General features: G+C 43.7%; 1 protein-coding gene and 1 long non-coding RNA gene across 4 annotated transcripts; both read right to left on the bottom strand.

Moving 5' to 3' along the window:
- Positions 1-709: 709 nt before the first annotated feature.
- On the bottom strand, positions 710-20,808 carry LOC141576439 (uncharacterized). The gene is made up of 3 exons (XR_012504852.1): positions 20,561-20,808; positions 2,969-3,083; positions 710-1,970 (listed from the first exon to the last, which is right to left on the bottom strand). It is a non-coding gene; the product is annotated as an uncharacterized LOC141576439 (long non-coding RNA).
- Positions 20,809-26,700: 5,892 nt separating this feature from the next.
- Positions 26,701-55,003, bottom strand: GCNT4 (glucosaminyl (N-acetyl) transferase 4). Of its 3 annotated transcripts, none has more exons than XM_074359856.1 (2): positions 54,733-55,003; positions 26,701-32,679 (listed from the first exon to the last, which is right to left on the bottom strand). In XM_074359856.1, the coding sequence occupies exon 2, from the start codon at positions 32,676-32,678 to the stop codon at positions 31,314-31,316; it is 1,365 nt and encodes a 454-aa protein (XP_074215957.1). In that variant the 5' UTR covers position 32,679; positions 54,733-55,003; the 3' UTR covers positions 26,701-31,313. The 3 variants fall into 3 exon arrangements, with proteins under 3 accessions (XP_074215957.1, XP_074215947.1, XP_074215968.1); XM_074359846.1 differs by lacking the exon at positions 54,733-55,003 and adding an exon at positions 54,259-54,667; XM_074359867.1 differs by lacking the exon at positions 54,733-55,003 and adding an exon at positions 51,205-54,243.
- Positions 55,004-55,225: the final 222 nt, after the last annotated feature.

The raw sequence follows: 55,225 nt of genomic DNA on the forward strand, positions 1-55,225 counted from the left end.
ACATGACCCTGACACTAAAACCAGATAAAGACATTAAAAGAAAAAACTATAGTCTAATATCTCCCATGAATATAGATGCAAAAATTCTAAACAGATAGTAGAAATGCAAGATTGGTTTAACATCTGAAAAATCTCTCAATGTAATTCACCATATAAACAAACTAAAAACCAAACAACTTTTTATGATCATCTCAATAAATGCAGCAGAAAACATTTAACAAAGTTCAGCATCCATTTCTGGCATAAGCTCTTAGCAAACAGGGAATAGAAGTTTTCCTTAACCTGCTAAAAGACATTTAAAAAAATGTACAGCTAACACCATATTTCCTCCTAAGATCAGGAACAGGATAAAGATGACCACTCTCAACACTTCTATTCAACATTGCCCTTGAGGGCAGTGCAATCAGGCAAAAATAAATAAATGAATAAAAAAGAAAAGAAAAAGCATCCAGATTGGAAAGAAAGAAAGAAAACTATTTATATACAACATAATCTGTAGAAAACTCAGTATAATATACAAAAACCTGCTAAAATAAATTAGTGAGTTTGGCAAGGGTGCAAGATACATGCACAACCTATAAAAATCAATTGTATTTCTATATACTAGCAATAGAAAATCAAACATTGAAAATTTTAAAAACATTACCAATTACAATAGCATAAAATATATGAAATACTTAAGCATAAATCTAACAAAAATGTTCAACATCTGTATACTACAAACATTAATGAAAGAAAATTTAAAAGATACAAATAAATGGATAGATAAACTCTGTTCATGGGTCTAAAGACTCAGTTATGCCATTCCTCCCCAATATATAGATTAGATGAATCTCAACCAAAATCCCAGGAAGCTTTTTTTGTAGAAATTGACAAATTAATTCTAAAATTCATATTGTGCTGCAAAGGACCAAAAATAGCCAACCATCTTTGAAAAAAAAAATTGTAGGACTTAAATTACCAAATTTCAAGACATTATAAAGCTATAGTAATCAAGACGGTGATTTTGACACAGCTAGACAAAGAGATCAATGAAATTGAATGGAGAGACCAGAAATAAGCTCACATATATACTGGACAACAAAGAAGGATCATCTTTTCAACAAATGATGCTGCAACAATTGAATATCCATACACAAAAAGAAAAACGTCAAATCTGAGCCATACCTCACACTATATACAAAATTAACTCAAAATGGATTTTAGACTTAAATGTAAAATGTGAAACTACATTAAAAACAAAATTTCTAGAAGAAAATGAAGGAAATCTTTGTGACTGGGTTACACAAAGATTTCTTTTCCATGCAGTCTTTTTTGTTTTTTGGTGTTTTTTTTTTTTTTTTTTTTTTGCAGAGGGGAGGTAATTAGTTTTATTTATTTAGTTTTTCAGTGGAGGTACTGGGGATTGAACCCAGAACCTCATGCATGCTAAGCATGTGCTCTACCACTCGAGCTATACCCTCCCCTACACAAAAATTTCTAACCCAAAACTAAAAGCATCATTCATAAAATAAGTAATTTATAAATTGAATCTCCTCAAAATAAAAAATTTCCACTTTTTGAAAGACACAGGCAAGCGAATGAATAGAAAAGTCACATACTGGGAGACGATATTTGCAAATCACATAGCTGATAAAAGACTTGTTTCCTGCGTACAGAAAGGACTTTCAAAATTTGATAATAAGAAAACAAAAATCCAATTTAAAAAATGGGCAATGTTTTGGACAGAAACTTCACCAAGAAAATATATGTAAATAAGCACATAAAGAGAACACTGTTCGGGAAATGCAAATCAAAACCACAATGTGATACCACCATATGTGTAGTAGGATGGCTAAAGTTAAAAAAAAACAAAAAAACAAAAAACAGTCATACCAAGTGTTGGATGAAGGATGAAGAATTGGAACTCTCATACTCTGCTGGTGGAATGTAAAATGGTGGAACCATGCTGGAAATAGTTTGGCAGCTTCCTTCAAAAAAAAAAATCAAACATTTAATCTCCATATGATCTAGCAGATCTATTTCCAGGTATTTACCCAAGAGAAAAAGAAATAAATGTCCATACAGAGATTTTTACACAGAGTCACAGCAACTTTATTTGTAATAGTCAAAAACTGGAAACAAACCAAATGCCCTTCAATAAGTAAGTGGATAAACAATCTGTGAGATAGCCATACAATGGAATGTTGCTCAGAAACAAAAGAAATGGACTATAGATATGATGCTACAACATGGATGAATCTCAAAAATACTGAGTGAGAGAAGTCAGATTAGAAGAGTACACACTGTTGATTCTATTTACATAAAATTCTAGAAAATACAAGCTATAGTGACAGAAAGCAGATTAAAGGCTGTTTGAGGAGTGTCGGGAGAGACAGCAAGCAACGGAGTAGGGGATGAAGAAACTTTTGAGGGTGATGGACATGTTCGCTCTTATGAATGTCCTGATGGTTTCATGGATATATACAAATGTAAAAATTCATCAAATTGTACATTTCATAGCGGGGAGGGTAGAGCTCAGTGGCAGAGTGCATGCCTAGCATGCACAAGGTCCTGTGTTCAATCCCTAGTACCTTCATCAAAATAAATAAATAAATAAATAAATAAACCTAATTACCTCCCCCCAAAATTAAAAAAAAAATTGCACATTTCATAATTATGTGGTTTATTCTATGTCAATTATACCTCGAGAAAGCTGAAAAAAAGATGCTGTCTCTGATGTTGGTAAGCCATTTAACCAGTGGACTAGCTGTTCATCTCCAAATCTTTGGCTTTGAAAAAAAATCCAAATAATTAAGCCATAGTAAGAAATTTTTCACACATTTGCATTTAAAGCTTGAAGGAGCCTTGTGGAATAGCCATTGAAGTCTTCCCTCCAACCCTTCCCCCTACCTTTTTTTTTTTTCCGTCCTTTTTTTTTTTTTAACAGATGAGGGAAACAGATACCCAGACAAGTGGAGGGACTCACCCAGATCTGTTAGGAGTTTCAGGACAAGAACCACAGTATCCTGACTCCTAGCGTGGGGCTCTTTCCAGGTTGTTATGCTACAGTCTGCCACTTTTTTAATTTCTAAATTTTATTTCTGTAAAACAACAAAGAGAAAAAAATGCAGAGTGAAATTTAACGCTTACAAGTGGAATTACCTAAAGGAACGATCGTATGTTTTATAAATGAGGCAGCAGAGCCTCGTGGTACAGGAGAGAAAGGTAATACCTTCTCCTAGAGTCACAGAGCAAACATTAAACATTGGTCTCTTGAGGCAAGTAAAGGAAAATGACACCACTTGCCCGAAACAGCAAGTCTCCAGTGTAGGCTTACATCCAGGAGTCAGCGTCTGCCTCTGTTAACTGCCCTTCTGAGTGTGCGTGACTGGAACAGCACTAGACACTTCAGTCCTGATATTTCCAAGGGTATTCACGTGTCAAAAGTGGAGTGTAAAACTCCAGTCATTTTATGTTAGCTGACATTTTAAAAATGGCATGTCTTTTTTTTTTCGTAACTTAAAAAACTAAATTTGTCTTAGATTAGGCTTATTCATGAAGAGCTGAATGTTTTCTTTCTTAAATGTTCCCATCTTTGAGCAAAAGCCAAAACAATGAAAATTGTAACTGAGGTAGAGTTAAGAGAATGAATATTTCACCAAATCATGGGTGACTGAGAACCTTCCTGGCTTCATATGTTATCAATAGCCTATTTGTCAAACGAAAGTTAGGAACTTAGCTTTCATCCGTGCAGTTCACTTTATTTTCCTTGAGCACAGCACCAATGCACCTAACCTGACAGAACTTCCCAGCTGAGGGAGGCTGCTTTCCGCTTACTATTCTTCCTTTATGAGATGAACGCCTTCAAATCTGGGCTCACAGGGGATGTTGGAAAGTCAAAGTGACTTGGGAAAAGGTATTAAAATGATTAATTTTTGAGAAATATGAATGAACTATGAGGAATTGAAATCAACCAGCCTCAATGACAAGTTAAGAGGATATGGAATAATCTCTACTCAGTATTATTTCCCAGGCTTCCTTTCCAAATTCTGCTGGAATTGCTCATGACATTAATTACACCCTATGGTGGACACTGATATTTGCCAACTTGATATCCATTTCAGTTTCTTCCTCTTAAATTGAATCACAATTTTGTGTCGGTGTGGCAATGCACCCAGCAAAATTAGTCTTCCACATTCCCTTGCAGCAAAGGGTAGCCACGTGACCCTCATCTGACCAATGAGACACGAGCTAAGAGTTCCTGGGAAGGCTTTTCCCCCACCCTCTTGCACTCCCTCCGCCACACCTTCTTTTCTGACCCAGGGACAGGAAGCCTGGAGGTCAGCAAGGAGGAGATAGAAGTAACAAGCAGAAAGAAGACATACCAGGGAGCCGACTGACCTCCTAAAATTCTGCTAAGCTGTTTCTCTGGCATCTCAGTCTCAACATGCCCAAAAGGGAACTCATGATCTTTCATTTCGACCTTTAGGATTTCCCGTTTTGGTAAGCAGTGTCACCATCCCTGCTATTATGGTTGTCAAAAACTTGGACATTATCCTTGACCCACTCCTCTCACGCCCAAGTTCCCTCAGTTCTACCAATCACATATTTCCTAATGGAGGTCTTTGCTGTCCATTGTTTTTCTCCTTGTGGCAAAATACATGTAGCATAAAATTTATCACTTTAAAGTGTAAATTTGGTGGCATTAATTTTAGAGCAGGCAGATAGCTAGATACGAGCAGAGAAAGGGGGACACAGGCCAAATGGCAAGAATTGGACAAAAAGAAGGGACACGGGCCAAATGCAGGAAACCATACATCAGGTAAGCACCAGGGGTCCCTGGGCAGAGAAAGAAAAGCAGGAACCTCTGGGCTGGGCTGATAGGTGACCATTTAGCCCAGAGGTTCCTGGGGTGATGAGCAGCCTGGAGGCCGACAAAGAAAGGTGGGAAAAGGCAGGAATCTCCAGTGTCTGAATGTAACCTTTTGCTCAGTATGCCTTCATTTCAATAAAATTAGTGGTGCAGATTAGAAGTACTCATCATGCACCGACACCATGACACTTCCAATCCAGAATAAATGACAAAAATCTCTCCTCTTTTAGGAAAGATGGAGTTGGGATGAAAATCTGGGAATATGACCCCAGACCCTTCACTCTCTAATGAATATTCTGTCCATTCATTTTTACACTCTATGTAACCAATTTGCCAAAGAAACTTAGGGCAGCCTCTCACCTGAGCCTTCATGCTCTCCCCTTGAGAATGTATTATCCATCCCTTAATAAATCCTCACTTTACTTAACCTCTGTGTCTTGTCTCTGAATTCTTTCTGGGACGGGTCAAGAACCTGGAAACCAGTTACATCTACTGGAAACATCAATACATTCACAATGTTGTGCAAACATCACCGTTATTTAATTCTAGAATGTTTTCATCACCCTCCCCGCCCCCCAAAAAACCCTGAACTCATTAAGCAATAATTCTTATTCTCCCCTACACCTGGCTCCTGGCAACCACTAATCCACTTTGTCCCTATGAATTTGTCTGTTCTGCATATTTCACATAAATGAAATCACATAGTATGTGGCTTTTTGCATCTGGCTTCTTTCACTCAGCATCACGTTCTCAAGGTCCATCGATCTTGTAGCAGGTATCAGTCCTTTATTCCCTTTCATGGCCAAATAAATTGGAGTGTGTGCACAGATCACATTGTGTTTATCCATTCACTGGCTGTGGGACATTTGGGTTGTTTCTACCTTGTGGCTATTGTGAAGAAAGCTGCTATAAACATTTGTGAACCAGTTTTTAACACCTGCTTTCAATTTGGGGGGGGGCACAGCTTCCTAAGTGTGGAATTGCCAGGTCATATGGTAATCTATGTTTTAGCCTACTGAGAAACTGCCAAAATTTTTCAGTAGGGGCTGTACAATTTTACATTCCCACCAGAAACTGCAGGGTTCGTTTCTCCACATCCTCATCACACAAGTTATTTTCTGTTGTGTTCTATTTTAATTATAGCCATCCTAACGATCGTGAAAACTTTAGTTTTGATTTTTATATTTGTTTTATATATATATACTTTTTCCCCCCCTCTAGTGACTGATTACACAGCATCTTTTCAAAGGCTTCCTGCCCATTTGTATACCTTCTCTGGGGAAATGTCTATTCAGGCCATTTGCCCATTTTTCCATTGGCTTTCAGATTTCTTGTTGTTGAGCTGTAAGAGTCCTTTGTGTATTCTGGATATTAGGCTTTATGAGACGTATGATTCCTAATATACGATTTTCTCCATCCTGCAGGTTGTCTTTTCACTCTCCTGGCCGCATCCTTTGATGTATCGTAGTTGTTCATTTTGATGAAGATCAATTTATCTGTTTTTCTTTGGTTGCTTGTGCTTTTCATGTCTTTCATCCACTTTTGAGTTCTCTAACCCAAGCACAGAGAAGACTAATGTCTTAACTGCTTAAATCTGATTGCCACTCCCTGCTTGACACCTTCAACAATTTCCCATTGCACTTAGGATAAAGTCCAACATCCTCTCCATGGACTACAAGACTCTGCCTAATTGGGTCCCTGTCTTTCTTTTTAATCTCATTTTTCCACATTTTCCCTCACTTTCTTCGCCTTCTGTTTCTCAGGTATGCCAGACTCTCTCTAATGCCAGGACTTTCTTCCATGCCAATGCTCCTGCCTGGAGCACCTGTCTTCAGCTCCTCCGTACAGCTAACTTCGCTAATTCCAATTCATCCTTCAGGTTAAGTGTCACCTCCTTAGGAAAGCCTTCCTTAACCTCTGGCCCCAAACTTGTTCTAGCTTGTGAGAGAGGAAGTTATGCAAGCTGGGTGTAAAACAGCCATGATTAGAAACTGAATTAAATAAACACAATTAAATAATTTATATTAAAAACAAATATAATCACTTGGAACTCATACATCCTAATCTTTTTTTTATTACATTTACTATTACATAGGCATGGAAATAGAATGTAATAGTCTGCTGCTGTGCATCCTGTCCCAACTCTGCCTGTGGTGGCAAGGATTGCTTGAAATTCATCACAGTAGGAGTACTTGAGTAAAGGTTACGAATCAGTTTTTTTGTTTGTTTGGAAAGCAGGTGTTAACACTTACTAGCACACCTCACCAGGCAGATCTCCCATGACATGCTCACATGGCTCCCTGAACTTTTCTGTTGTGGTCCTTTCCATGCTAGCAATCTTTTACTTTGTTTGAAATGAATAGTGTGTTTAATGCCTGTGTTTCTCAGAAGAGTGTGAACTCTTATGATGGAAGAACTGGGGTCCAGAAGTTCCCTACTCATCTCTGTGCCTCCAGCACCTAGGCAGTTCTCAGCACACATCAGATAACTGATAATTTCGTTGACAGATTATCAACGAGACCCAAGAGACAAACTTTAACATTTTAAATACAGATGGGTTGATAGCAGGGATTCCTCTAGAAGATTATGAACTTTTCCATTTCACTCACTGGGTTATCTTGAGCATTTAAATTATTGATGCTCATTCAATTACATTCAAACAGGCTAAAGCATTTTTTTTTTTTTTTGATGTTGTTTTCATTAGAAGAGAGCCAGTAATGGCCAAGGGCGATTTTACCTCCGCCGCCTCTCCTTACAGGCAGACTCTGTGTGTCGGTTTCCTTATGTAGTTTGGAGCTGCATAACTCCACTCTCTGCCTCCATCTTTGCACAGTGTTCTCCCCTCATATTTTCTCACTGTCTTCTAATAAGGACATCCATCATATTGCATTCAGGGCCCACCCTATTCCAGTATGACCTCATCTTAACTAATTGCATCTGCAAAGACCCTATTTCCACATAAGGTCATCTTCAGAGGAACTGGGACTTAGGGCCTAAACATATTTTTTGGAGACACAATTCAAATACTTGCAAGTGGCCCATTTCATACAGGGCTTGCCCAGTATGTCACAAGCAACTGGACCCAGCAGACCGCAGACTATGCAGCTTCCCGTGATCAGCCTACGGGGCTCTTTACTTCCTCCAGCTCCAGAATTTGCCTTCACTATCAGAGGAGGGAGTACCCGGAACTCAAAATCACCCCAAGTTCAAATACAGTCATCATGCTTTGTTTGGTTTGGTTTGAGGATCTAAATAAAACCACCCACAGGCCATAAATGCCAGGGACTGGAAGCTGGCATCAGGGCACAAAGTCCCACTTTCCCGCCCTTGGCTGGGATACCTGAGAAGAGGGAGCCAATGTTTGTACCAACCCTGCAGGCATTTCATTGCTTCTGAAAGTGATCACAGCCCTCAGGAAGCCAGTGAGAGCAGCAGCTGGGACGGGGTCAGGCCCAGACTTCCACAGTCACTTCCCCATAGAAGCAGATTATATTTCTACGTCCCTCTGGGGATATTTCCCTTCAGTGGCCTTGGTATAGATTTAGTAACTGTAGAGCTAGAAAGCTATCTGCTCCACGCCTCTATTTTACAAAACCCAGAAGCCCAGGGAGGCAGAGAGGTAGGTCAGGGTCATCAGGTTAGAGAGTGGCAGAGAGCAGGCTGGAACCCACGCGGTGTCCGTCCTGCTTGGGTACTCAGCCCACTGCTCTGCTGGCAGACTTGCAGCATGAGGCGTGGCTGCAGTGACCAGAATCCTCTTCTCTCGTCTGATCTTAAGACTAAAAACTAAAGGACAGTAGAGGGGTACAGACATGCTCTCTGATAGTCTCTGATGCTTATTATGACTTCCCAATGAGAAGAGAATAACTTCAATATTCTATTTTTATTCTGGTCAATACAGCCTATTTGAATAGTTCCGTCAGGGGCTTTATGGGAGAACAGAATACACCAGAGTACGAATGAGGAAGATTTAACTGTTACCAGCAAAATATGATCATTTTTGCAATCTGTTCTAACGTACTGGATTTTGAGTTCCACAATCCAATTTCATGTGATACAGAGACTTAAGAGGAATTATACATTGTGAAAGACGAGCAGGAAGACCATTATCATACACTGCACCGGTACCCTTAAAGCCCACATTCTACATTCCTGCCAAGATCACTGAATTGAAAGTGATTACCATAATTATGGCCTGCTTTTTAAAAAAGACTCTGGAAAATTTCTGGTTAAACTTAGCAGATTAAAGACTGGCTTTTATCTCCACTGTCTTCTGAAATCCCACTAAAATGATAGTAGAGGAGGAAAAACTAAAACCATAAATTACAAGTTCCAAGAGAATAAAAGTACAGATAACTAAGACAAGATAAATCAGAAGAAAAAAGTTTGGGGGAGCTGGAAAGAAAAGAATGTATGTTAACTGACTTACCAGACCCAAGAAAACCGAAACCAAAGCCTGCAGTGGGGGAAACCAGCAAGAAAGAAGTTCATTTGCTCAGAACCCTGAGAAGCCTTAGGAATCTGAAAGCAGGGGTGCAGAATAAGGCTGAGAACTGGAAGATTGGTTGAATATAATATATGAGACCAATGAGGCTCCTAGACTCCCTCCATCATAGACAGATGACTGCCTCTCCTCAACCTGGAAGGAAACTAGAGACTGACTGTGTGGAGAAACCAAATCAGAGAGGACCTGGCTTAAGTAACCCAATTAGGGCTGAGACACCATATTGAAAATGGGTGAAAGTCTGCAGACAAAATGGGGAGAGCGCAGCCTCCTTCCCCTGCTTCACTCTTAGAACACCAGCAGCCAGATACATAAAATGCATGCAGAGATTAGAGGCTTCTGCTCCAGAGACTCTAACCAGCCCAAGATGGATATGGACAAGTGTGTGTGGGGTGGGGCCTGCCTGATCTCTCAACAGTGGCTCTCAAACTTGGCTGCACAGTGGAATCACCCAGGAAGCTCTAAGATCTACCGGAGCCTAGGTTCCACCTCCAGAGAGCTAGCGGAATTGGTCAGAAGTGCTGCCCAGCATCAGGGCTTTTTTAAGTTCCCCGGGTAATTTTAATGCACAGTCAAGACTAAAGAATGCCAGTGAAACCCACCTGTCAACAGCCTCTTCTACGTGCCTCATTCCTGGTCTTTTCAAAGAACTTTTAATTTTATTGATTTTCTCTATTCTTTGCCCATTTCCTATTTATTTCATTGATTTCCCACCTTATGTTCTTTCTTCTTATTATTTTGGGTTTAATTTGCCCATCTTAGTTCCTGGTTCCTTAATGTAGAAATTGTAGAGCACAGCTTTTAGACCCTTGTTTTTTCCTCAGAGGAGCACTTAATGCTATCAATGTCCCTTACAGCACTGCTCTCGCTGTGTCCCACAAATGTTGGTATGTGGGGTTTTCATTTTCATTCTGTTCAAAATATTTCCTAATTTCTCTTGTGATTTCTTCTTTGACTGACTTCTTATTTACAAGTATGTTGTTTAGTATTTCAAGTATTTGGCTTTTTCCCCCAGATATCATTCTGTTATTGATTATACGTTTAATTCTATTGCACAGAGAATATGCTTTGTGAAATTTTGATCCTTTTAAATTCACTGAGACTTGTTTGTTTTATGGCCCAGAATATGTTCTACTTTGATGAATGTTCTATGTTCATTTGGAAAGAATGTGCATTCTGTTGTTAGGTGGAATGTTCCATCAGTGGCAATTAGGTCAAATCACTTGAGAGTGTTATAAACTTGTCCATAGGCTGACTCATTTTTGGTCTACTTCACCTATTCATTATTGGGAAAGAAATATTAAAATCCTCAACAATAATTTTAGCTCTATCTACTTCTTTCTCCTTGAAGTTCCAAAACTTTTTGTTTCATGTATTTGAAGCCACGTTATTGTGCGTCTACACACTTGGGATTGTTACGCCTTCTTGATGAATTGTTCCCTTTATCATTACAAAATATCTCTTGTTATTCCTGGCAATATTCTTCATTCAAAATATATTACTTTATCTGAATACAATCTAATATAGCCACCCCAGCTTTCTTTTGATTAGTCATTGCACAGCATTATCTTTTTCCATTATTTTACTTGTAACCTATTTGTTCTTATATTTTAAGTAGGTATCCTCTAAGCAGCATATAGATGGATTGTTTTATAAGGTTTAAAGATTCTTTTGATGGCAAGACACAACACAACAACACTCAGAGAGCTGAGAGGCATAACTCTGCTAATTACAGCTCCAAAGGAGAGCAGGCTGCCAGGCAGGGCCACACTGGGGTCGGCACCTGGGGAAAGAACAGACCGGAGCTGTAGAAGGCAGTTTATGTGTGGTAAGTGGGGTGGTGTCAGCCAGGTTTATCAGGTTCCCAGTGGATTGGCTTCTTGAAGTACTTTGTTGAGTTATAGTCAGTTTACAATGTTGTGTCAAATTCCAGTGTAGAGCACGATTTTCCAGTTATACATGAACATACATATATTCACTGTCACTTTTTTTTTTTTTTGCTGTGAGTTCTTGAAATACTTTGAAAGGCTCTGGGCGTAGGGGCTGTCCCAAGTTGTCTGGTACCCGGCTGCTGGTCAGTTATGGCTGGTGCCTGGAAGCTAGGAGTGTGAAAGCCCTGAAAAGGGAAGTGATTGGGGTATGGATTTAATCAGCTGCTCAAGTAGGGGAACTGACTGGCCTCTAGCCAGGGCCTCAAGATTGGGTCAAGACAGTGTTAAAAAAAAAAAAAAAAAAGCTATGTAACATGGGTTTTTCTTTTTTGTTCCCCAATCAAGTGTGATAATTAATAATCAAATGTCTACATTTAATTGAAGTGTTTAGCTAATTTCCATGTAATTGGTTTATTATTATGGTTAGGTTTAAATCTATTATCTTGTCATTTGTTTTCTACATTGTTATTTGATCCCTTTTCCCTATTTCCTTACCTCCTTTCAAATTAAGTTAGTATGTTCTATGATTCATTTAATCTCCACTATTGGTTTATTAGTTATACCTCTTTGCTGTTTTTAATTTTTAAATATTTGCCCTAGGGTTAGCAGTATCCCTTTAACCTTTAACAGTCTTCACTCAAATAAAAGTATATTTTAAGAAATTTACACTAGAATAGTTCCATTCTCCAGAAAACCACCCATTTTTCATTTTATTGTTGTCACAAATTCTATTCAAGGATGTTTTAAACTTCACATTTCAATTTTTTAAAATTTAAATAATTATAAAGAAAATTTTAAAATAAGGAAAAAAGTCTTCTATGATTATCTACATATTTACAGTTTCCAGCAGTCTTCATTCTTTCATGTAACTCTAAATTTTCATTTGGTATCAATTTACTTCTGCTTGAAGATCTTCCTTTAACATTCTTTTATACTGCAGGTCTGGTAGCAATGAATTCTCTCAGCTTTTTGGTTGTTTGAAAACCCTTTATTTTAAAAAGATATTTCTGATAGATGTAAGATTCTAGGTTGATCATTTTTTTCTTTCAGGGCTTTGAAGATGTCACTTCAGTGTCTTGTGGTTTGTGCAATTTCTAATGATGAGTCTCCATTAATTGTGATCTTTGTTCTGTTTGTGCAGTTTGTTTTTTCCTCCTGGCTGCTTTGAAGATTATCCCTTACTGATTTTTGGCAATTTGATTGTGACCTTCTTTGTTTCTTCTACTTAGATTTCATTGGGATTCTTGGATTAGTGTGTTTATAGTTTTACCCAGATTTGAAGCTTTTTTAGAAATTCTTTCCTCAGATATTTGTCTTGTAACCCCTTCCCCCATTGCAAGTATGTTAGACCACTTGATTTTGTCCTGCAGCTCACTGAGGCTCTGTTCAATATTTTCTTTTTGTCTCTCTGTGTTTCAGTGTGAGTAGTTTCTATTGCTACATCCTCAAGTTCACTGATCTTTTCTTCTGCAGTATCTAATCAGTTAATCTCGGCCAGTACATTTTTCATTTCAGGTATTTTTCATTTCTAAAAACCTCCATTTGATCTTTTTCTACCTCTCATTTCTCTTCTCATCATGTCTGGATTTTCTATTACATCCTTGAGCTAATGGAACATATTTATAACAGCTGTTTTAGTGTCCTTGCTGCAATTTCCATCACCTCTATCATTTGTTAGTCTATTTTTAATGACTGATTTTTCTCTTAGTTATGGGCCCCACTTTCATGCTTTTTCATGCAGCTAGTGATTTTTGACAGGATGCCAAACATTTTGAATTTTATGGCACCAAGTGCTGGATTTTATTTTCCTTTAAAGTGTGTTGAACTTTTTCTGGCAGGCAGTTTAAGTTACTTGTAGATTAGTTTGATAATTTAAAGCTTGTTTTTTAGCTCTTTTAAGGCAGTTTTAGGGTATCCATTACACTAAAGCCAATTTCACCCCACTTTTAAATCATGGTCCTTCTGTGGTCTCTAGTGAATGCCTCAGGTAGGTATTCAATGAGATCTCTCCACTCTGGTGGGAACTTAAAAGGATTTCAGCCCTGTGAGATCTGAGATTTATCTCATGGCTCCATTTCAATTATTCTTTCCCCAGCTGTTGCTGTCCAGTGGAATTTCACCATATGCATAAGCAGACTGGTGTTCAGCCTAACTATCAAGAGAGACCCTATGCAGATTTTTGTAGGTCTTTGTGGTTCCTGCCTTTTAAGTACTCTGCCCTGAAAATGTTAGCCACCCTAACCTCTCTAAACTCTGACCTCTGTTTAGGTTTCTCCTTCTTGTGCAATTGTCCGGGCCTTGCTTCCAGGTAAAAAGCCGAGGAGTGGTAAGACTCGCCCCGCTGGTTCCCCTTTCCACTGGGATCACAGTTCTGTGCTGCCTGTTGTCCAATGTCTAGAAGCAGTTTTCTCCTACTTTTTTTGCCCAGTTTTCCAGTTGTTTATGGTGGGAAGGTACTTCTGGATCACCTTACTTTATTATCAAAAGATAAGAACAATTAGTTACCTCACTCTTAAAGTTTGAGTTTCCAGCAATGGGTTACCAGACTGAGGGAGCCTCCAGTATAAAGCAGAGACTAAAACAAAGGGGCAATGAAAACTTTAGCTTCTATTCATTCTTTTTCATGAAGCAACAGAAGAGTGTGCTCCATCAACTCAGAGTGAAAAGATACAGGGCCTAGAAAATGAGGAATCCCAAACAGGAGAAAGTCGGAAGCCCCAAAACGATGCTGAAGGGAGGCTCCCAGGTTACAGCTGGGCAGCAGCCCGGAGAACAGTCACTGCAAGTCATGGAGTAGGACAGCTCCAAAGGACTGTGCAAAAGGAAAAAAAAAAAAAGAGGGTGGAGGGATCTCATTATTTATTTCACATGACTGTACTGCAAAGAGCATGATTTAGCAAGCTATTTCAATTTATGAAGGCGAATGTGAAAAAATGTAACAAGGAGACCTGAAAAACTGCTTGTGAGTAGTAGGAACTGGAGAGCACAAGGACTTTGGGGAAGTGACTGTTACTTTTATTTTAACTCTGTATTTCTATTTGATTTTTAAAACTTTACTTCAATAAAGAAAAATAACAATAGTTAAAGGGAAAGAGACCTGGAAATCAAAGTTCACAAATACCAAGCCCATTCCTGGCACAAATTCTTCCCTGATCCCCCAAGGGATGTGAGTGGACTGCCGTGTGCGGCCAGAACTTGGGGCTCGGACTCCAAGGGGTCAGCTCAGGTCCAGAGCACGGTCCTCCCACCCTGCAGGTCTGGACCTAATATAAAGGGATGTTAGAGCCCCTGAAAACTGGCGTACCATGTGAATTTATAAGAGACTGTACAGGAGGCCACTTTAGTTATTTACGGTAAGAAATACAACTGTCCAGGATGCACAGAAATTTGTGTAGCAAGTCTGAACATTCTCTTTCTTTAGTAGAAAAACATACTTCAGGAATCTAATTACATTCAGAAGGTTTCTTGATAAAGAGAGAAAGTGAAGGGCATTATACAGTCCTCAGAAACACTGTAGGCAAACCACAATAGGCTGGTGAGTCACCCTGCTTCTTTAATAGCTAACAAAGATCAGCGAAGTTTTCCCGTCAAGCGCCAGATAGTCAGTGTTTTCAGCTTTGCAGGCCATCTCTGCTGCAACCAGTCAACGCAGCGGTTCCAGAGCCACCCAGATGGGATGTAAACACACGGTGTGGCTGTGTTCCAGCAGAACTTTACCTGGATCTACACAGACCAGGGCTTGGTTAGCCCTGCCTACCCGAGCTCTGTCCCTGACAGGGTAAGAGACAGAAAAATTCTTGTTCTCAGGTTCTCCTTTCTCTAACTTTCCTCATTTCAATAATCTTTTATAATGTCTTTTAAATCTGAGACTGGAGAAAATTGATCTAAGTTTAGTTCTACATGATAGCATCTGGGTTAGGTGAAGGGAAACACTTAAGGTCAACAGTGTGTCAGCCTCCAAATCAGCCTGCATGAAAGTTACTTGGGCGATTTTTTTACAGAGGCAATAGGGCAGACCAATGAGGGAGGGCACGTCTCATGTCTTTGAGAGAGAGCAATACCTCCTTCTTTCCCTCCTTCCTTCCTTTCTCCCTCCCTTCGTTCGTCCCCTCCCCTCCCTTTTTTAAGCCTCTGTAGTTTTGGCCATCATTGCTAGACTTTCTTTGTCTTTAACTACATGGGATACAGATCTTTTTGAGATGCATCATTGTAAGCACCTTGTGATACACAGCCTTCCACTGGAATGTGTTTGCACGTTTGTGCTCCTTGGTGGAAAAGGCTGCCAGTATCAAGTGTGCACTGGTGTGGAGCTGGATGTGTAACCGGCGAACTGTTTTCGCAGAGATAAGTGAGTTAAGCTTTGTCTGTAGGGAAGCACCCGGCACACGACGCAGGGTGTCTAGGCCAACCCTTGCTAAAATGCTTCCTAGACCCTGCTTCAAGCTCAAGAGAGGGCACGATGCTGTTCCTATATGAGAAAGGAAAATATTTTTCTGATCCCCTCAGAGTCACAGAGCACAAAACCCGAAGCCAGGCAAGTTTTCCAAGAAATGGCAGAGGACCAGATAATCCCAGAATGGTAATTGCTCACTTGTCCTACCCTCAGTGTTGATTCCACAAACCTGCTTGCCTAGGATTTTACCCTGGGATTATCCAGGGTATGTTTCTGAACCACTTAACTCCCTTTTAGAAATTCATGTCTTATTGATCCAGAGGACTGGCTTCTCACGGATCTCTGGGCTCAAGGAGAGTTATAAATTTGAAGGAGATTTTGACCATTTGTGTACTCATTAACAGGCCAGGTGCTCTGGAAAAATAAAACTGAATCATTTAAGAAATATTTGACACCCACTGTGTGCCAGGCATTGTGCTAAGTGCTGGGAACTTCGCTGTTAACAAAACAAAAATCTGTGCCTTGCTCCAGTGGAACCTGAGTTACATGCAGCGTTGAGTAAGAGAATACACAAAAGAAACAAATATCTAATGAGTCAGGTGGTGGTGAGAGCTATTAAGAAAAATAAAGCAGGATAAAGCGATGAAGACTTCCAGAGTTGGGAGGGGTAAGTATGTGAGTTAGATGAGGTGCTCAGGGAAGCCTGCCTGGATGTGGTGATGTTTGACCAGAGATTTTAACGGAGAGAGGAGCCACGTAGAAACAGGGGGAAGAGTGCTGCTAGTAGAGGGAACAGTGACTGCAAAGTCCCCAGGGCCGATCAGAGTTGTACCCACAGGATTTTAACTTACGAAGGGGACTGAGTGATGATGTGGAAATGCCAACGTGGTGAGAGAAGAATTTATTGCTTACAGTTCCTGGGAGGATAGTGCGTGTCTGGCCACACAAGGCCACAGGGGAAGAACCAGGTTTGGTCACGCAGCAGAAGTGGGGTGAGGGGAAAGTCAAGGTCAGAGCTTCGATCGGAGCTTCCCCAGGAAAGGCGAGGCAGGGCAGAAGAAACAGTGGGGGTGTGGCTACTTGGAATATGTCACTGGGCTTTGGCTCTAGAGGTGGTCCCTAGCTGTTTGGTTACTGGCCTGGGGTGATTTAGGGCAGGGGAAGCACTGGCTTGGTGTGTGACAGCTGGACAAGGGGGTGGTTCAGAGTGTGGGCTCCAGATCACAGCACAGTGGAAACAACTCTGGGCATTAGTTTGGCACTGTGAGAGCTGGATGCCAGACAGACGAAGAGTGTGAGAAAACATAGTTGGAACCTGCCCACGTAGGGTCTTGCAGATCATGTTAAAATTCCTACAGTGGGAAAGCTGGATGCATCCGGGAGCATCAGGAGTCCTTCCACTGACCACAGAGATGAGCGTGACAGCAAGGATGGTGAGTGCCAAGCGCTCGTACTCAGCTTTTAAGGTTCCTAGGCCTCCTGATTTCTTTCACTTTCTATCCCCATGCTCATTTGTGCAGCTGGTTTGCAGGTCCGATCTGACAATGCCTGGTATTATTTAGCATGTTTTGATTTTCCTTCCAGTCCTATTTTTGTTTCTGTTCCAAGAAAAATATCCTCAGAATTTGCACCCAGGGACTTTCTAGAACAAGACGGATGATGTCAAAGATGTCAGGGAGAGCCTGTTCGTTTTGATTTGTCATTAAGCTTTCATTTCATGGAAGAGTTTTGTGAGATTCACACTCACATACCAGGACAACTTAAGGTTCATTCTGTGAACTTACAGATGTTTTTTAAAAAATTAAGCAGGTCTCTCTCAGTCTGGCTGTCTGACCAGCTCTGTCTTGTGTTCACTTTCTTCATTTGTTTTCACCGCAACTAAAAACCACAGCAATTATTCAAGTGCAAAGAACTAAAACGGCACGAACTCCTGTTTGAATCCTGGAAAATGAACATTTTGCTTCCCACTTGCTGCGTTCTAGCTTATTTAATCTGCTGAGAGCACGAAGGCAAAATGAACAATGCCTTCCTTCCTAGAGCTGCATCAGTTCAGTTGACAGAGAAACAAAACGCTCAGAATCTCATTCACTTGGCAAGTATTTACTGGGTGTTCACTGTGTGGCTGGTACACACAGAGGACATAGCGCTGAATGGTTCCTGCCCTCACGGAACTTAAGTCTAGTGATGCAGACAGACATTTAAACAAGAAAATCACCTAACTACATATACAATTATAAATTGTGGTATATGCCAGAAAGGAAAAGGGAAGAGATGGGAATGTAATTTAGACATGGAGGAAGTATCGAAGTGGAGAAGCTGAAGAAATGCTGTTATTTAATCTGGGACTGAAAAGATCGATAGGAACTTCCAGGCATCTATCACTGCATGATAAACCTCAGTGGCACAGAGTAGCATCTTATCATGCTCAACGTTCTGTAGGTCAGGATTTCAGACAAGGCACGGTGATCATGGCTTATTTCTGCTCCACAGTGTTTAGGGTCTGAGCCAGGAAAACATGAGTGTCTGGGAGTAACTGAAACAGCTGGGGGCTGGAATCACCTCTGGGCCTCTGCACGCCCGTGGCTGGGGCTGTACTGGGCTGAACAGCGGCTCCAAAGAGATACGTCAAGTCTTAAACTCCAGGACTTGTGAACATGACCTTATTTGGAATAAAGGATTTTTGCAGATGTGATCATAGTCAGCGATCTTAAAATGAGATCATCCTGGATTTAGGGTGGGCCCGAAAGCAAATAACTGGTGTCCTTATAAAAGAAAGGAGAGGGAGAGTCGAGAGGAGGAGAAACGTGGGGGAAAGTGATGTGAAGATGGAGGCAGAGACTGGGGTGATGTGTCTACCAGCCAGGGAATGTCGGGGATTGCCCCTACCATCAGACACTAGAGGGAGGAATGGCAGAGAGACCCGGACGGAGCCAACACCTGCTGACACTGTGATTTCAGACTTCTGGCACATTTCAGAACTGCAAGGGAATGAATTTCTGTTGTTTTAAGCCACCAAGTCAGTGGTAATTCATCACGGCAGCCACATGAAACTACCACCGTGCCTAGGCTGGGATGACACAAAGGATGAGGCAGCTGCACATGGCTGCTTTACGTGGCCTCGGCTTCTCACAGCGTGGGGCCAGGTTCTGCGATGGGGCTTCTGGGTGGCAAGTGTCCCAGGAGCATGGCCTTTGAGAGGCCAGGGCAGAAGCCGCAAGGCTTCTTCCATAGCCTCAAAAGTCACATTAAAATCACTTCCATCATACAGGTACAAGGCCGACCCGATTCAAGAAGAGGGGATGTACACCCCATCTCTCAGTCAGAGGTGTGCCAAAGAACCCGTGACCCTGTCCTTAAACCACCCCAAGGAATTAGCCATGTGTGCCAGGGAGCAGTGTGGCCAAGCTTTGTCCATCCATCCTGACAGCAGTGGCTAGTCACATGTAGCTATTTAAATGTAAACTGATTTCAAATCAAGTGAAATTAATAATTCAGTTTCTCAGACATACTGGCCACATTTCAAGCACTCAATAGCGACATGCGGCTAGTGGCTACCATACTGGGCAGCAAAGACACAGGACATTTCTATCCCTGCAGGAAGCTCTGTTGGACAACCCCGCCCCAGACTGAGGGAACAGCAGGGGCCCCTGTAAGGGTGGGTTCTGCCCCTGCTCCTTGCTCCTGTGTGCCCAGTGCCTACTCAGGTCCTCACAAGGTATCTGTGGAATGAAAAAAAACGCAGGCATAAGGCTGCAGCACACCCACGACACGCGGGAGAAGAGGGCTGAGGTGAGACTGGACAAGTGAGACAGGGGTCAGATCACGCAGGGCCTTCCTGACTGTTTAAAGGAGTTTATATGTTATTCCAAGTGAAATAAACTTACCTAATACATTGTTTTGGATTTTGAATATTTATGAGAGGCCGAAAAAGAAACAGATTTATCGTGGTTAATTGGTACACATGTTAGTAAAAGGTTCTTATAAGAGACAGAAATCCAAAAATCACGAAGTCTTAACCAAATTAGAAATCTATTTCTCTCTCAGTTTACATAAATGTCAGCTGCTAGGGTGACTCTGCAGTCATCAGAAACCCAGGTCCTCGGTCGAGGCTTCCTTCTTAGGTTTAAGATGTCTACTTTGGTCCCACTATTACACCTGCTTTCCAGCCAGTAGAAAAGAGAAAAGGGGAAATGGAGAGCTGCTGCCCCTCATTTCCAGGGTGATCTCACCACCAGATTCATAACTTAATTACCTCTGCAAAAGCCCTTTCTCCAAATGAGGTCATATTCATAGTTGCGGTGGTGAGGGCTTGGATGTCTGCTCAGTGTCAGGACACCACATCCCACTGGCCAGTACTTGGTCATATGACTACACCTGCCTTGCCAGGGAGGCTGGGAAATGTAATCTTTATTCTGGGGAGCATGTGCTCAGCTAAAAAGGAGAGTTCGATTACTATGGAAGAAGCGGAGATAAAATGTGATGGGCAGTAACTCTCAGTCTCAGGTAAGCACTGTTGTATGTACAGATGCATTTCCTACTAGACCATGAGCTCCTGGAAACGAGAGAGCCAGTCTTATTCATCCTCAGTCCCCAGCACCGAGCATTGTATGCTATTGCCGTTTGCTTGCTTTTCAGGTTATTTTCTAATTCCAGCAGCTTTTTCAGAAAGATTTATTTCCTAGAAGCCACATCTTTTCCCCTCTCCTTTCTGGAAGTGTGAAGGGACATTTCCTCAGTCTGCACCCTGAGAATCTGATGGGGCTTCAGGAAATAAACAGAGCAGAGGTTCCCTAGAAACACCTCCACCCCCACCCCCACCCTTGGAATTTTAATTCTCAAGCTTGTCCTCCCTGAACCTCCAGCAATTCGTCACTTACGGCTGAAGTCATCCCACTGGCTCCAATGGTGGACGCGTGCCCCTTGGTAAGCTCTCGTTCTCTGTATCTTCTCTCTAGTTTTCAGGGTGATGGTAGCCTTGTCTCCTCAGTTCTCGGAGTGATCTAAGAAGAGCTGTTGATTTTCTGTTTGTTCAGCTTTTTTCTCATTGAGATGAGGATTTAGGAAGTGGACGGACTGGTAGGGAGGAAATAAAAGAGAGAGAAAAGGTAAGGGACAGTGAGGAGAGGCAGGAAGCACAAGGAATGAAGACGCTTACAAGCCAGGAGCCCCTCCTTCCTGCGCCCACCCCTACTTCTTCCACTTGGCCAGTGATTCATTCAACTGGCCACCCAACTCCTGCTCCTGCTTCAGCCTCCAAAGTGGGGGTTTTCAACTCTGATTGTTCATTAGAATCTGCTGGGGAGCTTTTTATAACTCCCTGCACCTAGGTCTCCCTTAATGAGAAGCATCTTAGAAGGTTCTAAAGTGCAACAGCTGTTGAGAATCAGTGCTCTAGATTCTTGCTGCTCAAAGGGTGGCCCACGGACCAGCAGCACTGGCACCACCTGTTAGCTTGTTAGAAAGGCAGCATCTTGGCCCCACCCTAGACCATAAGATTTTGCATTTTAACAAGATCCACATGTGATTCGTATGCTTATTAAAGTCGGAGAAGCACCGGTGGGACGTTCCCCCCAATACCCCCCTTCTGGTGTCCTTGTGAGGCAGACAGCTCCCTGGGAAGTGCTATGTGAGCCGGGCATCCTGTTGACCACATCATGGCAGCGGAGCAGTCCAAAGTGGCCAGCATAGAGGGTGTGCCTTGTGCCCAACGGTAATGCACTGGGAACGGAGAGACTTAGATCGCCCAGCAGGGGGAGGAGCTTGGGTCCTTTAATCTGAAACACCCATACTGGATTCGTTAGCTTCAGGGTCCACCATTAGTCAAATCACTATAATTGAATATGTTATAATTGAAGATTTGGGGTTAGCTTGGAGGCGGGGGTTGGAAGCAGGCAAAAGAGACTTGAGCAGAAAAGCAGATAAAACACGAGACCAAAAGGAATAACTCCTGGGGGTAAGGAAGTGAGGGCAAGAAGACTGGAGGTCATCAGTTCGGGGTGGGGGGGGCACGAAAATGAAGCTGGTGGGCTCCAACAGGAATGCCTGGGCGAGGACGATTAGGGAGAGGGGAGATGCAATGGATGGTCCCAGATCCCCGACCCCCCCGAGTCACATGGATGCGGTCCTTCAACCCTGGCTTACTGTTTACCTCCACAAGCTCTGGGTCCCTTCTTCCCTACAAGATCTCAGTATTTTGTGGAATAAAATAACAGCAGCCATGCGTCTAGCACTTGACTGGTCACCAGGGCTGGAGCATAAAGCACAGGGCGGGTGCGGCAGCTGAGAGCTTGGACTTCGGAGCCACACACCTGAATTCCAACCACAGCTCTGCCACTTATTAGCTGGTGATGGGGGCAAGTCAGCCGACCTCCATGGAGTCCCTCCTCACCTACAAAACAAGAATGATACTGGCAACCACTTCATGAGGATAAAAGCAGAAAGGATGTGAAGCAGAGAGCACCATGCCTGGCACAGTGAGATATGTACACATATGCATGTGCACGTGTATATATGGTACATTATTTAATAGGTGTGTATACTAATAACAGACACAAGGAGCTGGGACCTGATTCTTCGGACTTTTTCTGTTTGAGGATTGCTCACCATTCCATGGCACCTCTCTAGGCTCCTACAAGAGTGCCAACTGACAGTGAGAACACTTCAAAAACTTATTTTAACCAAATCAATGTGCAGACCTTGTTTGGATCCTGCTTGAAACAAATGGCGGATACAAAAACATATTTGATACAATTGGGAAAATGTGAAAATTAACTCAGTGTTAGGTATGAAGGAATTAATTGTTAATTGTGCTGAGTGTGATAATGGCTGATGGTTTTATCAAAAAAAAAAAAAAGAATCCTTAGCTATTAGAGTAGATTCATATTGAAGCATTAGCCATCTAATATTGCCAATATTTGGCCACTTTTGACCTATAAAAACAGCATTCCATTTGGCTTAAATATGAACAAAACAATCTTTTATCTGGCACCTGACTTCTCACCAGGACCAGCACATAAAGCACAGGTAGGGTGCAGGGGCTAAGTAAAATAATATAAAGTCTGGGATTTTCTTTGAAAATATTTCTAAGGAAAAAAAGGGTGGAGGGATAAACAGATGAAACAAAACTGTCAAAATGTTAATAGTTGTGAGTCTGGGCGATGGAAGGTGGGAATTCATGATGCCATTCCCTCTACTTTTGTGTTTGAAACTTTCCATAATAAAATTTTTTTAAAGTTTTGTTTGGTGGTTTTCAACTGTATATTAGTATTTATGACTACTGTGGATTCAATCTTGGAGGGCTTTAACTGGACTGTGTAACTGGTGAGAGGGCAGGGCTGGTCTCAGCAAAGATTGGATTCACTGCCTTGAATACCTTGAGGACCCTCTTTGTCCTTCCCGACTTCTTCTCTGTTCCTTTTGGCACATTCACTTCATTGGCTGGTACAAACCTGTCCAGGTGCAGGGCAACTGGGACCATATCCTTGGGTTTTGTGATCAGAGAGGAACAAGAGGTTGTTGTGCCCGGGCAGGAATCTGGAAAGTTCCAGGAACCCTGACTGGCCTATCTTAGGTCATGTGCCCCCTGCTTAGGCCAATCACTGTGGCTGTGAGGGCCCATAATGACCACCTCTGTTACCAGGAGGGCTGCTTTCTGAAGACTCGGTGGGGAGCGGGGGTAGGGCTGGGCAGACAGAAACAATAGCTACCCTTATAAGGTTTCTGGTTATTTGCACACACTGTTAGATTGCAATCACTCTTTGACCACAGATGGTGTCTTCTTCCTTCCCAGTGTCTCCCCACCACCACCCACTTCTCCCGTTTTTATTTAAAGTTTATGGAGCTGCAAGGGTTGCTGAAAACAAACAGCAGTTTCCATCTCCTCCCCCATTTCCTTTGCTCAGAAGAAACTGGTTTCAACCCTCTGAACCGGTCCTTTTGGCTTCACTGGCCCGTGTTTGAATGACGGCCTTACGCTGCTATGCCTGCTGTTTCAGTTCTAGGCATCGTCTGTGGAGTCCCATCACGGAAGGGGACTGTGATGCTGTCACACACACCCACCCTCCCCACCCTTTCTGTCTCCCCAAGTTCCCAGTAAGTTTTATCAGCACCCTGCTGATTAGGTCAACAGTTAACATTTACCTGGTTAAATATAACATGGTTAACATTATGGTTATGACTATGTAAACAGCATCTCCAGCTGAGCCACAGCTGTACAACTCTTTGTTCTCCTTTGAGTTCACAGTTTTTTTCCCATAGACATCCATTCAGTCCCTAATTCTCCAATGGTCTAATTTGCCTCTAAATCATGCATTCAGATTTATGAGGTATTCCACACACTGATCATCTTAAAAAAATATCTAAAGCTCTCTGGCCTGCCTGACCGACTCCAGTCTGAGCCGGCCATGGCCCTGTTGGCACCCAGCTGGCATCCTGGGATGGCCCTTCACCAGCACCCTGGGGATCCCTTTCACTCTTTCCATGTTGGATTCCCTTTTCCTGTACAAGTGGTCTTCTCACCAACAGTTCACGAAACTACCTGTAAAACTGGATTAATAATGACCCTGATAATCAGTGACCATTAGGACTACATTAAATAATGGGTGAAAAAACTACGAAGAAACTTCCCTGTTCCATGTTGCTATTTAAAACAAAATAATTAAAAGTACTCTAAAAAATGGAAACACATTTCCCTTAGGCAGATACATTTTGCTGAGTTTCCAAATTTTTTTGAGTATCCACCCATGGTTGAAGTAAAAACCTGAAAGCATTTATGAGATGACACATAACTCTGTATCTATTTCATACTGACATTCCTGTAATGGCTCGGGAAAGTAGAGAGGTAGAATGGCAAGGCTCTCTGTTTCGATCTGTTTGTCGTATTAAAATGTTCATGCCAAATTCCATCTGGGTAGAGTCCGCCTCCTCAGCATGTATCTTTAACAGGATTAACACATAGGTCTGAACTTGAGACTTTACCACTTCAGGTTAAATTCATCTGTTTTTATACGTTTTATAAAATAGCCCCAAATAAGGCAGCAGTATGGTTGAAAATAACTTTAGGAGGACCTATAGTTAGGGAAAGGCATCAACTTCAGTCATTATTCAGAAAATACAGGTAACTAGCTCTTCAAAAATGCAAAGAAATCATGTAAGGCGAAGCACATACAACATTTCTGGACTTCTGAGCCCAGTGTTTTAGGATCTGAAGGTATGTATGTTTATTGCAATGTTTGGCCTAATGTTTACAACGTGGAAGAAATAATTTTCAGGAAATATACCCTAACAGTGGTTTCTCAAAGTGTGCCCAGAACAGCATCAGCCTCATCTGGGAATTTGTTCAAGCGGCAAATTCTCCTCTCCCTCACCCCCTACCCCACCCAACCCCACCTAAAAAGAGGGGGAGGGGGAAGAAGAGCAATCTGTGTTTTAACAAGCCCTCTAGAGCAAAGTTTGAAAAATGCCGTTCTAGAAAAGTTGTGTAAGTTAGGGTTCATGTTCAGCGGTTAGTAACAGAGAACTGAGATAATAGTAGCTTAAAGCACATGTTAGTTTTTTTTCCTCCCATAAAAGAAAACTGGAGGTAGGCAGTTTGGGATGGTTCAAGTGTCATATTTTTGGTCTATGCTTGCCTTATAACTTGCATCCTCATGGTTTTAAAATGGCCGCTGAAATTCCAGCTGTTACAAACACAGTCCAGGCAATGAGAAAATGTAAGGGAGGCAGGGGAAGCTAAGATGGGTAAGCCACATTTTATGTGCATTCTCAGATGCCCCATGCAATAACTTCTGCTTTTTCTCATTTGCCACCTCTAGTTGAAAGTGATGACATTTTAAAGATCAAAACAGAGTAACTATGGTTCAGGCATCCACAGTGGAGCTGGTGGCCACCATGGATGTTGTCTGAGACAATCTCCTACATCACTGAGAACTTGAATTTTCTCTGAACTGCATCAAACTCAAGGACACCACCTGCCATTTTAAAAGCATTATCTGCTAGGAGCTCCTAGCTGCAACCTTGTCATTTCAAAGTCCTTTACAATTATGTAATCATGTCAGACCCCAACAAACCCTTGCTTAACAAGCATTCTTCCTTCTTGCCAGCTCCAATCCTAATTCATGAAAGCAATTTATGTAAACTTGTGGTTTTCTTGCCCTGATAAGCCTCCCTCATTTTGTAGTCTGGCGGAACATAAGTCAAGTGCTTCTTGAATCTGTGTCTCCCCGACTACAGTCCTAATGAGTCTTCAGTAAATGCCTCCTTATTTCACTCAGGTATCCATTTCTGAAATTTTGGTTAACAAAAGGAAGGCTAGGAATTAACAGCTGGTCCTACTGTCGCTCAGAATAAAACCACAGAAACCAGGGAGAATGGATATTGGAAGGAACCAGCAGCTTTTAGATCCTTCCTGGAATGGAATCGGTCATCAAAATTTAACCTTTGAGAACACTTTTCTCAAAGAGCTCACCACTCACCATACGTTAAACACCTCTGATCTGTTAGAGGAACGGCTACATCCTTGCTTTAGGCAAAGGTCTTTGCTTACCTTTGAGAATCAAAATGGCCATTTATCAGAATAAATAAATACAACTTATTTCACATTGGTTGAGGCTGCGGTTGATATACACAACCCAGGGTCCTATACAACTCCTTGAGAGGGTGATTCACAGCATATATGACAAGCAGTAAGTTAAAAAAAAAATCCATCCTCTTCAGGATTGTCATTCCTTAGAAATACATCAGAAGGAAGTGACTGAAGGAAAAGAGAAGCTTTTCTGTATAAAGCACCTTTATGACAGAAAGAAGTAGTTTACAATCCAAATGTCCTACAATAAAGGAAGGGCTGAGTGAATGATGGTGTGGCCATTTGATACCATAAAGATCATGTAGCAACATGGGAGAGTGACTGGAAATACACTGGCAGTGGGAAGAGACAAAAAAAGGTATATGGATAAGATTAAAAGAGCATTCAGAGAACTATATGGCTTGGTCAGGATGTTAGAAATATAAATCCAAATGGTTTCTGTTTAAATTTCCTTTATTGTTCTACAAGAAACAGGAGCAAAACCAAAAAGGTATAATAAATGTACCCAGGTCACTGAGCATGATTTTTTCTCAGATTCTTAGCTGGCGATTTGTCCTCTGTGACTCAGTCCAAGATGCTCCTAGGAAGGATGGTGCGACTCTGTGAAGGCCATTCCTGAGCTCAGGTCAATCGTCTTCCTGTGGTTTTCATGCACCCTCGTGGGCTGACACACTCATCTGTCTCTGAAGCAAAGCTCAAACGGTTTGTTATGCTGCATCATAGGAATTTTTTTCCAGCAGTAGGAATAAAATTTGCAATCATCTATTCTCTCTTGCCAGGGTTTCCTCATAATCAGTTTCATGAAACTAGAAGCCAGTTGTCCTAGTTTAGAGGCAGACTTGTTAACACCAAAGGGAATTTTAAACATATGGAATTACTTATCTGGGAATCGAGCCTGTAAGTCTTCAATATGACACTGCACACCTACCCACCCCATCACCATCACCACCAAAGTCAGCCAAAATTCTTTCATGAGATGACTGTGGATTTGCATGGTTGTCCAGCTTGGTTAAGACCTAGAATTAACCTTAGGTTAAAGTAGATGTTAATTTTTTTATGTTCAAGTTTTCCAAAATGGCTTTACTCCTTGAGATGGATTGTGACTTATGAGTGTGACATGCATACTCTTTGCCAGCCAGGAAGGCTGGTGACTGTTATGGATGACAAGAAAAGGGTGACAGAAGAAAACTGACTGTCAGAGCAGGGGTGGGGGCATGGGGATCAGTGATGCCAGATACACCTCGGTTTAGGAGAGCTGGATTAGATGGTGTGACCCCAGCAGAGGGAAGCTCACCCAGAATCACTCAGCAGCGGAGCCTGAGATACCAGTGGACCCAGGGTCCTCGTGTCCTCGGGGCTCACAACCAAGGCAGGCGTCCTGGTGCAGAAAGAGTCTGGATTTTCCAGGAGTTGAGGGATGTGAGATAAAGAGCTCAACATATGCTATTGAGAAAAAACTTCCTAGAAGTAATCAAGTAAACAAGAAGATTTATCTAGATAATTAATAGTCAAGGAGAAACCAATCTGGAGGAGAATGAAGACAGAGAAATCCTGGAAGATTCTTTGAGACCTTGCCAAATGAATTCAAGTTTGTGTGCCTATATTCTGTGTAGAGTACACACACTGAATTTTTTGTTTGTTTTTAATTCTGAAGTGAAATTAACTGTGCTCTTCAAATACTGGGCAAGTGTTGTCAAATGAAAAAGTCTTTGTGGGGAACCAGTACAACCAGTAAAAGGAAACATCATAAATGCCAGGGGATGGGTTTTTGCAGCCCATTTTATTTTATAGTATTGGAGAATTAGCATCTAATGGCAGCATAATCCAAAAATGCAACACCATTCTACTTAAAACTCATTTAATGGGAAATACGTCTTTCGAAAATGATAAAAACAAACAAGACTAGTAGGAGATTTAGAGACCAGTTGACAAAATCAAAATTCATTCCATCATCACCACCAACAAAAACAGTTATAACATACTTGGGTACATTCACTTTTCTGTCTCAAAGATTGTCATTTCTGTTTTCTATGCAATATGTCAAAATATATATGTAGGTATAATATTCACATTCTGGAAGGCAAAAGAAATCTTCAAATTAAACTCCCTAAATTTAAACATTTTATTTATATATATATTTCACTTAAAATAATCAAACCATTAAAAATAGCAGCAACACAGGTCTTTAAATATTATAATATTACAGTAGATTTTTTCACATCATGTAGATCTGTTTGGGTAGCTCTCTCACTATTAATATTATCTAATATAATTTACAAACTCCAAGGTCCTGGTCTCATTGCCAAATAACTTAGAGTCGAGATTCAATAAATACTATGTAAAGAATAATTACAAAACACAGACAGCAGAACATTCTCTAGACTAGAGGCAATCATACCAAAGGTTTTAGGGAAGGATCAGGTTTGAAGGAGGTTTGAAGGCATGCAGGGAATCGACAGGATTCCCAAGGCAGGAGAGTGATCTGACAAGCTCCCTGAAATGTTAGGGATTGAATCCCAAGAAATGTGTCCATGGAAAGAAGGCACTGCCACCTCTTCATGGTGCCACGTGTCATCTGAATATGGCATTAAAGCCATTAACTGGAAAATTTCCCAATAAACAAGGGATAGAATCATTTCTCACCTAGAGGCAAGACACTGGACCATTTTTTGGCATTTACATTCATTCTGACCACCAACAGCATAAAAAACAAGATTTGAACAGGACTTTGGGTATTTAAGCCTGGATGGTAGGAAAAGTATTTCTGCCCCTATTCCTGATCTAAGCCACTGGACCACTTTGCTAATCCTGCTGGCTTAGAAAGAATCATACGTGTATATATAAACTGAATCACTGTGCTGTACATTAGAAACTAACAAAACATTGTAAATCAACTATATTTCAATTAGAAAGAGAAAACAACCCAGATGTGGTGACAAGGTTTCTTGGTACCTGGATTCCATTACAGAAGCTGCCTCTGCAATTGTGACTTCTTTTTGTATTTCAAAGGTTTTTCAGAAAACGGGAATGGTTAAGTGTTACAAGGGGGTTGGATCTATGTCTGTCTCGTAATAAGACTGCTCACTGGTATTTCAATCAGTTGTCCCTATTTTCAAACCACTTCCGATATTATTTCAATTGATTCTTACATATCAACATGTAAGGACACCTCCAAGTGCACACTTTATAGACCAGGAAAACTGAGGCTCCTGGAGACCAACGTGATTAGCTTGTCACGGTCACACACACCAACGAACAGGTGATTGGAAGCAGGTAGGGAAAAAAAGGGAAAACAAATGCATTCATGAGAAGAAGAAAGGGAGAGAGAAGTGGTACCATTTGGCAGTCAGTATCATAAACTTTAAAATGAGCAAAATGCATTTCACACGTAGAACACAGATGTTTAAAAACATATTTGAATACTTCAGTCTTCCGAACAGTCTCATGCTGGCCTTCATGACTACATCTTTATGTAGTTACTGAAACCTAAGATCGCTGAGAAATTTTCCCATGAGTTCCATGATTTCCCAAGAGACATAACAATATTGTAGCCTGTCCTCAGGACCCCACTCCTGTCCCATTTCACTTCCAGCACAACAGTTACATGAAAATATATGTGTATTTTGACTCATTTGGTGGTTTTCTAAGGTGCTGGTATTACAAAATATTATTAATGAATATCCTCTCAGTGTCCTTACTAAAATGAGCTTTCTCTCTTGGATCAAAGCTGAAAAGACCGCAATGAACTTAGAGCTCTTATAATTTTACATTTGGACTCCACCTGACAGTTGCTGGAGAGGAAACATTTTCTAATAACCTCAATAGTTAATTTAGAAAGCTGCCTTATTTCACCCAAACTTTTCAAGAAAATTCAGTGACTTCTTAGCCTGATAGTTCCACAAAACAAAATTACGCTGATTCCACTGTTAAAAACTTACATATCATGATAATCTATGAATTGAAAGACTTAGGCTGAATGTTTCAGAGTGTGACACTGTGAATTTGTTAATCAGTTTTTATTTTTAATCCATAAATGTGTTTTAAAGAAATAGCTGAATTCAAAAGGAGGCCATTCATGGCACCACAGTGTAACATGATGGAAAAGTCATCTAAATCTTTTAAAAAATTATTTTTCTTACTTTTTTTTTTTTTTTTTTGGTTGGGGGCAGGTAATTAGGTTATTTATTTATTTGTTTGTTTATTTGTTATTTATTTATTTATTTATTACTTTAATGGAGGTGCTGGGGATTGAACCCAGGAACACACTTTACCACTGAGCTATCCCCTCCCTCCCTGTACAAATTTTTTTGTCCCTCTTCAAGCACCTCCTGTCCCAGACCCCCTGCTCACCCCCACCACCTCGCTAACAGTCACACACTCCAGAGCCCTGCCAACAGTCCCCTGACCTTGAATGGAATGAATGAGGCACCACGACGGAGGTGAGGCTTTGGCAAGCAGGGAACGGGACAGTTCTTTGAGCTCTTCTGAGGTAGTATGGTCTCTCCTTCTAATCCTCTATTGGTTAAGAGAAGTCTAGGGAGTTAGGAAGTGGAGTGCTGGTCCCTGTACTTAAACACCACTCTGAAACTGGTGGTTAGCCCGGTTATAGAATTGCCACACGCTCCAAAACCTCTTCAGTAGAACCCTGACTGTTACGTGGAGAAGTTAAGATACTGAGGTTGCTGTGTGATGAGGGTAAGCCACAGTTCCTTGAGGGCACTGTGTAACTCATTACAACTTAGGTTTATTTCTTACACGTTTCTAGAACAGTGCCTGGCCTACAGCAGGAACTCAATAGCTATCTGATGATGGACTGTTTAAAATCTCTGATTTAGCTCAGTGAGATTACAAGCAAAAGCAAACACAAAAACACCCAACCCACTGCAAGCTAATTGTCACTAAAGGCCCGGTCATGTTCCCTGGTGCATGGAACTTTAGACACCTTTCAGATCGTGAGGAGGTTAAACTCAAGTGGTACTGGCCATGGTGTAGCATATAATTCCATACTAACTCCATTCACCAGACACCTTATTTCCATCATGATTGTATCATGATGCGGTTGTGGGGCTTTTAGCCATAAAGAACTTTTCTGAAGACAAAGTGATCCACTCTCTCTGTTGTTCTTCAAGCTTTTCCGCCAAGCATTTAATCAAGACAGGGTCCACCTTAGAATCAAATTTATTAGCAAACCAATGTCCATCTTTGATAAGCCACCTTAATTCTGCTGCTCCGTAGATGCACACGCTTCGGAGGTGAGAACCAGTACAAGAGGGATAGAAAAGGCCTTCGAGATAATTCCATTTGACAAGGCGGGTCTTACTCTGTAGGTCGGACACATCCTGGGCTGACCTAGAAATCTCCCCGGGAATTCCTGGTACCCGAATTAAGGTGGCCCAGAAGTGCTCATCAGGCGAGTATGTGTCTTCAGACCAGGCAAAAAAGTCTTTAACGAGGGAGTTGTTGGAAATATATTTAATGAATGCTCGACTTAAAACAAAATAAGCACTGCCAACAAAGACCTCGATGTTATGAGGGGGGGCGCCCTTGGAGATGTTTGTCCTGGTGGGCAGCTTCACATACTCATAAGGCACCTGTCTGAGTTCATGGTGATAAGTGAATCTTTCTGTTTTAGTGTTAGGGGGTTTCACTGTCTCTAACATATTTGATCCATTGAGTTTCTTCAACTCTGACACTAATTCAAAGTTTGACTTCAAAGGAAAATCCTGCCCACACAGGTTGATAACATATTTCCACTGAACTGAAGACTTGAGAAGGTCTGACAAGCAATTTAAATCAGCTTGGAGTCGGGAAATGTGTGCATACTGCACAGTCTCTAATTTGGAAGCGATGAAAATATTGGAGAAGCACTTAGCTAAATTGTTCATGGCCACTTTGAAGGTATCCGTTGCTTTATGGTCATAATGGATGCAGTAAATATTGTGCTGGTTGTATATCGCATGGATCAGCCTTTCGACCATAATGGCGTCCTTGTGAACTACCAGAGAATAGGCTATCGGGAAGCGTTCTTCCTCCCTTGAAACAAGCTTCTGCTTGTAGCCTCGTAGGGCCTGGTAGATGTCACAGTCACTGGTCATCACCACAACATCGTCATCATCCAAGTCGATGATGGTTCTTCTTCTTATTTCCAGACTCTTGCCAATTTCCAAAGGCTCCTGTTCATAGACACCCGAACAGTTAATCTCATATCTGATTTCATTCTTCGCATGGGTGTATCTGTTCCTCACAAAAGGCGAGGTACTTAGGGAGTACTCAACCAAGTAAATGCCCCTTTGCGGGAAGAGGAGTCTTTTCACATTGAGAAGCTTCAACAAGGAGAAGAGCCATAGGGTTAGAAGCAGGATGAACACTTTCTGGCGCAGGTGGTATTTAAAGCAACATTTAAATGTCTTCATTCTATAAGAGAACAAAGGAATAATTCAGCTAAAATATTAAAAGAAATTTAGTTCCGCTCAACCGGCATCCACTGGGTGCCTACCACATGCCAGGCAGAATGCTCAGCCCACCGATGATTAAAACAAGGTTCTTGCGCTTGAAAGAATCCAGAAATAAGGAAGTGGAAATATGCAGAATGGTTGTATTTCCTGGTACTCTGTGCTAGCTATACCTACATTTGAGAGATGTTGGTTATCAAATAGGATGAAGAATGTTAGCTCCTAAAATACAGGTACAAACTATCTTGTCTGTGTTTCTGCTTAGCGTATTTGGAGAGGGATTACCCTAGTTTGGGCAGAGGTCTAGAAATCTGGATGTCCTCAAGAGGTTCTTGCAAATGCACATGACCCACCTGAGGCTAAAAGGAACATCCATCTTGACTCTCCCTTCAGCTCCTGATTAGATCTGGGTCTGAAGTCAAATGGGGAAAGCCCAGCGAGTCCCACTGCTGGAGACTGAATGCTTGCATCTCCCCAGAATTCACAAGCTGAAACCTGCCTCCCAAGGTGACGGTATTAGGAGGTGGGGCTTTGGGACATGATTAGGTCATGAGGGTGGAGTCCACATAAATGAGATTAGTACCCTTATAAAAGAAACCCCAGCAGCTCCTTCGCCCCTTCCACCGTGTGAGGACACAGTGGGAAGACTGCTGTCTATGAACCAGGAAGAGAGCTCTCCCTAGGCACAGAACCTGCTGGAGCCTTGATCTTGGACTTCCCAGCCTCCGTAACTGTGAGAAATACATTTGTGTTGTTTATAAGCCATCTGGTCTTTAGTGTTCTCTTATAACCACCTGCATGGATGAAGATACCCTCCCTTCAGAAATAAGAGCAGTGGGCAGACACCCAAAGGAGCTATAGTAAATATTAAACACTGTAAAATTTTGTACAGAGTATACAAATTTAGTAAGCTTGCACATTTCCCTTATTTTAAAACTTTTGTTAGCCCCCATTTCCTCGTAGGGATTAGCAATTTAGCCCTTAATGAAAAATGAAAAGAGCCTGACTCTCATTGAGAGTAGGTGGGGAGGGTGGGCGTGTGAAGACGACCCTGGTTTGGCAGCATCTGTCAGTTTACCAACCCACCCAGATGGGCTCATGTGTGTGCAAGAAGGCATGTGCACAAGAAGGTTCCCCGCAGTGTTATCTATTCACTGAAGATCACTAAAACGTCCTACCTGGCACAAATTAAGTGCACCCACACCATGTGAAAAAGCCTAAGACGAATCCGCGCATGCCCATGTGGAACAATTCCCACCACAGACTGTGAATCAACAGAAACAAGCAACATGCAGATCAGCGTACAATGAGTTGACATGTGTGTCCAAAAAGGATTATACATACACAGGAGCCCACACACAGAGCACATGCTGGCAACCTTTTTCTTTCTCTGTCACAACTACTCAACTCTGCCATTGTCGTGGGAAAGCAGATACAGATCATGTATAAATGAGTGTGCATGGCTCTGTTTTAATAAAACTTTATTTACAAAAACAGGCAGCTGGCTGGATCTGGTCCACAGGACAATATTTCCTGAAGGATGCTGTATAGACATGACACCTGGAAGAGGGCTTACTTTGCAGGGTGGGGTGGGAAAGGACTGAGGATCGGGAGCCTGGGTAGGAAGGGGATTTACCTATGACTGAACAGCTGTTTGGACTATCTGAATGTTAAAAATGACTGTATTAGTTTATCACATAAAACACAGGCTAACCAAGTGAAGGGCATAGTTGTGCTTATTTGCAGAGCAGCATGAAAAGGGGAAACTGGGGAGAACCATCCCAAGGCTTGAGGAGAGGGGACTGGCCAAGCTCCCAGGGCTGCTTCCAGCAGGTTTAAGTCCTGAGAACTGGCGAGGTGTGAGGAGCCCATATGCAATTTCCTAACACATCTCAATAAACCTTAAATAAGGACATAATCATTGCACCCACTTTCCTTACAATTAGCAAGAAATTTGAACCTGACTTACTTCTGTAGATTTCTTCTATACAGACCAACTGAAAAAGCTCCCCTGGGAACGACATGCTCTCCTTCACCGCCACTTGAATCACCCTCCTTTAAACAATGACACCCTATTCACCAGCAGTGAATTGTCCTGGCCACACCTCAGTCTCTCCTCTGTGGGTTTCCCAGGGTCCTATTCTCAGCTTGTGGCTCTTCTCATGAACACTCTTCCTCACTTTCTGGATTTCACCCTCCACAAATACACGGCCAATACCTTTATCTTCAGCTCCCACCTCTTGCCCAAGCTTCCGAAGTGACCATCCAACGGCTGGACGGGCATCCCCAGCAGGTCTCCCACAGGCACTCAGCCTCCCTGAGTCCATGACCGGCCCTGATGTCTTCACCTCTCCTGTGTTTTCTGTCTCAATTTTTGGTGAGCCCTTCCAGTCAATGACACAAGCCTGAAACCCGAGAGCCACCCCCAGCTCTTCCATTTCCCTTATGCCCACACAGTCATCTCACAAACATGCTTTAATTTCATCTCCTTCCCCTCCACCAGGTCCAGACAACATCTCTGCTGACTGTCATCCTCAGACTCATATAAAAGGCCAAAGGCTTGAGTGCCTGGAGATAACCTGCTGACCTCTCAGCAGAGCTGAGAAGAGGCCAAAAGCCGCTTTCAGGAGCTGACAAAAGCTCACTCTTGCATCTCCGCCCCCGCGTAACTTCTAACTCAGGGAAAGGGATGTTTCCAGCCAAAGGCATTTCCAGCCATGGCGAGCAGGCGAAAGGGCTTTACTTGGACTTAGGGCCGGGCAGAATTGGTGGGCTGCTTGTTTCTCCTGATATCAAAGGCTGTCCTGGAGGCAGACGGGCTCTCCCTCTTAAAGACGCCTGGTACGGAAGGAAAGTTCAGGAAGCGAGGCGTCAGGGCTATCTTGATTCCCTCCCCTTCTTCCTTTAAAATTAACTCTTGCCCCTGGCTGGCAAAGCTCAGACACCGGACCAGAGCCAGCAGCCATGGGACGCCTCACAGCATGCCTGCCACCTTTCCTGCCTCAGTGCTCTGCGACCTTCCTGTTCGGGGCAGGCAGCTGTCGCCTCCTGGCTCAACTCAGACTGGCTAGGCCCCAGGCTGGAGTCAGGAAGGGTGTGCTCCAGGCCTTCTCAGGAAGGGCAAGGAAGTGTGGATGCAGGAGGTGAGAGACCATAGTCCCCAACCTGAACTTTTCTCAGGGCAGTGCCTCTGCTTGGCTCCCACAGCCCCTCCCAGCACAGAGATTGTTGACCTAAATTCAATATTTTAGAATGCCTGAATGCCTCCACGTAATGCTCTTTGTTAATTTAATAGTATCATTATTATGAATGTAGAAACACTCAATAAGGAGATGTTTCTTGGGGCACTGCTCCCCCAGGGGCAAGGAGCTGCCAGGTGGGAGGTGGGCGGGGAGGGGTGGGGTTGGCACTTACTCATGGTGGCGACACCTCCCTTCTCTGCCAGCTGCCGCCCAGGCCAGCAACACCCCACAGGCTCCAGGTCTGTTAGGATGGGAATGCCCTCCAGAGGCCTGGCCCCGGCCTGACCCGCACTGGCTGGGCTAAGGCTGACAGTTATGCTGGGCACGTGGCTCCTCGGAGACCAGAGCAGCAATGCCGCCTTCTGCCAAAACCCCACCCCAGCTCTTTCCCTCTTAAAAGCCCCGTGGGCTGGGCGGAAAGCAGGTAGCTGTTTTGCTGCCAGGAAGTAGCCTTCTAATTACCACACAAATAATTTGCCACCCCAGGGGGAAGAGGTATTTCCTCCCACCCACCCAGGCAGACAGGAAGCTGACCTGCTGTGAAGTTCATCACCACACAGGTACAAGTTCATCATGATGATGCAGATCTGGGAGGGAAGGGCAGTGCGGGAGGACCGCCTGGCTCAGCAGAAATAAGGGCTATTGGGGTAATTCAATAGAAACCCAACAGGGATGTTGAATGAAGCATTTCCCCAAACCATCTTCTTTTTCCTCCATACCCTCCCAGGCACTGTTTACAGCCTTAAAGGAAACAGCAGGCACACCAAGTACCCTTGGCTAAGTGCTTATAATCGCGTTCACAGCTAAATGGCCACAGCCATTAGCGGCTCTTCGTGAAAGAACTCTCCTTAATCAGCCATTTAAAACCCAGGACTGTCACCAAAGTACAAGCCTCCTTACCCAGGGCAGGAAGGGGAACAGTACATCACGGAGGAATGGGGAGGAAAGGAGTGAATGTGGTTTAGCTTAGGCCCACTGCTTATGTCACAGGGCAGGTGGTCACACAGATGGCTCTGCCCCTCCATCCCCTTACTCGCCTGCCCCCTCCCTGCACACCTGTGATTCTTCCCAGGTACTCACACTGGGAAGGTGGGGGCTGGCGGCACTGGAGAGAAGAGGAAGCAGGGCGAGGGTTTCAGGAAGCCCCAGACCTGGTCCTGAATCCCTGGAGAAGCAGTGGCTATTAGATGGATCAAACTGTTTACCCTCTTGAGACTGCTTTTCATATCTCAAATTGGGTATTAGAAAAGCCCCCTGTTTCGCCTGGGGGCTGTGAGGGCCCAGGAGCGTGTGTGAAAGGAGTCGCCCCATAAAGGCACAAAATTTGGGTTTTTTTCCAGAATATTACACAGGACATGCTGATTTGTTTAAGAAAAGAATCCACTGGACAATTTTATGCAGACAATGTGAAGGAAATGACTTTCACTTCTTTGACCAAAGGAGGAGGTGGAAAGGTCATAAGGAGGGATGAAGCGGCTGAGAGCTAAGACCTTGCTCCGGGCATCCAGGCTGAGCAGGAGGAAGAGGAAGCCACACAGGCTCCTGGCCGCACAGCCCGGCTTCTGCTGGGGGAGGCCCTTGTGCTGGACCGTGGTCGAGCCCCTCAACCTCGCCACATCTCTGTGTCCTCATCGGTAAAAGGATGTTAGTAACAGTAACTACCCCAAGGGGATTTTGAGGTTAAATGAGGTAAGGCATGCAAAGTGCTTTGGCACAGTCCAGATCACACCCACCTGGTTAATGCTGGGGTGGCTTTGTCCTCATCCTCATCTTCATCCTCATCCACATCTCCTCCTCAACTCTTCCTCCCCCTCCTCTTACTACTCCTCCTCATTGACTTCTCTAAAGATCCTGCCCAGACCTATAGCTTATTGTCCTTTTTTCCAATCTATCTCCTGTTCCCCTACAAAGTGCTAACATAAATTCAGTATTTTAGAATTAATGCCTGAACGCCTCCATATGATGCTTTTTGTTAATTTAACAATATCTCTATTACTATTAATGTAGAATAGTTCAATCAAGAATCGTTACTCTGGGCACTGTTCCAGGTACTCTGTGTGTAATAACTCAATCCCCTACACAGATCAATGAGGTAGGTACTACCTCTGTCCCCCTTTTACAAGACAGGACCTGAGGCATGTGGAGATTCAGAAATTGCCCAAGGTCCTGCTGGGCTAGAAAGTGCTTTAGTTGGAACTTGAACCCAGAGAGTTGCTCCAGAGATGAGCTCTTAGGCAATGCTGTTCTTTGGAATATAAATTAAAAATACTTCTTATCTTCCCCAACAGTTTTAGTTCTTGACTCAAACTTCTCATTACCGTGTTTTATCTGACTGCCCTAAAGCTAGAAGAGAAGTGAACATTGAACCATGTTGGAAGTCCTGAGACCCTCCACCCACCTTAAGGGATTATTTAGATGGAGAATCATCCTGGAAGAATGCTGGGTGATGAACACATTCTGTTCCTGTAATCAGAGGCTGGGGCCAATTCATGTGCTAACGCAGGGATTAGTCAATCTCCCGGCCAATGGAATCTGTTAAAGGGAAGAAAGCTCACTCATCCTGAGAAGTTCTGCCATCAGGTACTTGTCCCGTATCTTATCACAGCTACCCACTGACCCACCTGTTCCTGTAGTGACCAGTGACACAATCTGAGCTCTCTGAGAATTACTAGTTATTTTAGAAAACTTTCCAGGCGAATTCTCTCTCCACATGGAGAATATTCCCTCTGTGCACCACCTGTAAGTTCTCAAAGTCACTGTCGTTACATGTCAGTGCGAAAAATACGATTTGAAGAGTTTACTTAGAAATGTCAGGATTTTGTTTCTTTCTAAACTCTTACAAAGAGGAATCATCACTAAAGAACACTAAAACATAGATGAGCTCCCACACACAAATTCCTGATCTAGGTGAATGAGTAAAGGTCCTTCTACTGCAGCTCCTTGATTTCAATAAAGCCATTGATTCTCCCCTTGATGGCACACTCATCACCAAACCCAAGGACAGTTCTGGAGTAAGACCATCAGTGGGAGGATGACTCAGCCAAGATGCACTTCCTCCACACCCTCACAGCACATGAAGTGGGCGAAGGAGCAGAAAAGGCAAGCTTCTTTCCCCGATGACCTATACCCTCATTGTTCTAGAGGGAGGATTGCAAAAGGCTAATAATTATCAGAACATGATCAGGTAAACAGTAAGAAAGGTGTGCCTGGGTCAGGTAATACAATGCCATACAAATTGAGGACAAACGGTCCTCAAATAATAAGAGGTTATAGTCTCAAAAAGGAAAAAAAAAAGGCTTTCTATTCTGTTTGTAAAAGTAAACTCTATTGTTTCTTTTTTAATCAGAAAGTCAGAATGGTCTAAAGAAGAAAACAAAGCTCACTAGTAATCTACCACCTGGCCGTAGCATTCTGTGGACAGTAATGTCCGTCCAGACTGCTTTCAATAAACATGCCTGTTTTGACTTCCTTTTCGATAAGAAGCCTCATTTTAAAGGCACCATCTTGGCTGTTTCTTTCATTTCACGATATACCGTGAATGAGTCCTACTGTGCACTGGGTCTGTGAACTGCTAGAAAGTAAACAGATTTCTAATGAGGTCAACATACTCTGCTGTAGGAAAAAATATGTAGATAATAGAATTGACTTCTCTGGGCCTTCCCCACCAAAGCTGGATTAACTGTTCCGTAATTCCTGAAAAAGCCTAGAAGCAAAATCCTAAAACTGACAAGGACTTCACTGGTGACTGAGTCCAAATTCCTCCTTCTCTAAATGAGAAACCGAGGCCTAGCCATCATTAGACACTGTTTCACTTTGGGGATGCGGGGGGACATGGTCCCCTATTATATTCATGTTTGTATATCCAAGTGCTCCCCGTCAAGGGACTGCATGGGGGGGGGTCCTCCAATCCCCACTACCCAGGCCCCTCAGGTGGCACTCAGTCCAGTCTGGCTCCACTGCCCCCTCAGCTGAGGCTGTTCTGGCCAAAGTCAACAGAAGTCTTCATGCTGCAGAGGCAGGACACAGACCGGACCCTCTCTAATGGTCCATGCTGGGTGCTGGGGCCATTTATATTATCTTACATATTCCATTCAACAAACTTGTGAGAGAGGTAAGATCGTCCCCATTTTTCAGATTAGGAAACTGAGTCACAGAGAATAAAGAGCTAGCCTGTGGAGGAGCCAGGATTTTCAACTGTGGCCTGTCTTCAGAGCCTGCACTACTGACCATCATGCGAGGCTGCCACTCCAATGGCTTAGCAGTATAAGAACCCTGTTGGTTCTATTTCCCAAATGTAGGGGATGTAGGAGAATCCACCCACCCGTTCCACTCCACGGGAACCACTCTAACCCAAGCCAGCATCAGCTCTCCTCGCCTGGATATGAAGTGACCTCCTCACTAGCCTCCCTTATTTCCGTCTAATCCATTGTCTGTAATGTAGCCAAAAGGATTTCATAAGCCTCACCCTAGCTCCACTCCCTACACTCAGACCCCTTCACCTGGGTTTCATTGCACTTAAAATCAGTGATACTTTCCATGGCCACAGGCCCTGCCTTACTCTCCAACTTCATCGAATTCTGCTTTTTTTCTTGCTCATTAAACTGTAAGCAATACCAGCCTTCTACAAGTTCCCAGAATACCACACTCTTGTTCCTGCCTCAGGACCTTTGCACTTGCTGGTCCCATGTTTCTATCTTTTCCCCCTGAATCCTGGCCTGACTGACCCCTCCATATCCCTCAAGCTTCAGGAGACATATCCACTCCTCTGGTCCTCTGCGATCACCCCTCTTAAATCTCTTTCCTGACTATCACACACCTCGTCTTCTTCTAAGCACTCATCACAGCAGCAGTTACTTTGTTTACTAGTTTATTTCCGTCTCCAGGACAGGCCTTGTTCACACTCTACTCCCAGCCCTGCGTACATCCCTACCTGGCACTGGGTGGCTGCTCAGTGTGACAAAGTCAGAAAACCCAAGTTCCATCTGGGCTCTGCCATGAAAAACACCTCAAGTGACCCTGGCAAGTCATTTAATCTTGGGCAAGTCTTTATTTCCCCAGTGTTGAATGGAATAATGTTTTTTCCACCCCACAACGCTGTCACGAAGGTCCAATGACATAACGCATGTGAAATGGCTACAGAAGAAAAACCATGGGATGCAGAGGAATGGTTTCCTGGATACCAACATATTGACTGTTTGCCAGTCTTCTAAATAGTACATTCATAATTTTTCTAAAATAGTACATTCATGATTCTCTTCATTTGGACATTCTAATGATTATCTGTTTTTCAGTTCCTTGACTACGCTCTTTTTTTGTTCATGTCTGGTGTATATATTATTCCCGAAGACATACACCTATTTTGGATTTTGAAAGACAGGAAGATAGTTACTCTAGATAATCTCTAGAATTTTTTTACCCCAGTTTGCTCAATATCTTTCAAAAGGTCAAGAGCCAAAGAGTTCCTTTAAAAGACATCCAAGAAGAGCAAATGCAACCAGTTCTCTGCAGAGTTACAATCACCTAAGCAGTTTCTGTAACTCTATGCATTGCAGAATTCGAAGCTTTTCTTCTGAATTCATTATCTTTAGGGGCAATTCTCCAGATAGGACAAAACTGCAATGACTTGTTCTAGCATCCCTGGCAGGCAGACCTCCTCAGGGACCACATAAGAAACAAGCAGTAGTGAGGAGTCTGCAGCAATGGGAGTACATGAAACATACCCTCAGACAGCGCCTCCGCCAGTGCTCAGTTACCCAGATCATACGTCCACTTAAAATTGTCTCACTCAGGGAAACATGATACCCTGCATCCAAAGGGGCTCTGGTCGAGGCCCCTGTGGAACGTGTCACAACTGACAGCTTCCTCTACAGGCAGTTGGCTTCCATTTTAAGTACAAAGACTATGGGTACCACTTTCCTTACACAAAGGTCTACCTTATCCGTAAGACTTGAGAACAGAGGTCTGAAAATTCTGGATGTCAACATCAATCTATCAATCCTCTGTTTAGATTATAATTCTTCCAACAGTAACTTCACTGGAGCCTCTCGGGTTTGGGGAGATTTATAGGATCATTAAAGGTTATGTAGGAAACGAGCAATCCAGGGCAATCCAGGTCAGGATGCGTTTACCCCACAGCACTCCCTCAAGGTCATCAGAAATCTGCGCTTGCAGCAATGGAGCAAAAAAAGTACAGAATTCAGCCAGCTTTTTATAGTCACACCAATGAGGAGACAGCCAACTTGATTCTGGGCTTTGCTTCATCTGGTCCACAGGGGAAACCGCAAAAGCTGATTGTGTATCTTGCTGGGCAAAGCTATATGGCCAAGAAGTCTTCCGTAGGAAGTCGAAAGTACCAGATATGATCCTACTGAATGAAAAGGTTTTATTTTGTAACAATTGGTGACCCTCGTTATGTTGCAGAACCTTGAGTTTTTCCATAGGAAAAAAGGGGGGGTGGGGATGGGACTTCAAAAATACCTATGCCCTCAAATTTTAGCTCTGATGGAAACAGGTTAAACCAAATGTTTCCTCCTTTGTAGATATAAAAGGTTACAAAAAAGGTGCTCATTAATGTATTCAGTCTTTATCTCTCAAGCTTCACAAACATGAGGTTACATTCCTTTCTCACTTCTCTTTCCTGCCTTCCACGCTTAGCTGGCCCAACACAGAACCGATACATCGTTTACGTTTTATGTTCTAAATTAAAAATGTGGGTTGAGACTATTTTGGCTTCTTTTTCTATAAAGAGGAAAAACTGAGTTGAAAAGCATTTATGTCATTTTTTAAAAACATGTTTAGTGCACTGGGAAGAAAAAAAAACTTTCTCTGCCCAAGGTCTACATGATGTGACCATTCTTCCCTCCCCCACCCTGAAATTTCTGGAAGCACTTATCTGGTGTTATATGGCCAACTCTGTCTTTTATACTGGCCAGAATTAATTCCCCAAAGGTTATGCAGCAGCTGAAGAGGTAGAGTAGCTCTGATTGCTACATGTGCGCTTAAAGCAGTGTCTGCAGTCCCTGTAACCACATCCCAGAGGCAGCACAGGGGTAGACAGAGGTGAGACAAGGGTAGAGACGGCAGAAATGGCTCAAGGCCAGGCCATGCTCTCCATGAATGGCTTAGATACACTCAGTTCTAAATCATCAGAAAAGCTCCTTTGTTCGTCTTCCGTGTTCTGCCAACGTGGTGGGGAGCCCAGCCGGAGACCTCAATATGCTTCTGCACTTCCACTAAAAAAATTCAAGAGTGGCCACACTGTCATGATGTCACCGCTGAGTAAGGATCTGTATTTCTTGGTTTAAGATGCACATACTGTCCTGAGAGCTTGTCTGCATGGAGAAACAATAAAGTTGAGACCCAGGAATTCAAAACTAAGATAAAGGGGTGGAGCAAACACAATCAGCAGTGCTCGGGGAAATTCTGCTAAAATAGGAATTTCAAAAGCAGAGATTTCCTATAAAATGTCTTATCAAAAGTCACAGAAATGACTCTAGAAAAGACTCCAAGAAGCTCTCCATTGGCATTTCCTACAAGGATGTATTCCAGTAATGGTTTTTATCATTATTTTTATCAAGATATAGTTGATTTATAATAGTACATAAGTTTCAGGTGTACAGCATAGTGATTCACAATTTTTACGGGTTATACTCCATTTATAGTTATTATAAAATACTGGCACAGTCCCTGTGCTGTACAGTGTAGCCTGCGGTTTATTTCACACACAGTAGTTTGCATCTCTTAACCCACTGTCTCTGTCTTGCCCCTCCCTTCTTCCCTCTCTCCACTGATAACTACTATTTTGTTCTTTATATCTGTGAATCTGTTTCTTTTTTGTTATATCCTCTAGAAATGGTTTAAATTAAGATAACAGGTTTCAACATGTAGGTTCTACTTTTAGCTAATATAATAAAAAAGTAAAAAGATTAGTTAAAAATTAAACATCTCAGCAAATTTATATGCCAACTCTATGGGATGCAAAAGGAAATATCAGACTCTCTAGATTTCCAAACAGATTACAATATTACAATCACTGAAATAGTGTGGCCAGAATAGACAGAGTTCAGTGGGATGGCATTCAGCCACAGACCCAAGTAGGTGAGGATTTTACTTATGGCTCTGGTAGAGATAGCACCTGCCTCCCAAAATCCACCCTCCTTTTCTTCTTTTCTAAGAGAATCTCTGTATTATTGTTGGTGGCAGAAACATACCTCTCTAAAAGACTTTCTTCCCAGCCTCCACTGCAGAGGAGCAGTCAGCAAAATACAATGTGGGGTATCTGGGGAAGTTCTTTAAAAGAATCTGAATCAGGGTGGAGGGTGTGTGCCATTTTGATTTTTTCCCTTCATCTGCTTTTCTGCTTGGAACTCAGACATGATGGCTAGCATGGTAGCAGCCACCTGGGGACCATAAAGAACAGGCCAAGAGACTACTCCGCACTCTTATCATGTGAGAAAAATAAGCCCTTATATGTTTAAGTAATTTTGCAAAGCTGCACTTTGAATGATGAACCATATGAAACTGGTAATGCTTCACATACATGCACATGTGTACAAAATTAAGCTTAAATTTAAACCAGATTAAAGTGTCTACTTGTACAATAGTATAATCTTCTATACAGTCAAGTGCAAAATTATGTCTCAGATGATGCTGAACTTCTCATTTGTCTGTACTTAGAGGCAGACAGTGGCTTTAGACAAACCTCTGAAGAAAAGCAGGCTCCAAGATTCACCAAACTGACTCTCATATATCGGCATGAACTACACAGCCCGCCCACCATGCCTCAGGCAAGCACGACTCAGCATGTGGCAAACCTCTCGTCTGGTTCTAGTCATAAGCACCATATAATCTCTGACGGCCACCTTACAGGTGGACTGCCTTCTTGAGAGCTTGTTTTGTAACAAGCTTGTTAATCAAAAAGGCAGATGTAGTACCACGGGGGGGGGGGGGAGGGACCATGCTGAGTAGTTCTGAGCCCCCCTCTTCCCTCCCCTACCTGCCTGAGCCCACTCCTCACCTCCAGCCACACACTCGACCCTCTCCATCTCACCCTCCTGCTTTACTTCTCGGTGCAACATCGTGATTTGGAATTTAAAGCCAATGATTCTGAACTTCAGTCCTGACTGCTGTCACTAATCTAGTCAGCCCTCTGCCTCCTCATCTGTGAAAGAGGGCCAAGGGCACTCACTCACGTGGAGACAGTGAGACTAACTCTGCTCATGCATTGGGCATATTTTGGCAGGAAAAGCTGACGGGCACTTAGGGTGCATGATGGTAAGGGGTCAAAAGCATTTAAACAAGCAACTGCCAGAGGAGGGGCACTGGATATAACAGACCAGGGGCTCCTCTGCAAACAAGGATGGGGCTTCATCCTCCACGTGCCACACCCACTCCTGCACCCAGAGACCCTCCGGGGGCCAAGAGTGGGGGTCTCCATCAGGCAGGATAGTGCAGAAGGCACGTCAAAGCCTCCCACATTCTCATGGTCAAGGGGGAGTGAGACGAGTGCAACTTTTTTTTTATTCTTACTTTTCCATAGGTTTGAAAATTTTCCAAAATAAAGACTTTTTTATTTTGTTTTTTGCTTTTAAGGAGGGAAGCATAGAGGCAAAGGGGAGTGGGCAGGACTAAAAGCCTTTGAAAGTCCCTGTCATTATTAGGCAACACATTTTTAGTGGAAAGGTTTTAAACACATTTTGAAGTCTGGCATCATTGCTGTCTTCTCTATAATCTGCATTTTCCAAACGCTAACTGGTTCACTTCTTTGTTATAAAAATAACCTTTCTTTTGTTGTTCCACATTTATGAATTAGTTTATGATCATGAAAATATTCTCTTATTTTATGGTGGTAAAATACACATAACATAAAATTTACCATTGTAACCATTTTTAAAAAATCAGTAGTGTTAAAAAGTCTCTGTTTCTTAGCCTATCCTAGAAAAGCCATCCCATAAATGTTGGTGAGATCATGGGTTGGGGAGTGGCTGGATGGACAGATGGAAAGATGGGCAGATGGATGGATGGATGGATGGAGAGGCAGATGGACATGGATGAATCAATGGTTAAATTTTTACTATTTTTAAGTGTACAGTTCTGGGGCATTAAGTACATTCACACTGTTGTGTAACCATCACCAACATCCATTCACAGAACTTGTTCACCTTTCTCAACAGAAACTCTGTGTCCATTAAACACTCCCCTCTCTGTGGCCCCTGGCAGCCACCATTCTGCTTTTCTTCCTATGAATGTGACTACTCAAGGAATTCCATATTAGAGGAATCATATATTTGTCATTTTGTGGCTGGTTTATTTCACCAAACATCATGTGTTCAAGTTTCATCCATGTAATACATGTGTCAAGATTTCCTGCCTTTTAAGGCTGCATAATATTCCACTGTACGTCAATATCACATTTTGTTTATTCATCTGTCTGTGGATGGGTACTTGCACTGCTTCCATCTTTTGGCTCTTGTGAACGCTGCTGCTATGAGCACAGGGCTACAACATCAGCTCATGTCCCTGCTTCCACTTCTTTGGGGTACATATCTTATATATGCCTTTATTCTTAGATATTCTATTTCTATCCCCCTTCAATTGGCTGCCCATCCATCCAGAAAACATTTGCTGTGTGTCTACCATGTGCTACGCAGGCACTGTGTTAGATTCTGGAGAGATACAGTTGGAACCTGTACTGCCTGGAGGAACAGAGAGAAACAGTGAGGTCCTAGGAGACTTGACGACAATCCAAGAAATCCCAGCTCTTTGGTTCCATTTGAATTTTATTGTATAGAGAGAACTTCCCAGAAAAGGTAAGTCACTAGCTAGCATTTGGAAATGTTTCTTTTCTTTAGGGGCTCTCCTGCCATAGTGTTCATTTTATGTTCCTCCTTCCTTAGCTTCTCTCCTCTGGTTCCACATTCCTTCCGTCAGCCCCACTATCTCCGTATCACTCTGCTAGCATCTTTCCATGATGTAGTCTTTGCGGCTGAATTTGTGCCTGCCTCGTGTGTCACTCTGCTTTTCTCTCCCAACCCACCTGAGATGATATCTGCCTCGGCCTGCCTGAGAGTCGGGCAGGGTGGTGGCTGGCAAGGCTGAAGGAAGGGAGAACCTGGTGGAAGGTGATGGCTGGGCAGAGAGAGCCCCTCCTTGCTGCCCCCAGGTGGCATGCAGGCATGTGGGAAAAGGACGCAACAGTGCAAATATTCCAAATACGCTGCCTGTGACGCTGAGAAGGAAAAGGACTCTTGGCAAGCACACGGGCTACAGGCTACGCTAGTCCCTGTTCTCCCCAATCCTGAGCACTACTGCTCACTCTTCACTGCATTCTGAGCAGGCTCTGCCCTGGGGAAGAGGGGACGGGGGAGAAGGAAAAGCAATCAAAGAGCCAGAAGTACAGCAGTCAAGGAGATTTACTTGAGGTTACAAAGAGCTCCTTTAGCACCCATCACTGGTTTCTTTGGTTTGTTTGTTTTTTGCTTGCCTTTGTAAGCAGAATATCACATCAAAAGACGTTTGGTAGTATCCTGGAGGAAGAAAGCAGGCTTGGATTTTATTGGGATTTTTTTTTGCAGTTTGGGTTAAGGCTAGTCTTTCAATGGAGGGTAGGGAAGAGGAAGAGGATTTGGGCAGCATGGATAAGGACATGAAAGACGTAACGGCACGATTCTAGGTTCTTTTTCATGCTCTAGCGACCATGGCTCAAAGCATTTTTTAGATTTTATTTTTTGTTGAAGTGTAGTTGATTCACAATGTTAGTTTTAGGTGTAGAGCAAAGTGACTCAGTTATACATACACATATATATGTTTCTTTTTCAGATTCTTTTCCACTGTATGTTATGACAAGAAATAGAATACAGTTCCCTGTGCTCTACAGTAGGTCCTTGTTGTTTATCTATTTTATATATAGTAGTGTGTGTCTATTAATCCCAAACTCCTAATTTATCCCTCCCCTGCCCTTTCCCCTCTGGTAACCATAGTTTGTTTTCTATGTCTGTGAGTCAATTTTTGATTTGTAAATAAAATTTGGATCAAAAACCATTCTTGCCATAAGGTTGTTTTGCTTTTTCACTTTTTAAAACTTTTTTGTATGATTATATTACCTAATTGTACTCCTGTGAGAGTCGTGTAGGAGCAAAATTTTACATCGAAAGAAATTAAATAACCTTAATCTCTTGGTGAAATGTGGACTTCAGCACAAAGCTCTTAAGTTCTAGAGCTTGGGTGGGGAGGGCCATAAAGCCGAGAGTAATGACAAGGCAGAATTTTTGCTCCCTATTATTTTGAAATTTCTGAATTCATCTTAATCTGACCATAAATAAGCTGAAACTTACCTCTGTGTCACGTACAAAAACCCCCAAGCTGACGCGGCCCCACGTGGAGAAACCGTGTGAGGAACACTTCTGAACAGCAGTGATTTAAATGCAAACAAGGATGGGACTGATGACAATTATCCTTCTGATTTCAGCTACACAAGGACGGCAAAAGATGCCAAGTTTTAAGCCTCATTAACACTGAGAAAGGCCTCTAACAAAGATGCTCATATTGTTATTAATTCCTCAGGCCAGGACATTGGCAGACAAGTTGGCAGAGGACTCAAAGATTCATGTGAAAATGGACAGAAATAGGACCCAAACAGATTTGGACAGACTTGGATCGAGTAACATTCAAATCCAAGAAATTAACTGCATTCTACCAGATGGAGAATGTGGTTTAACAGGAGCATCTGTAGAGAGTGGTTCGGAGTTTTGGCTGACTGTATGTTCAGAAGGAGTCACAGTTTGTGTGGTATGAGATTGCCAAAAGATTTTTAAAAGGCAGCAAAATCAAACTGGTGTGGTCCTGGACAGCATGAGAACCACACAGCTGCAGAACAGGAAAGCCTAAAGGGACCTTAGCATCTTCCACCAATTTAGACCTTGAGACAGAGGAAGGGATGGGTTTGTGTCTGGGTACAACCCTCCACGAGGATGCTGACTGACGGAAGGTGAGCAGCACAGTGAGAAGTGGGTGACCACTGGAGGGAAATGGAAGGTGAAAACGCAAAAGAGAAATGAAAGTTGGCTCCAAATACTACATTGTAGGCTGCTGGGCCCCATCCCCAGAGGCTCTGATTCAGCAGAGCTGGTGGTCCCAGAATTTGCATTTCTAACAAGTTCCCAGGTGCTGCTGGCGCAGCCAGTCAGTCCAGACCACACCTGGAGAACCACTGCTCTAAATAACAAAGTCACAGTTTTGGTTTCTTTTACAATATATGTATTTCTAACATTTAACTAAGACACAATGGCCTATTTCCCAGTAAGTCCAAATTAGGGAGAATTTGCTGGTTTTAAAACCCCACACATTTGTATTTAAGATTATGCTCTTTTTAAAATTTCATCCTGTTTAGCAGAAGTCTCACCTTTACTTTCCGACTCTTAAGTGTTTCTTATTATTTCAGCTTCATAAAGCAGACTTCTGCTTGTCTCGTTTTCTGGTATTTTATATAATAGACAGTTTCCCTCTGCTCTTCTTCCACTTTTTCTGTATTTTTCTATTGTGTTCAGCAAATCAAGCTTCATTACACATTAAGATGTGACCTGCTTTTATCAGATGGTGTCCGGTTTCCCACATTTTCTGAAACAGTAAATATTGACCCAGTCTTTTTCCCAAAAGCCTACGCTGAGCCCACCACGCCCTGGGGCTCATTAGGTTTTGAAGCGGCTGCACTCAATTCCTGATTAATTTTATTTGATCTTATATACTTGAAGCTTCAGTCTTTAGATCCCACTAGGAAAACTACCAGCATATGGAAGTGCATATAAAATGACATGCAAAGCAATGCAAATTAATACAAAACATACATCTCTAAATTGCTTGGGAAAAGTCTGTAAGCCTCGACATTGATATTCTCTGCTTTGCTTCTTGCCTTCTGATGGGGAGTGACCAGATCCTTTTGTTACAGTTAGTTCCATACAGCACCCAGCACTTGACACTTGTCAACATGCTGAGTGGGAGGCGCTCCTGCCTGCGAGTCAGGCAAATGAGATCCCAACCTTAACTTGGCCACTGGCTCTACAGCGTTAGACGGGTTCTCAAACTTCTGAGTCTCAGATTCCACATCTGAAAATGATGGAAATGACACCCTCATAATAAAACCCCTGGCACTAAGGCTTGCTGAATACTCACTATGCACCAGGCACAATGCACACACCCCTATCTTGTGCATACAGCATGCACACAGGCAATCGTCACAACAGCCCACGAGAAGGTACCACAGCACATACACCCCTTAGGTGTGGCCATTTCAGAGACCAGGAAACTAAGACAAAAAGGTCAGGAAACTTGTGCAAGGTCATAAGCTAGGGAGTGGCAGGGCCAGAACCAGGGACCCTCAGCAGTCTCACTCCAGGGGCCGCTCTTAGATACACTGTAACTGTTTCATGATTTCCATCTATGTTTCTCCTAATCATCAAATTTGCATGATCTACAAAGTAAAACTTCAAATTTTACCGCCATATGTGCTTCAAAATATTGTGTCAGTGGATGTTGATGGTTTAAGTTATGTGAGTTTGATATCAGAATGGCAACACAACATGATCCAGCAATCCCACTCCTGGGCATATATCCAGAGCGAACTCTAATTTAAAAAGACACATGCACCCCAATGTTCGCAGCAGCACTATTTACAACAGCCAAGATATGGAAACAACCTAAATGTCCATCGACAGATGACTGGGTAAAGAAGCTGTGATATATTTACATAATGGAATACTACTCAACCATAAAAAAATAAAATGCCATTTGCAGCAACATGGATGGACCTAGAGATCATCATTCTAAGTGAAGTAAGCCAGAAAGAGAAAGAAAAATACCATATGATATCACTCATATGTAGAATCTGGGGAAAAAAACACACACAAATGAACTTATCTACAAAACAGAAACAGACTCACAGACACAGAAAACAAACTTATGGTTAGCAGTGGGAACAGGGGGTGGGAAGGGATAAATTGAGAGTTTGAGATTTGCAGATATTGACTACTGTGTATAAAATAGACAAACAACAAGTGTCTACTGTATAGCACAGGGAACTATATTCAACATCTTGTAGTAACTTATAATAAAAAAGAATATGAAAACAAATATATGTAGGTATATGTTATGAATGAAGCATTATGCTGTACACTAGAAATTGACACAACACTGTAAACTGACGATACTTCAATTAAAAAAAAAAATGGCAACACAACCAGACTGTTTTTTACCTGCTACTCCAAGAGTGGGAAGGAAGCTCCAGAGATATCCTGTATCTTCAACCTCTCCTTCCAACTGGTTCCATCCCATTCACATGTAACATGCAGGAGGCTCTCTCTTCTTCATAAAGCCATCGATCCCTCTGTCCCCCCTCTCACTGAAGGAGCTGCCTTCAGGGAGTAAGTGCTGTGGCCACTGTCAGCCCTCAGCCCCTCAGCACACATGCACGCGCACGCACACCTGCACCGTGCCGGGTGTGCACGCGCTACAGCGCCAGCTGAGACCCAGTACTGCGGCCCCTGTTTTCCTTCCACCTTTCCCCATAAAGATAGGGGCTCTTTTCCAGGTCACCCCCTCAATCCATCTCAGGCTTAAAATGACACCCCAATACAGATGATCCCCAGCTTCTTTGGGGCGGTCCGCTCTCTCCAGCCACTTCTTAAGGATTTCCACCTAGGAGCTTCAAAAGCAGCTTAGACTCAACAAAATCAAAAATGTGTCTTTCCTCCCATCTGCCCCTCTGCCAGTGTCCCCTCTTCTGTAAAGGGCAGCACCATCTGCCCCAGTGCTTAAGCCCAAACTTACAAGCAGTCACCTGTACTTTCATACCTTACAGAAAACTGGTCAAGTCCCCCCAGAATCCACCCACTCGTGTCATCCCTACTGCCACTGTGCCAGGCCCTCACACCAGCCCACAGCAGCCCTTCTCCACACAGCACCTGGAGTTTTGTTTTTAATCTAAATCTCATCGGGATACTTTCAGGTGTGACACTGTCTTGAGAATCAAGTCCACAAAATGGCCCCAAGACTTGGCATCATCGAGCTCTGGTACCTGCTGACCTCACCTCGTGCCACTGGCCCCTCAGGCCACACTGGACCTCTCCTTGCCTGGAACTCTCTCTGCTCTGCCCTCCTCTGGTCTTAGGGTCCACCCTTCCCTGGAGCGAGAATACACTCCCCTTTTCTCCTCCTCCTCCCCCTGCTTAGTTTATGAAGCTCCTATTCACCTTTCAGGTCCACCTTAAATCTCCCCAAGAAGGCTTCCTGCCACCACCACCCCCACCAGACCCATGAGCTACAGCACCTTTGTGCTCCCACAGCACCCAGTGCAGGCCCGGCACAAAATAAGTGCTCAATGTATTTGGACCGATGGATTGACTTTCAACCTCACATCACATAATCTCACTGTCTCGTTGCTTTCTTCCTGCGTTGGAACCTAAGAAGGAAATCCTTTGAAGCTGATACACTGTTACTTCTAGTCTGTGGTGCTATGCTAAAGCCGGCGTCACCAAGTCATACTCCCAAAAGTGGTGGCTCCAGCTGCCAGTCATTCTCATGGGAAAGAGCAGAAACTGGGCACTGCCCCACGTCTGAGTTTCATTCAAAGTCAGACTGATACCTATTTATTGCGAGCCTATCCCGAGGGTACTTAGCCTGGTGCCACCAAGTGCTAACTTTGAGTTACTGCCCAAGTATGCCACTCACTCCTAGCTCCTTCTGTGCAGGTACTGTGGCATTCAGCAAATTACTATAAACTTTGCCTCTCAAAGGAATACTTCTCCACTCCTAACGGGAAGTCTTTCAGTCTTCCCGGGAACACTCAGGGCCACACAACCTGGCTCTTTGGCTATTGTTTCTCGGCAAATACAAGTGAGATATAATTCAAAAGCATTTTAATTGGTCATTTCTCACAGAGAATTGGATTCTTAGAAAGGGCAACATAGGAACTGCTCCCTGCAGTAACTCACTTTTAAAGATTTTACTTCCTCAAGAAACCATTAACAGAAGTTAACAAAAGGGACCAAAAAAGGGCGTTTTATGCATGTAAGATCAGAAGACGTGACTTCTGTCTACCACACCACACAGACACTTAATTGTTATCTCCAATTCCCGTAATCTTCTGGTTTGTTGCTTTTCAGTTTAAAGAACCAGAGGATGAAAAGCCAAGTGCCTCGGGGCTAACGTCTAGTCCAGCTCACCCAGACAGGGGAAACACAGGTTTCCCGGCTACAACGACGCGGAAAACCATCCCCAGGCAGAAAAGATTAGTTCTTAAATTTATAAAACAACACCCACCCACTCGCACCTTTAGCCTAGGTTAAGATGGTAAACTCCGAGAGCCCAGACCTCTTGGCTCTGAGGCTCCCTGCTCGGTGGAGGAGGTGCCGCCTCGCAGAGGGACGACTGGGGCCAGCTCTGCGGCAAGAAAACTTGACCTCAAAAAGCGCAGAAGCCCGTCCCAGCGGAGGGAGCGGCCGGAGGTCAGCTTCTGATCTCCAAACTATTAAGACATCCTACCCTGCCTGGTCCTAAAGGAGAAGCCACGCCAGCAGCCCATTCCCGCGCGCCGAGTCCGGCTCCCGCCCACTCGCCTCCCGCTGCCAGGCAGCGTGGCCCGGGCCCGCGGGTACCGGGCTGCGGAGAAGCTGGCGGGGGTGCGGAAAGGCCGGCGTCGGGACCCAGGCTCCGCAGGTCCCTCGGGGACCACGCCCCTCGGCGCCCCTCACCTGAGAGAGTCTAAGCACGGAGGACGAGGCTGCGCGACCCCAGCCCCAGGGAAGAGCGCGTCCGGGAGCCGCGTTCTCACGGCTCGGGGAGAGTCCCAGGGAAACCCTGGTGCGGACGCGCCCGGCGACTCCCGGCCCGTCTCTGCTCCGGTAACCTGGGATGCTGGCCTCCCGGCCCCATCTCCCAGGGCACCCTCCCGCTGACACGCGCCGGCCTCCCCGCAGCCCGCCGCCCTCTTCTCCAGCGCCGACCTCGGAGAACTTTCCAGCGTACAGCCGCCGGCGGGGCCCCGAAGTCACCGCGGGCGCACAGCCAGGCTGGGGCTCGGCCTGGGATCCGGCTGCGGCTCCCCCGGGCCGACGCCCCCTCCACTCCCCGCCCCGCAGGGGACCCGGCGCCCAAGTTTTCCCCGGCGGGAAAATGAAAGTCGCGAGGAGGGGGTCCGGACGCCCTGGCCACGCGCCACTGGGCCAGGAGCCCCGCACACGCCACGGCGGGACAGCCCCGCACCCCGGCCCCGCGCGTTCTCCCTGGCCTGCGTGGCCAAGCCGACTTACGACAGGGAGGGGGGGAGCCCCGAGCGCGGGGTTCCCCGTGGCTGCGGACGCTGCTCCCGAGGGGCCGCGAGTTGCGCTTCGGGCTCCCGGTCCCCCGGCGACAGCGGTGGCGGCTGGCTCCCGCCTCCTCCACCTCCTCCTCCGCCACCTCGGCGGCGCGCCCTGCTTGGGAGTTGCTCTCCCTCGGCCGGTGGTGGGAGAGCGCCGAGCGGCCCCCGTGACGTGGAGGGAAGGAGGAGCGCCGCCGCCGCCGCGCTCCCGCGGAGGGAGCTCCCGCCCCCGCACTCCGGGGTCCCGGCTCCGCGCTCGGGGCAAAGTTCCCAGGAGCGCGCCGCGCGCTCCGCTCTCCGCCGCTGCCTGGAGCGTCAGCCAGGTTCGGCTCCCTCCCCGCATTCAACGGCAAGGAAGCTGAGGTCTGGAAAACTAAGTGACTAGTCCAAAGTCGCTGAGAGGGCAGTGACAAAGCAAACTCACATCTGCGACTCTTTGCTTTCCCCCGAAGGCTGGGCTCAGCGAGGCTCCGGCCCTGCAGGAATCGCCCCGCTTTCATTGGTAAGGCGAGGACAGTGTCCCACGCAGCCTAGAGAAATATCATCTAGGAGCAGCGTGGGAAGGTGGAGCTTTAGGCCCAATAAATAGAGAACGAAGCTGTTTTTCAGTCTGTGCCTACTTGTCAAATAGACACTCCAAAACTTCCTCTTTACCCTCAAGTGGGGGTGAGGGTGGCGGGCCATGCGGGCGCGGTATCCGGTACCGATTCTGCTCACCCAGTAACTGCAGGAAAGCAAGCACACGCCTGCTTCACCAACTGGGCACTATCTATGCCTCAGCCCTGGTATCGGGTTCTACGCTAGCTTTGTGAAGTGAAAGCCGTACGCTGTGCTTGCAGTTCTCGCCCTTGCAGACGTTTCCCGTGGCGCTCGGAGTCCTTAGGGGCCAGAGGCTCCCGGGGCCTGCCTTACGGGGA

The sequence above is a fragment of the Camelus bactrianus genome, chromosome 3, assembly GCF_048773025.1.
Source record: "Camelus bactrianus isolate YW-2024 breed Bactrian camel chromosome 3, ASM4877302v1, whole genome shotgun sequence".
Classification (NCBI taxonomy): domain Eukaryota; kingdom Metazoa; phylum Chordata; class Mammalia; order Artiodactyla; family Camelidae; genus Camelus; species Camelus bactrianus.

Bases quoted from the DNA above. Each gene is read 5' to 3' on its own strand.
- GCNT4 (XM_074359856.1), bottom strand. From the start codon at position 32,678: ATGAAGACATTTAAATGTTGCTTTAAATACCACCTGCGCCAGAAAGTG.